Genomic DNA, 68,632 nt, shown 5'->3' on the forward strand with positions numbered 1-68,632 from the left:
TGCTTTTTCAAATTATAACGTTATTTACCTTAGAAACATAATAATTTTTTATTAAATATTATGGAAATAAATTTTTTCTTAATATATTTTAAACAAATATCACATTTTAAACATAGTGCTATTGAAATTCTTACAAAAGTTATAATTAAAAACACAATTTTGTTGAAAAGATGAAAAAAAAATTATTTTTATAATTCAACAAAAATGATGTTTGTAAGAAAAAGAACATGGTTTTTGTTAAAAATATGAAAAAAATTATTTTTTCATAAATTAAAAAAGATGATATTTTTCAGATAAAAAACACAATTTTTGTTGAAAAGACAATATTTGTAAGCTAGAAATGTAGTTTTTATTGAAAATTTTAAAAACATATTTTTTAGAATTTAACAAAGACGATGTTTTTAAGATAAAAAATGCAATCTTTTTTGAAAAGAGCATGTTTCAAAAATAAAAACGTCGTCTTTATTGCAAATATAAAAAAAATATTTTTTAAAATTTAACAAAAACGACATTTTAAAGATAAAAACGTAGTTTTTGTTGAAAAGATAGCGTTTCTAATATTAAAATACAATCTTTGTTGAAAGTATGAAAATATATTTTTCAGAATTTAATAAATATGATGTTTCTAAGATAAAAATACAATTTTTGTTGAAAATTTGAAAATAAATATTTTTAAAATTCAATAAAAATTATGTTTTTAAGATAAAGAACAGTTTTTGTTAAAAAGATGATGCTTGCAATATAAAAACGTAATTTTTGTTGAAAATATGAAAAAATAAAATAAAATGCAAAATATCTTTACTTAATATTATTATATATAAAATCAAAGGTCGATTCGCGTTTATTTTCTATGTAAGGACAATCACCGTTAAGATAATAATTAAAATTATAAGATTATATTTGTTGAAAATATAAAAAATTATTTTTCAGAATTATTTTGTTTTAACAAAGATATATTATTAACGTATTTTGTGTTATTCACATATTAATATTGTGAATGTGGCGTGTTATTCATGTGTTATTAAGGATAATATCGTAAAAGATTTTATTAGGTAATCTTATATTTTTGTGAACCAAACATAAAATCTTACATTCTCTAAGTAAATAAAACTCAGAAATCACACGTTCCCTTCCAATATCACTTTCCCTTAACTAACTTTCCTTCTTAGAATCTGAGAAACCATGAACCAAAAGCCCCCTAAGGATAATGTATACAATTTTATTTTTAGTTGTTTTTTAGTCTGCTGCTTGAAGGTCTGAAGAAATAGTAATTTGTGAAAGTAAAAATGTGGGATAGAATGTCAAAACTGATAGGTTGTCCTCATTCTTTGTTTTTGTTTGAGCAAGTGAGCAAGTTGTTACAGTTTGTTACTCTTTTAAAGTTGTGTTGATCTATTATGCATGGAGGTGTTCACATTGTTTTTATTTTCTTTTCATGTTTTAGAGGATTAGGCATTCAACTATATTTTGTGGCACTACTAGATAATAAATTTAGGTGTTCTTTTATAAGTAATCAAGTAAATGACTTGAATAATTAGCTTGACTTCATTGTAATAGTCTCCTAACTCTTGTGTGATAGTAAGTTTTTCTGCACTGCCTGCAATGTGTTTAAATTGAAATTTCTTGTTAGAGGAGGTTAAATCATACAAATTACTTTATACATGTCTCAGAACTGTATTTAATTATGTTAGAATCTGGAATTGAAATATAATAATTTTCAGATTGTAGTAACCTTGTTATCTGTTTGGTACCATTATGTTTCAAATATACCATAGCTTTTGTTGCATGTACATTTAGGTTCAAGCCTCTGTGCAAAAAATTCTGAAGAGGCATGAGCTGACCAGACCTCTTACAACCAAAGAGCTTGAGTGGTTTGTGGTTGGTATAAATTGGTTGCTTGCAGCCTTGCCTATTAATTATTGTTCACTGAAATCAAATAATTTAATAGCTTGTTACATGGAAAAAACATTATAACCTTACTGTTTTAATATTGCAGGCATCTGCTTTGTTGGCCCTACCTATTATTATATTATTTATAATATTTTCAGCCTTTTTCTGGTCAGTTTCTTAATTCTCTATTTTGTTTCTTGGAGCATTTTCAATTGTTCTTATAAGAATGTCTTAGTTTGCTGTAGATTATCATGTTTTCATCATGTGAAAAATTTTAATAACTCTAATTACTGCAGCAAAAAGGCAAGGAAACCTGCTTGACACGCTAAATCATCCATGGTCATCGTAAGGCCAAAAGGGGGCACCCAAACAAGTAGACTGCAAGAGTTTATTTTTCAGTCTCTTTATTTTTGGAAATATTAGGGGTATGCTTTGCTGATTGCATAAGTCAACTTGATAATAATACTTGTTTTAAAATGAGGAGGGATTGAAATTGTAAATTTTGTTGTTCAGAAAAGTCTTGCAGCATAATAATAAGAAAAATGGGTTAATAGTATCGTAGCTTCTACAGCTAATGCGATATTTTCATCGAGGCATGTTGTGGATACCTTAAGCTTTCAGACTTGTTATTCTATGGCTGCAATTTAGCGTTAACTATTTTGGTATGTATTTTTTGTGGGCTAAATGTCATGAGCTAACCTTGTATAGGGCTATGATCGGGGCTTAGGTTGTCATGAGTCACCCAGGTATAGAGTTATGATCCGGTAGATCTCTTGTGCTAGTAAAAGTGTTCCCATTTCAAACGTTGTAATGGTTAGTGGTAATATAGTTCTAAAATCTCTATGGCTCTTTAGGGGAGGTGAGATGGCAGCATATTGTTGGGCTCTCATCGGTCGCGATATGGGCTTAGGCTATCCGTCAAGGGCTGCCCCTCTGCCTTGGCGATGGTGGGAAGTTTCGATGTACTATCCTCAATTTTAATAAAATTTACCTCCGATTCGAATGTCTCGATTATTGCTTTGATGTGTTTTTTTTTTTGTCAATGTGAATGTGCCTTCTTGTGTGTGCTTGAGATTGATCTCGATATGAATGTATCTTATTGCGTATGCTTGGGATTAACTGTGGTTTATAGTTATTTGTTCAGATGTCGAACTATTGAAGGCTGACTTGGGTGGGAACGTCCATTCAAGTGTCGCACGGGTTATTGTTTGTTGAGAGAAAGTCTAGTCTGTGACACGTAGTATCAGAGCACGGTTGAAAAGTGTAAAAAATGGATGAGATGGCCATAAGTGGTGGATTCAATTATCAACAGACTTGAAGAACTTAAGAATGCCATGGTCGCAGTGAAAACTCCATTCAAGTGTCGCACGGGTTATTGTTTGTTGAGAGAAAGTCTAGTCCGTGATACGTAATATCAGAGCACGGTTGAAAAGTGTAAAAAATGGATAAGATGGCCATAAGTGGTGGATTCAATTATCAACAGACTTGAAGAACTTAAGACTGTCATGGCCGCAGTGAAAACTCACTTGGTGACTAAAGATCGATTGAGGGAGATCGAGACAATCCAACGGGAGTTGTCCGATACTTTTCACAACGTGAGCGAGGAGGCTAAAGACGCTTTGAATGTTCTCCAAAAGGAGTTTGAGGAGCTCAGAGCACAAGTGAGCATCATACAAAAGGTTGTGACCAGATCGAGTTCGAGCTCGACGGAAAGAAAAAAAAAGGTCAAGATGTCGGAGTCTCGATGCTATGAGGGGGCAAGAGATGCCAAGAAGCTTGAAAATTTTTTGTTTGACATGAAGTAGTACTTTCGAGCTGTACACGGATTCAGAGGAAGACAAGGTAGCAATGGTATCGATGTACTTCACAGGGGATGCCTAGCTATGGTGGCTATCCAAGTTTATCAATGACGAGTGTCTGATTAAGATCTGGACGGACCTGAAACAAGAACTAAAAAATCAATTCTTCCTTGAGAATGTTGAGTATTTGGCCTGAAGGAAATTTCGAGAATTGGTACAAACAGAAATAATGCGAGAGTTTGTGAGGAGTTTTTTTACCTTGATGTTGGATATTCGAGACATGTCTGAAAAAGACAAGAGGTTTTATTTCTTTGAGGGCTTCAAGCCTTGGGTCAGGACAAAACTACAAAGAGAAAAAATGCAAGATGTGGCCATGGTCATGGCTGCAGTTGAATGTCTTCACTATTATAATGATGGCTCTTCAAAACAAAAAAATCTTTCATCAGTTGGCAGTAACTTTAACTTTGGAAGTAGGGGAAAGACGACTAAGTTGGATCGACCCTTCAGTGGAAGATCAGACAGGAGATTTTTTGATCGAGATAGCATTCAACCTAAGACGAACAATGCAGTGATTTTCAGGCTTAGGTAACCACTAGCTTGCTTCTTATGCAAGGGGTTACATCAGGTGATCGAATGCCCACATAGAAGAGCCGTTAATGCCTTAAGAGCCTTATCTTAAGAGTTCGTTAAAGTGCCAGAGATTGTTGAAAAAGTTGAAGAGGAGCCAGTCATGATGGGTTCAATAAGGTTTCTCAATGCCTTTCACACCCAACTGAACATAATAAAGAAAGAGTAGGGTAGAGGCTTGCTGTATGTGAACTTAATGATCAATGAGAAGGCCACCAGGGCCATGGTAGACACGGGTGCAACCGATACTTTCATCACACCAAAAGAAGCAAAAAGGTGTGATCTTCAGGTTAGCAAGGATTGTGGGCGAATGAAGGTGGTCAATTCGTCAACCTTTGCGATCAATGAAAGCTTCAAAAGTGTAATGACCAAATTGGGGCCATGGGAAAGGAAAGTAGATTTTACAGTTTTTTTTATGGATGACTTTGATGTCGTCCTCGGATTGGACTTCATGATGTTGGCTCAGGTGATCCCTATCCTTGTCGCTAGTTGCCTATTGTTCTTAGAGGAACACTCATGTGTGGTGCCAGCCATTATCTTGTCAAAAAATGAGAAGAAAATGATCTTAGTTTTACAGTTCAAGAAAGGGGTAAAGAGAAGAGAATCTTCTTTTGTGGTCATGTCGATTTACAAAGAAGGGTTGGGAGAGGAATCGATACCCAATGGCATGAAAAAAGTGTTGAAAGATTTCGAAGAGGTGATGTCAGGGATGTTGCCTAAGGTTCTACTCATCGATGAGCCGTGGACCATGAAATTGAGCTCTTTTCAAGAGTTAAATTCCTTGCTAGAGCCCTTTATCGTAGCCTCGTCAGAGTGGGTTGAACTAAGAAAAAAGTTAGATGAGCTTCTACAGGTGGGGTTCATTAGACCATCAAAGGCTCTTTTCAGAGTGTAAGTGTTATTTCAAAAGAAGGTTGATGAAAGTTTGTGATTATGTGTTGATTACAAGATCCTGAACAGTCACTGTGAGAAACAAATATCTCATCCCTCTTATAGCAGATTTGTTTGATCAACTAAGTCGGGCTAAGTATTTTTTCAAATTGAACTTGAGATTTGGCTACTATTAGGTCAGAATCGTTGAGGGAGATGAGCCAAAGACCACTTGTGTAACACGGTATGGTGTATTTGAATTTCTTGTTATGCCTTTTGGATTGACCAATGCTTCTGTCACAATTTGTACATTGATGAATCAGGTATTCCATGACTATTTAGACAAATTTGTAGTCATTTATTTAGACGACATAGTGGTATATAGCTTCACTTTGGAAGAACATTAAGAACATTTACGTCAGGTGCTTCGAATATTACAAGACCACCAGTTATATGTGAAAAGAGAGAAATGTGCATTTGTTCAGACCCAAATCCACTTTCTCGGTCACATTGTCGAACGTGGTCACATTCGAATGGACATGAAAAAGGTTAGGGTCATCAAGGAGTGGACAACACCGAAGAATGTTAGTGAACTTTGCTCATTTTTGGGACTAGCCAACTGTTATAAAAGGTTTGTAGAAGGGTGCTCTCGTAAGACCATGGGGTTCACAGAGCTATTGAAAAATAGGCATAAATGGTGTTGGACAAGTGAGTGCCAAGAAGCTTTTGAGGGATTGAAGGATGTTATTATGAAGGATCTTATCTTAGCTTTTTTTAATATTGAAAAGCCTTTCGAAGTTCAGACGGATGCATCTGATTTCGCTATTGGGGGAGTGTTTTACAACGTCACCCAATAGCATTTGAAAGTAGAAAGCTAAGCGAAGCTGAGAGAAAATATACGGCCTAAGAAAAAGAGCTCTTGGTGGTAGTTCATTGTTTGAGGGCTTGGCGACATTATTTGTGGGGTTCACACTTTGTCGTGAAGACAGACAATGCGACCGTTAACCATTTTCTCACCCAACCAAGGCTTACAGCGAAACAAGTTAGATGGTAAGAATTTTTAGTGGAGTTCGATTTTTGTTTTGAGCACATCGTTGGAAAGACCAATCAAGTGACCGATGCATTGAGCAGAGGAACAAAGTTAGCAGCCCTTAAAAGAATTATCCCAATGACGGTTAGCAGAGTCACGACAGACATTCGTAAGTTAATTGAAGATCATTTAAGGAAAGATTTGCAGGCTAGCTTCATTTTGAAGTTAGTTGAAGAAAGAAAGTCAAAGTATTTCTGGCAAAAAAATGGGGTCTTGTGAACTAAAGGATCCCGATTGTTTGTGCCAAGAGCAGGAGGTTTGAGATAGATGTTGACGAGGGAATGTCATGACACATCATGGGTCGAACATTCGGGCTGGCAACGCATTTTGGCTTTATTGAAACAGGGATACTATTGGCCTCACATGTGACAAGACGTGATGGACTATACAAAGACTTGCCTCATTTGCTAACAAGACAAAGTTGAAAAGAAGAAATCTATAGGCATTCTTGAACCACTACCTGTGCCTGCTAGACCGTGGGAAAGCATTTCTCTCAATTTCATTTTGAGCTTACCTAAGGTTGGTGATCTTGGAGCTATTTTGGTGATTGATCGTTTCTCTAAGTACGTCACATTCATTCCCACTCACAAGTATTGTACTACGAAAGACACAGCTTGACTATTGTTTAAACATGTAGTCAAATACTGGGGCCTCTTTCAAAACATTGTAAGCGATAGAGATCCGAGATTCACGGGTCTTTCTGGAGAGAACTTTTCAAGATATTAGGGTCTCAACTTAACATCTCCTCAAGCTACCACCCTCAAACCGACGGTCAAACGGAACAGTTCAATGGATTACTAGAGGAATACTTAAGGCATTCTGTTCAAGCCAATCAGAAGAACTGGACTTCGTTATTGGACGTGGTTCAGCTTTGTTTTAATTTCAACAAAAGCTCTTCCACTAACAAGAGCCGTTTGAGGTGGTCACCAGACAGTTACCAAGGCTACCCCATACTTCCTTAGAGCAATATAGAAGGAAGAATTCGAGAGACTTCAACCTTGGTAAAGAGTGGAAACAAAACACTAAGATTGCACAAGCCTACCTGGAGAAAGCATCAAAGCGAATGAAGAAATGGGTAGACAAAGGTCGCAAGGCACAACAATTCCAAGTTGGTGATTTGGTTCTTGTTCGATTAGTCCCTGAACAAACTAGGTTCTTGAAAAAGAGAGATCGTAGACTGATGCGCAAATATGAGGGTCCAATGAAAATCTTTTCCAAGGTGGGGAATGCTTCTTACAAAATTGATTCACTAAAGTGGATGAGGGTGCATCCAGTATTTCATGTGAATAACCTGAAACTTTTTCATGTAGATTCTACAAATGTTAGCCGAAGGGAGCCAACCAGAGCCATCATCGCCATGAAGCCACCCTCAGAGCGTCGAGTCGAAGAGATCTTAGTCGATAGGGAAACCAAGGTATCTCAAAGACTAGTTCGTGAATACTTAGTGAAGTGGGAGGGATTAGAACTAGAACAAACTAGCTGGGAAAGAGAACATGACCTCCGAAGATTCAAGAGAAAGGTTGAAGAATTTCAAGTCAGCAAGTCGATGAGGACGTCGATAGAATAGGCGAGGGAGGATGTCATGAGCCAACCTTGTATAGGACCATGATCGAGGCTTGAGTTGTCATGAGCCACCCATAATAAGGTCATGATCGGGTAGATCTGATATGTTAGAAAAAGTGTCTCCATTTCAAATATTGTAATTGTTAGTGGTAGCATAGTTTTAAAATCTCTAAGGTTTTTTAGGGGGTGAATGGACAGCGTACTGTTTGGTTGTCTCACCGGTCGCGATACGAGTCTAGGCAATCCGTCAAGAGCTATCTCTTTTTTTTTTTTTTTTTCAAGGGAAAACGGAAAAAAGTTGACAACCTTTTTCAAACTTTACTGCTAAAATTTTTAGATATCTCATATCTAGGAATTCGTGTATCAGGGCCACTGTCAGTGTTATTTTGTTTTTGGTTCATCGAGATTCACAATTGAAAGAAATCTTTTCTGTTCCAGAAATCATACATCTTAAGCTGCAATACCTTTGGGATGTGTTAATCTTGTGCCCGTACATTTAGTCAAAGGTTAATGTTTATTAGTAATTTCTTATCACATATACTTTGTAAAAGTTAATTTTAGTGATTCCTTATTTAACTGCATCATGATTCATTGATTTCGATTGGCTTTATAAGGATTAGCAATTTGAACTTTCCACTTTACATTACCCATCAGCCATTGGACTGCCAACTGCCTTAGCTTGGTTCTGGATTCGATAGCCGTTTGTCACTTCCCTAATAATTAATATATTTACTGAAACGAAATTTTAACGAGCCATGAGGCAACGAAGGCTAAAAAGGTTAGGTTTGTACTCCTATTGGAGTTGTGTTGGGCCACGATCTTTCTAACCTTAGGGTGAATGATTTAAAATAAAGGCGGTATTTGGTTGCTGGAAAATGAGGAAGAGAGTTATTATGATGTTTTTATCAGACAAGTGCTGCCGGTGTATATGTTTGCCATTAACATTTACTAGCAAATGGAACGATGAATTTCCATTTGATAATAACAAGTAATTTTAACGGGTAAAAAAAAAGAAAAAAAAAACTCTAGGTGACATAGGGGATCAAATAACTTCAATCATTTGACCCTCAATTTTTTCCTAAAATCGTTCACAGTTGAGACATCGTTCTGTCGATGTTCCTCGTTTCAGGGGTAGTTATTTAATTTAATTTCCTAATCAGAAGCATCAGCTGAAGTAATAGATGGGTGTTTGTTTTGTTTGACCCATTAAATTCCCCAATGTTACGCAGGGGAATTACAAAGTAATACTATATATATATATATATATATATATATATATATATGCACACACGAACGAAAAGGGAGGGCAGATAGCATTAAAACAATAAACGATACACCAAGGTTCCTACTGCATCAGCGTGTAGTAGGTCAAGTACAAAATTAGGAGGTTCCACAAGAGAAACAAAAGTGGCATCAATGCCAGTGCAGCTACTACATAGTTTACTGCTACCATACACAGCGAGTGTCAGCACATTTATTGCCCTCCTTAAAAACATGCAGCATCTTCTGGTTGTTAAGTTCCCTCAGGAGTTGCCTGCAATAAAAAATGAGAGCTTGAAGCCAAGGGTTAGAAACATTCTGGCTTTTAATCAAATAAATGATAGCAGAAGCATTAAGCTCAATTTCAAGATTCTTAATGTTGAGGTTCTTAGCCAGGAATAAACTATACCAAAGGCCCCATAATTAGGCTAGAATATTTGAACCCGTGTCAATGAACCGAGAGGAACCCCCAACCCAATGTCCATTATGATCACAAATGACAGCCCCAGCACCCGCTCTACCGGGATTCCCGGGGATGGTCCATCCGTATTTAGTTTCCACCAACCCCTCCTAGGGGGGTTCCATCGAATAGGGACAAAGTTATTTGAAGCAATCTTAATCTCCTTTCGGTTCATAGCAAAATATTCGCTTGCTCCCTCAGCGGCTCTTCTGCTGATATTGATATTACTTCTAGTGGCTTTGAAATTAATGTTTTTGTGTTCCCTCCAAATTTCCCATGGAATATGAACAAACTTCAATCCCCAAGGGTTTCCATTGTGGTAGATTCCCCGTTTGTTGATGGCATTCCTCTTAATCCATTCTCCCACCTCAAGGTCCAAGCTTACAATGATACTTCTCATCTAGGAATCAAATAGTGGCTTTATAACGGAATAACCGCTGCAAAATTATGATAGTATTACCATCCGCCACTGCTATTGAAAGAAATGTAGTTGAAAAATTCATTCATACCCGAAACGGTGCATAGCGGCTGCAAGAAAATGGCGTAACAAGGAATAATGGCAATAACGAACTGTTATTAACACTATCTTTGTTTTCCTTCTCACGGATCATCAGTTCAAGTTATAAGAAAAAAAAAAATTTCAATACTGCCAAGAATTAGAATAAAGCAACAAGTCTGCAAAAGTAAAAGCAAAAGCAAAAAAAACTCATAACCTCAATTTCAAAATCAATCTAAAAAAAAGTTAGAAATCAATATCAAATTTTTTATCAATCATTCAATCAACAGCAACCCTAACTCAATCCATAAATTACTCAAATTCAAATCAACTTCAAGTTCTCAATCAACAATCAAAATCAAAGAAGGTAAGAAAAAAAAGTTAAATTACCATTTTTTTTTTTGCAAAAATGTTTATAAAATAATATCTATCTTTGTCAGAATTTGAAAGAGATAAGTGAGGTACTCTGTAGGCATTAGGTAGGTGATAGTGATGAGGGGGTGCGAGAGAGATGACAAAAACGGGGAGAAGAACAAGATTCCCGAGTAGCCAGAGGCATGAAAAAGAAGAACAAAAAGTGAAAAACAGAAGAGAGAGTTGGTTGGGATTAGGTAGCCAAAATTGAGGGATATTTGGGGACACGTGAATATAGTGGGATGGGTAGGGTGGGGTGGGGGTGGTAAATGAGTTTTTTATTTAATTTTATAATTAATTTTATTAAAATATAAGTTTAAAAATTTTTAATTTTTAAAAATTTTTTAGATAAAATTTAATTAGAGGTAGTGAGAATTTATAATTAAAAAAAATTAAGGAATTAATAATTTAATATAATATATATAGAGATTTTAGATTAAAAATTTTGATAAATTTTTCAAAATTTTTTGCATAAGTTAGATGAAAAATAATTAAAATTAAATATTATATTTTGATTTGTTATATATTAATTTATGATTTTGTATTTAGAATTTAATTTTTTTGTTGTTTTGGTATTTATATTGTTGTCAAATTTTTTTAAATTAGATTAATTTTTATTATTTTTGTGTAATTATTGAATATTCTATTTATTATATAATTATTGAAAGTAATTTGTGATAAAAATTTTTTATATCAATTAGTGTATAAAAAAGGTTAAGTTATTTAATAAATTTAGCGTTTTATGATTTATTACTGTTAAGATTAAAAACTAAAAATAAAAAAATATAAGTTGAAAATTTTATTAAAATATAAGTTTGAAAATTTTTAATTTTTGAATTTTTTTTAGATAAAATCTAATTAGAGGATTGAAGATTTATTATTGAAAAAAATTAAGAGATTAATAATTTAATATGATATATACATAGAGCTTTAGATGAAAAAGTTTGATAAATTTTTTTGTATAAGCTAGATGAAAAATAATTAAAATTAAATATTATATTTTGATTGTGTTATATATTAATTTATAATTTTGTATTTGAAATTTAATAATTTTTTTTGTTATTTTGGTATTTATATTATTGTCAATTCTTTTGATATTGGATTAATTCTTATTATTTTAGTGTTATTATTAAAAATTTTATTTATTATATAATTATTGAAAGTAATTTGTGATAAAAAAATTTATATCAATTAGTATATCAAAAAGATTAAGTTACTTAGAAGAGTTTCAAAGTAAAAGAGTAGATGGCGTACCAAATGATGATATAAGTTGCCATTTTGGAATACTTGTGCCAAATACAAAAGGAAATGTTTTATGTAAACTTTATAGTAAAATTATACAAGGAGAAATAACACGTTTCAAAGAACCCATTTGCTCATAAAACTGGTAATGTTGCACCATCTCTGAACGTTATCGGTATGCTATATTTTTATAATTCCTTTGAAAATATTATTGTTAATTTCTCAATAAAAATTATAAAATTGCATAAGCGTGTGCAACTAATTTTCTCTCTTTTTCTTAACTATATTATTAATCGATATGGTAAGAGAAAGTATAATGAAACTCCTCTAAGAAAGCAAATAAAAAAAAGCTGACAACAAAAGGAGAAAAAATAAATTTTTATCACAGTTAAGAGGGGAAGATGATTATGAAAGATTTATTGATGAAGACACCGCTACTAGACAAGCATGTAAGATAGTATCTAATCACAACATGAGTGGCACAAAAGACAAGAATTTAGACAAAGAACTAGTGGTTGCAGTAACATATAGGAAGAGGGATGAAAATTTCATGGCTTAGTTGTTGAATATTTTGAAGAAAAAAACAAAGAAATCAACTCCAAATAAGTATGAATTTTCATTAAGGGAAGCTATACCTAAATTGGTTAGAAGTAAAAGTTCAAGACAACAAAAAATAAGTGATTCATTTTTAAAGACATTAAGAAGAAATATGGGTAAATCAGTATCAAAATTTTTGATATATGATTGACTTCTTTTTCGGTTAACAAATTCTCAATGGTTGCATAATTTGATTTATGTGGCAACAGAAATTGGCCAACATGTAAAACTTTTAGCACCTTATGAGGTCTCAGATGCGTATTTAGAGTCTGAGTATCAACAAGTTCATAAATGGGTTAATGAATTAAAAGCTCATTGGAATGAATTAGGTGTCACTTTGATGTGTGATGGTTGGACCAACAATTTGAATCAAATGCATATTATTAATTTTCTTGTTTACTACAGTAAAAGGATAATTTTTTTTTTAAAAATCTATAGATGTATCAAGTGTTCATAGTAAAGATGTAAATTTTTACTACAGATTATTGGTTGAAGCTATGGAAGAAATTGAGAAAAAATACATTATTCAAATAGTCACTAATAATGAGACAACATTTAAGGCCGTAGGAAAAAGAGTAATGGATAATAGAAAATATTTGTATTAGATAGCATATTTAGCTCATTGTTTAGACTTTTGCCTTGAAGGTATTGGCAAGAAAAAAAAGGTGGCAAAGGTTTTGGATGATGCAAAAAAATTACTTATTTTATAAACAATCAAATTTAGACTGTTAATTTGGTGAAAAAATATACATAAGGGAAGCCAATACGTCATCCTATTTTTACTTGATTTGTCACTCATTTATATAATTAAAAAAAATAATGAGGCAAAAGTAAGATTTGAGAGAGATGTTTAATTTAAAGGCTAGTACTTAGTAATTAGTACAATTGTTTAAATCTAGCATCTTTTTATGATATCATTGTTTAAAATATTAATTTAAAATATATTATTCTAAAAATTTATTGATGAATATGTAGGAATTTAAAGAATCAAAATGGAGATAACAAAAATCAGGGCCTGCTTATGAAGCCAAAATAATTATTTTGGGAAAAGATTTTTGAAAAAAAGCAAATGATATAATAAAAGTTTATGAGCCTTTGGTAAAAGTATTGCGCCTTATGGATAGTGATAAAAAACCAACAATGGGCTTTGTTTATGAGGTTGTGGGCAGAGCTAAACAAGCAATTCAACAAAATTATTATTATTTTACTGAATATGAAAAGATTATTGATAATAGATAGAGTGTTATGCACTCTAACTTGCATTCAGTATATGAAAAGATTATTATCGTTACAACTTCACATGTTTTTTAGGACTTATCCTATAAGCTGTCTTATTAGGTAAAACAACTCTTGGGACAAGGTCTATGCAGTGTTGAATGTCTTTGATTGGTGGTAGACTGATTGGTAACTCTTCTTAAATAACATCTTAAAATTCTACCAATAATGGTTGTATCACTGTAAGGGGCTTTTCACTATCTTCATTCTCCTTAATCAACACTAGGCATGCATAGTACCACTAATCTTACTTTTCTTTTTGTAATTGGCCTTGGTAAACAAGCCACTTCTTTCCTTTTTGGTTAGCTTTGACATCATTATGGGCTTGGTAGGGCCTAGGATGATTTTGCATCCATCATTCACAAATGTGTAAGTGTTACGATAACCATCATAAATAACCCTCCTATCATAATGCCAAGGTCTTCCGAGCAATAAAAGACAAGCATCCATCATACTACATCACACAACACTTCGTTCTTGTATTGTTTTCCTATGAAAAAAGGAATCAAATACCTCTTGCCAACCTTGATTTTATTCTCTTTTTGTAGCTAAGATAGCTTATATGATTGGGATAATCTACTATTTTGAGGCCTAATTTTTGCACCATAAAAGTAGAAACAATGTTTTCAAAACTTTCACTATCAATTATAACATCACATATCTTTTTATGGGTAGTACACCGAGTGTGAAATACGTTTTTACGTAACCAATCTTCTTCCCTAATAGGTGTGGTACTCAAGTTGCATTGTATGACTAAAAATGCTTCACAATCACCATAGGTTACCTTTTCTTCCTCTTTAAGGTTTTAATTTTCTTCAACCAGCTCCTCTTCATTTTTCTCTAAGTCTTTCTCTGTTAGAGTCACAATCTTTCTGTTTGAATATTCTAAGGCAATGTGTTCAAGCCCTTGACACTTAAAATACCTTCTAGTTTATGCACTAGACTGAAGCTTCCTTGTTGAGATTTCATCTTTCTTTTGGGGCTGCTTTGGAATGGGCTTAGAAGGAACAATAGTTTTAGATGAGCCACATTTATTGATATAGCCTTCTTGAGGCCCAAATCTCAAGTTGCTATCATGAGCCTCCTTTTGTTATCTTTCCACCTTAAGGGCAAGCTTGCATACATCATTGAAAGTTCATTAGCTATCTCGATCTTCAACCCTCAAGATACTGTGCAATAATCTACTTATCTTGTTCCACTAATTCACATTTCAACATGAGGTGGTCAAACTCAACTGTATACTTTTTTACTGAGAGACGGTTTTTACTTTTAGTTACGAAACTTAAAGAAAACATCTTGAAAAAAGCGATCCAAGAGATACTTCCTCTTTAACTTTCTTTTCATCTTTTTACTTCCTCTTCAACTCTCTTTTCATATTCTTTTAAGTTACAATTTTTTTCTATCTTCTCTTTCCTTTTGCTTCTTCAAATTTTTTAACCAAAAAAATACATGCTTTTGTATTTTAATGACCACTAGCTTTACTTTGTAATGTTCAGAAGCATCATGATATTCAAAGATGTGTTTCATTGTGTGTAGCCAATCTAAGAACTCTTTAAGTTATATCTTTCTTTCGAATTCAAAAATCTCTATCTTCAGATTAAATATGCTATGTTCAAGTTGGTTTCTACATAAGTAGTTTGTAACTTATCATGAGTAAGGTGGGGTGCTATTGTCAGAATCACTATTGTTTTCATGGTATGGATTAGCCTTTCCTTCATCTTCTTCATTCCTTCTTTCTTGTCGCCTTATCTCTTTTTTCATTTCTTGCATATGCAACTATTGTTACAATTGAAAGATTTGTTGTCATATTTCCTTTATGAGGGAATCCCTTAAGTCAACGTTTGTAGTTACTGTAACATTGGTGTTGGCTTCAACATCTTCTACCGGTGCTTGATGATGATGATTTGTCATAGCTCTGATACCAATTTGATATAAGAAATTGATGATTGATATGTTGAAAAGTATCTGCAAATAGAAAAAGCTCACAAAGAAGATAACAATTTGAATAATGATATAATATGATTATTGGATTAAAAAAGATAAAAGTTCACCACCAAAACTAGACACTAAGAGATATAGAAACACCACCCTAAGAATTCTAATCAAGAATACAAAACAATAAAAGTTCACAACTTTAAGAAATTTACCTAAGAAATACAAAACTTGAAGAACAATCTAAGAGATTGTTTAAGGATAAAAAAAACTCTATTTTACCTTCTACGAAAGAATAACAGAGAATAACTAGGCTAAAAACATCCCTCCAAGTATGAGAACTTCACAGATTGAATTGCTAGAATCATACCTAAAATCATGAGATTTGCATGTGAACACAATAATCTATAATGCGAATGCAATTATCTACCCATTTACTTATGCAAATTACATGATAATGAATCTGATTATAATGTCATTCATCTTCATGCTTTCCTTTTTCAACTAGAGTGAACATAACCTTTATATTTCAGCCTACCTTATTTTTGTATTTGTTTAGTCGATTTGGATAAGGATAGGCTCATCTTATTTATGGGTAAGTCTTCTTTAGTCTTAGCCCAAGTTGTAAGATGTATTGACACTCTAGGGTCAAATACTAAGAAGGACTTATCTAAAAATAAGATGGGCCTCTCATTGGTATAAATTCACTAAACAAATGCAAAAATAAGGTAGGTTGGAATATAAAGGTTATGTTCATACTAGTTGAAAAAGGAGAGCATGAAAATGGATAGGATTATAGTTAAATTCACGGATGAACCTAGACACCAAATATTAAGCACATTATCAATGTGCTAGGCTATAATTTGTAATAGTAAATAGGCAAATAATTGTGTTCACACAATAGATTATTGTGATCATATGCAAATCTTATGATTTTAGGCATCATTTTAGCAAGATAAGATTGAAGGCAATCCCATCAATTTAGCAATCCAAAATAAAAAGACAATCTTCTAAAGCTTTTATGCTTTGAGGGATATTCCTAGCCTATGTATTTTTCATTATTCTTTTTAAAAGGCAGAATAAAGTTTATTTTATCCTTAAGCAATCTTTAGATTATTTTCAAGTTTTGTATTTCTTAGGTAGATTTTTTAGAATTGTGAACTTCTATAATTTTGTATCTTTGATTAGAATTCCTAATGTGATATTTCTATATCTGTTAGTGTCTAATCTTAGTGATAAACTTTTATTCCTTTAATCTAATAACCATATTTTACCATTATTTAAATTCTTGTAAGTTGTCTTCTTGGTGAGTTTTTATGTTTGTAATTACTCTTCAACATCTCAACCATCAATTCCTAGATCATTCAGCTTATTATCGATGAAAAATTTTATAGGTAAATTCGTTGGTAATTATCGACCCAATTTATTGCTGGATTTTCAGATTTCAACCATTACCAACAGAATAGCATTACCAACTTAGCTACCATTGATGAAACTTTTTCGTTGCTAAATCTATAAATACTGCTATTACCGATGGATTTTAGCTATTACCAATAAAAAATTCCATCGATAAAACCAAAATTTTTGGTAGTGTGAGCTTATGTATATATATTTTAATGTTGATACTTATATGATAAAGTCTTCGGAATATAAATAAAGCTTTGCAAAAGAATTACAATGAGATTGTAATTATGAGATCATTATTGCATAAAAATTATATGTTCTAAAAGTGTTCCTACTAGACAATACTTTATCAATAAAAAGACATTGATAAAAGTTCTTGAGACTAGCATATGGTTATACTCTTACTTATAAAGTAAACAACCAATCTCATAAGTTGAAGTTTGGATAAACTTGAGCTAACATGTCGGTGCTTATTACAAGAACAAGTTCATTGAACATAACTTGATATGGGGATGTTATATGATAGTTCACATAGTATCTATAACTACATTCTCATGTGATGGTTGTATAAATGATCTTTTAACGTGATACTACTTATGATCTTATATGATGAATGTTATATTTTGACTTTACTTTACTTATGGTTCTAACCAAGAATGCTCCAATCGAGTATTGTTGGATATAACATGAGGCATATGAATATGTATAAAATAATCAAGATAGGATTCATCACCTTATGTGATCAAAAGAGTATCTCAATTAGGTTTGATTGAATTGACTTTAAAAATCTTTGGTCAAAGTGAAATAAGAGTTTAGAATTGTTCTAAAGCTTATTTGTGAGTTAACGTCAATGACAAAATTTAACATGATTGAATAAGATTGATAAACACTAAACCATACTCAATGTTCAAACTGAGATACTATGTGATAAAAGGATACTAATTATATACTAAAATCATTCACAGTTAGGTTGTCAAGCCATATTAACTTTTCTTTAGCAATTGGTGGTCATGCCAATAAAGCTAGCATTGATCATGATCTATAAACATAAGATTGGCTAATTGAAAATTTGGTGATGAAGACAAAAAGTTTGTTTCAACCATAGCCGAATACCAAAGCTTACAATGCTTATGTTATTGCCAACATGCTAAACAACCTAATGAGTTACACACAATAGAACAATTGTGAAAGATTAAAAATGAGATAAATTAAGTTGGACTTAATTTGATTTTGGTATATGACCAAAAGCAAAGGAAATAAAATAAGAGAAACAGTTTTCCTTGTTTGGTACATTCAGCTAACATAGAGTTAATTATGAAAATTTGCATTTCAAGCATTAAACCTAATGTAGCCGAATGCTTCTCTTATAAAAGGAACATCAAGTTGCTCCCTTTTATAAGCAAGAAAGTATCTAAAGAAAAAACAAGAAAAAACTAAGAGAAAAAATGTGTATGGCCTTGGATTAGTAAATAGATCTAGGGACTTCCTTCACTAAACTCAGTCCACTATTTTAGCAAAATCATTTAACTCTGTTTATATTCCATCATTTGTGCCTCCTCGAACTCGTCAACCTCATATAGAAGAACAAATTGATGGTTGAGGACTGAACTGAGAGCTATGCTTAGGTCATTCATATATCAAATGATGTAGTTGATGGGGTATAGACAAACTCCACCATCACAATATTCTAGACTTGATGACGGCAACGAATATTCTGGATCAGAAGGTGGTGCAACAACATAGTGACATTTTTTGTTGGATTTGTATGAGGTATTTGATGGATGGATGCTATGAATGTTTTATGGATGTTTTTATAGATGGATATTTTTTGACGTTGTATGGATATTATGGATGTTTTATGGATGTTTGATGGATGCTTTATGATGTATTTGATGAATATTATTTAGATTTGATATTTTAATTAATAATAATAGAATATTTAAATAATTACACATGTTTAAATTGTAATTTACAGGTTTCAAAAAATAATTACATGTAATTTACATGTTTAAATGTGAACGTAATTATCTGCTCATTTACTCCTACAAATTATATTATAATGAATTTGACCACAATCCCATCTATCTTCATGCTCTTCTTTTCCAACTAGTGTGAACACAATCTCTTTATTCTATACCACATTATTTTTACATTTATTTAGTAGATTTGGACCAAGAATAGGTCCATTTTATTTTTGGATAAGTCTTCTTAAGTCTCAACTCAAATTGTAAGATATATACTCCAGTGTCAACAACTACGAAACTAAACCATCCAAAATTACTTCTAAGACGTGCAATAACTAAAATTATGTTTAATGCAGAAAAATTAACCCTAAAACACCGAATTAAAAACTGAACTTTTGAAGAACTAAGATGCTATAATCGAAATTGTATAAACCTTAAATTGCAATCCTAAAACAATCTTAATTTAAGCCAAAATTCAAAAGAAACTTAAATTGCATGAACAGAGGTCGAAGAATTGAAACAAATTTGAAACTAAATTACAAGAAAGTAAAAGTGCAACAATCAAAATTGTTTAAAAAAAATTTAAAGAATTTGAGAACATAAAGAAACAAAAGAATGAAAAAACCTAGAGAAAATGGTCTGTCACCCCAAACATATTTTCCCTCAATCTAACCTTGGTGATTTATAGATAAATAATCCTCAACTGAATTGAAGTTGAGACGAGGCAGTCTTGGAAAAAACAAATCCAACTTCTTAATTCTTGTTAAATTTGAACTCCTCGCGATGTAGAAACTTGATGCGGTTTCCGCTGGAGAATGGCAGCTTCTTGGAATTCTTATTGAATTAAATCTCCTCCTCAAGTTCGGCTGGAGCTTATTCTTGGAGGAAACAAAAAATCTGTTTTAATTCCACTTCATGCCGATGTTAGAACTCCACTTGCAATTCAATCTTGAAATTTCCTTCATGCCATGCTACCACGTGATGTCCCATGTCTTCTTTCTTCGTCTCTTATCATCCCACCTTGGAGACCAATTGCAACATGATTTTCTTTCATATCGCCACACTAAACAGCCCATGCAGCAATGCAAACAGCAACCAGTTTTTGTCTTCAGTTCCTCAAATTCCAAGCTGATTTCCAATTTAAATCCAATTTGGCTCCAAAACATCTTCATAAAATTTTCAATACTAAATATAATGATCATTGCATTTTAACTCCAAAATCTAGTCAAAAGGTTTCAAAATTTATCTTTTTCCACTTTTCTTAAATTTTTCTACACATGAATAATTTAAATAAATTAGAGAAGAAAATTAAATTACGTTACCTGCTATCTAGTTTATTAATGGTAAGGACTATAAAACTAAACCAAGCTTGAAGACTAGAAAGTTGTTATGAATGCTAAATCCACTAAAAAGTATTCCATCTCCTTGATCCAAAATCCAGATAAATATATTCACGCCGATGCCTTCGCAAAATGACTCCCGCTTTTTGAGATCACAACAGTTTTATATGACAAATGAAATCGAAGTACAGTTCTCTGGAATCAAAAGAATCACTGTTAACTCATTATGTGCTAGTCCCAGCAGACTCAAAAAAGTGGTTCACTTGTTGGCAGTGTAGTCGGAACACTTGTCTCCTCGTTATCTGATGTCACAGATGGTACATCGACCTTAGCCAAAGTTGCATCTGGAGCCGGTGTGTCACTGGTAGACGTTGCTGGATTACTTTCTGCTGAAGCAATCGTATCTGGAATGCTCCCTAATGATGAATTAGGAGCTTTATCATCTGTAGCAGGTTCAGTTGCTTCAGATGTAGGTGGTGGTGATGCACCTATTGCTGCTGCAGATGGTGCACCAAGAGGTGGTGCTCCTATTGGTGTGCCTGGTGTTGCCGCTGGTGCATCAGGGGGTGATGCCTTTATTGGTGTGCCTGGTGTTGCGACTGATGAACTGGGTGGTGCTACACCTATTGGTGCTTCAGCTGGTCCACTAGGAGATGGTGCTTCTAATGCCAATGGTTTACTTGGTTGTTGCAGCGAAGTCTGTGTTGCAGGAGCAGGTTTTTTCTTAATGGTAATTGAAGCAGAGAGTGCTGACATCCCAGCAGGAAGGATTTCAATCGGTGGTTTCTTCCCTGCCTCTGACAAACTCGAAAGTTTGGGCTCCTCGAGAGAAGCCAGAAATGCAGCTGTAGCATCTATCTTTGCTGATGGTGTGTGCTCCACCTCCTTCTGTAACTCTCTGTTCCAAGTCTCAACCAAGTTCTTCAATGTTGGTCGCCCATGAGCCTGAAACAAATTTTAGACTGGTCAGAAGGCAAAAAATATGCTTTGGATCAACAACTGTCCACATGAACCAAGTCATACATGTGCGTGTAATACAGCTTCTGAAAGCATCCCAGTATCCTGCCATGCCTTCTCCATAAGAGCATTGTCTCCCACCACTGCAGCTGAAAATGCTGCTTCACGTCCCAATCCAAGGGAGATCAAGTTATTTACTAAACCCTGTAATCAAACACAATTTCTTTTACCAAACAATAACCAAATAAAGAACATCAAGTACAAAACTGTTAATTTTATCACGCCAGAATAATCCAGTAAACTGAATATTCTCAATGACAATGACTCTAGCAAGGCAATAATTCCTTTTCGGTAATATATGATTCAAAAAATCAAACAGAAAAATTAGTAAACTCATTTGAACTATTACCATATTTTCATTCATTAAGCAACTCAAAGAACTGCTGAAAAGCTTTCGCATGGGAGAAAATTAATGGCAGTAAATGTTTCCATTTTTCCCTGTAGCATTATAGACACAAATCACAGAAAAAAAAAAAAAAAGGAAAGTTGTCTGAAGATATTATTTTTCATACTTAAAGCAGTTATCAAATAAAAATCTAGGACTAATCTAATACAACTAACTTAGGTTACATTTGGTATATAAGATTAATTAAAGGATAGGATACTAATCATTATATTATATGTTTGTTATGTCCTTAAATAAAAAGATTAGATTATCGAAAGGATTAGATATCTTATGTTAATAGAATAACTTTATCCTTTGGAAAAGTAGGAGATTGTTTTCAATCTATAGGATCAGATAATTTATCAGAATTTTTAAATAATGAATTTTCTATTTTACCTATAAATTTAAAAACCTAAAATTTAAATTATCAAATATTAGAAAATAATCTCCACTCTTCAAATTTTCTTCAAAATAAGCAAGTAATTTGTAATTCAAACTTTGATATTTTTTTAACTATAAACTATAAGCTTTTTAATAATTTTTAAATATAAAAAATATATAATTTTATTTAAATTTAAATTTATTTATTATTTGTTTGATGTATCTATTTGTTTATTATGAATTTTTTCAAGCCAAAAGTATTGAAGGAATTTATCAATTGAAAAGTATTTGGGCAACTTTTAATTAATTAATAGATGATCACTAAAAAAAATAATTGAAAAATTATATCATTTATGACTACATAAAAATCAAATTAATATATAAAAGATAATTTTAACCAATAAAAAATATTATCCTACCTTAATCTTAATCTTGCACATGACAAACATGATAAATGGTAAAATAATATTCTATCTTGTTCTTAATTTTTACACACACCAAACATAACATAAGATAATATAATTTAATATAATCCTATTTATAATATTATATTATTCTATCTTTACAATCTTGTATACCAAATATAGCCTTAATTTCAATTGATAGCTTTAATTTACTTCAACTAGAAAATTACTTTACAATAAGGATACTGAGATAGATATTTTGGTATATAAGAAACTATTAGAAATAGCACCAACTAAATACAAAAATAAGGGTTGGTTAAAAAAAAGGAAAACATAATTAAGATGGTCTGGACACGTGAGATGAAGGCCTGAATAGAAAGTTTTAACTAATAAAAAAGGGTAACTGATGTTATGTACTTATGTAGCATAAAATTCTTAAAACCTTTTAGCAAGCATCAAACAGCTCCTATAACCAGTTTGAAAGAGAGGATATGAACATTGCAACTTACACTCAGGCATGTCAACTCTCCATGATTAGCAAGGCGAAGAGCAAGTCCTCTTAACTCATGACCCTGTAATGCTCCTTTCACTGAACCTGCAGTAGCTAACCTTTTAAGAGCCTCACGAGCAATGTCAGCCTGGGCAGTAGCATCAGCTGCATCAATAAGGTCCAAAAACTCCTTTGCAAATTTTACTATTCCTTGTACAGCCTCAACCAGATTTTCCTTTTTACTTGTCATATTAAGGATATCATTCAAATCAAGCCCGGGATTATCCCGTCCTATGTCCCTGCTGTTGCTCATTGTAAGAAGACATTGTAGAGCTCTTTTCAAATCATTACTCTTCATGGCTAAATCAAACTCCAACCTGTAAAACATAGAATAGCAATGTAATTGAAGAAACCATGGATCAGAATGCAATGCAAGAATAACATAAGACTCTTGCTGCAATCTAATTGGCACAAACATGAAAAACTGCATAATATACTTATAGAGTGTGCTTCAATGCAAACTCCAACAGACATATAGCACTTCCACCATCAACTTTCTTCCCCTACTTTCTTGAGCAAAAAGTTGGATTCAACAATGGAGAAGAACTTATAAAAATGCAATGTTTCAAATTCATTTTTCATGATGCTACTTCTATTGACTAGAATAGACTTCAGAAACTAGAGCTGCTAAATTAAAGGAAAAGCACAATGGTAGGTTGATACCCCATGACCATTTTTCCTTGATTGTGAATTGATTTTGCATATGATTGTATTCCACCAGAAATTCAACATTAGAGTCGGTTTGAATATCTACTAATGCAAAAATAGATGACAAAAAAAGAGAGCCATGGGCTCTTGTTAATGTGGATAAAAATGACGATGGTGGATAACTGCTGTTAGTTTGCAGCTGCTGTAGAGAAAACGTAAAAGCAGTGGGTTTTGAGAAAATTTTAATAAAAGCTATGGCAGATTAAGATGAAAGTTCTAAGTATGAAGGTTAGTTAAGGCCACAAATCAAGTACTTGATCAAAATTTGGTTGCAAGTAGCATGTGTATTATTGAAAATAGAAAAAGAAAGAAGGGAAAAAAAGGGAGAGGCGAAAGGAAGAAAAGAAAAAGAAAGAGGAAAAAACGAAATTTATATCTGCTTATATTTCAAACTCAATTGACATGTCATATTTTTTTATTAAGAATTTATGTTGCCAAAAAAAATGTGTTCCTTTTCTAAGAAATATTTAGTGCTAGCTCATTACTTCAAATTGAGATAACAGTCACACAATTCAAATGACAGTACATACATCTTTTACCTTTTCAGAGCCAAATTTAAAGTAGATGCTACAGGTACATAAAGAAAGCGATGCAGCATTAAACAAATATTATATATATAAACATATACGTTTTTGGATAAATAAATATTATATAATATTTTATAACATTTGTTATATATTATTAGTTATAATTCCATTAATTTTAAATAAAAATGGAGACAATATGCAATAAAAAGCTTCTCAAATTTGATAAATATCTTAAGAAAATATTTTATTTTCACAGTTTCTTCATGTAAATTTATTATTATGCACATACAATTATTGGGTTTGCATACGTCTGAACTCAATTTGGCCTAATAGCTTTTAGGGTTAAAAATTGTAACTTAATAATTAACCTTTTAATAGTTTCCTACCAAAAGCCCATTTGATCCCGCCCAATATTGTAATTTAGTGGCCTACTATAAACATCATTTTCTTCCTTCAACTGCCAAGATCCCACCATCTCCAACTAACTTTTCACCTCTAACTTATGTGTCAACTACATAGATCGATATGACAACTTATTTTTTGAATTATTTGCCGTATCCATGTGTATCCGACATGTATTAGGCAATGTCAAACAAGTATCAGTGTTCAACATGAATCTGACAAAAATACATGAGTGTTAGACCCATGTCCATGCTTTATAGATGCTAAAATTGAACCGATTTCAAGGTGGATGGTAAACTTAGACCACCAAGATAAGTAGAATGGTAATTTGATCCTCCACATCAATAATTGGTCCTATATCATCACATCATTTGCCTCAAAAGAATGTACTTCTCTAATCCCTTTACTGACACACTAATGAATTTTTTTACCAGGGATTAATTAAACTCTTAATTCCCTAATACAAGTATTTTTTAATCTGTTTTACTTAAATGGGGTATTTTAAGTCACATCAACACCTTGTCATATTTTAAAGTGATGAAAATGTTTTTATTTTGACAGAAACCAGATACAATCTCTGTTTAACAGTTAATTTAGAGCATCAAAGTTCATATTAAGAAATTCTTCCTTTTTTGCATATCTCCATAAATCATCTAAATTGAAAAATTGCAAATGAAGTGCACTCAAGGATATTATCGGTCTCAACATAAAAAGGTAAAAAGAATGCAAATTGAAGGTTGCTGAAAATTTAATTCACTGAATTTATGATATAAAAATTGTTTAGTATGCTATTGTAAATTAAATGTTTAGTAATTTTCTTATTAATCTTTTATAAATGAGAAATACGATTTTATAATTATTTTCAATAAGTAAAAGTTAGAAAGAAAAGAATAAATAGTTAAAAGGAAATAATATAAGATTAATGTAATTAAATAATATTTTTTCCTTGAATGAATTGATACATTAAGTAGATAAAAGCTATTTGGCATTTTCAATACTTTTATTGAAAATCTTCCATTAAGTGACTTTTACAAATGATTTATCAAACACATTGAAAAAAATAAAACCATAGAAAATTTTAATTTCAATGGTTTGAAAATTTTCGATGCCTTATCAAACACACATTAATGGTTGTTTAGGTTGGCAGAATCTCACAAGGAAAATATTGGTTGACAAAGAAGGTGGAAGAAGTCTTGACTTTAGCAATAAAAGAAAAAAAGATTTGGCAAATGGATTTCTAACAGATGGAGTTATCAACGGGGATAGATTAGTTCTTGAAGAAACTAAGAGTCTGCTCAAGCCTTTTGATTTGATTGCTAATTGTACTGGAATCAAATTTTGAAGAAATTAAAAAAAGTTTTCTATATGGGCTAAACCCAATTGGAGATATGCAGTGTTTGTCGATAATGATAGTAATGTGGTTTGTTTTAATTCTATATCCAGGAGTCAAGGGGTGGTTGTTAGTAAGTTGGGTGCAAGGTAGTTGCAACTCTGCAAAAGAAATGAGGCTGTTAAGAGTAGGGGAATGCAACAGAATTAAAATTTGTACAGAAAGAAAAGGTTTCATTAAGTCGATTTTTGAGAATAAAGACTGAAGCCAAGACCAGGTGATTCAACAGCATTTGCTAAGGAGTTGCTTTTGGTGCTAAGGAAAGAAGATGAGTTCCACCATAGACAGCCAAGGTGGTAAGCAGGGTGCCCCTGTGAGTAGGTGCTTATAAACTTGATACAAATAGAGTTAAGAAACTGGGACTATAGACGCATAAGCTCAAGGTTTACTATGGAGCCATGTATCAATTATTAATATTTTTATTTTTTAAAAGAAAGTCGGATGTGGCATTGACATGGTGTTCATGTGCCTTGAAATACCTTATTTAGGGAAATGAGATTAAACATACTCCTATAACCAAATAAGATTTTAATTTCTCTAGTTGAAGAAAAAACTCAACACTACTTTTTGAGAAAAAAACTCCACAGTACTTCAGTCCTTGAGGCAGTGGCTTGTCTACTTTTTTAAACCAGTCTGATTCCTTGTCCAAAAATTACCACACCCTCAGTGCTTGAATAAAATCAACTCAAAAGAGCAGAAACCATACATCTCCAGCTCATTGTCCTGCTATTACATTTGAGTCATTCAACAAATGCCTATTCTTGCACTTGATGCCTCTAGGTTTTTCCTGCTATCTCATGTAACATTAACCCATCCAACCTGGTCCCCTCTGACCAAGAAAAATACCCTTATCAATGTGTGCGTGTGTGTGTGTCAATACAATGCAGAAATACAAGCATATATGATGCATGGACTTGTAAAACTCAACTGTACAGATAACAATGCACAAAGAATAGCAAATAGAAAGCAAGCAAGAATACAAAGGAATGTGTGTGTGTCTGTAAGAGAGAGAAATCTAACATAGAAAAGTTTTATGACAAACAGAAGCTTATTTCAAAATTGAAATTGTAAAAAAACCACCCGTAGGAACCATAACCATAAAAGAAATCAAACACAAAATAGGTAGGGCAAACCTCTTAGATATGCCAGTTAAATGAAGTGCTTCAGTGGCATAGCCCATTCCAAGCATAAATTGTGCTAAATCATCATGATGTTCTCTGCCAAGCCGGCTTGCCCTGCAGAGGAAAACAATATGAGATTGCACAAAATTGTAATCTCGTTTGAAGTAGAGAAGAAAAATTTTATACCATTTCACTGCACTAACAGCATCTCCATAAGCAGCAAGACACCGACAACGAATGCCAGGATGGCTCAGGGACAAGGCATGCACAGTCATGTACCTACAAACAGTAATATAAGCGTAATGGAAACCCATATTTGATAATATAAATTGCAATTCTGGATGACTATAACTGAGTTTTACATGAATATAGGGCATCACACGAAAACAATTGGGCATTTCTAATCAAGAAACCACCTCAAGGAACATGTTCTAATATAATTTATATAATCATGGAACCACAGATCACAGGCCTTCAAGGTATATACATCACAAATAAATAATGGAAAGAGGTGAATGCTGGAAAAGTACTACCTTAATAAAAGTACAAAAGATCAAGATATATATCAACGAATAATTGTTTTAAAGCAAAATAAGCGAACTAGTGGCAAAATTATATATATAAAGTTACACTAGTGTCATCTAAACATGCCTAATAATTGAGAAGTCTCCAGTAATAATCAGAGCTACACCATTAAAATGCAACATTTAGAAATTCCAAAAGCAAGTAATCAACCAAAAGAAGAACAGGAATTCCAAATTGGCGCCATGCCAAATTTGTCCCCACTTATGCAATCAATGAAAAGGTCAACCACAAAAGAGGCAAAGAGAAAATTGGGGGAAAATTATTAAGAGAAAGTGCAATGATAAAATTCTTTATTAAGCCATTGAATTTCTCAGAGTGCAGGACAAACTACCTATCAATGAGCCAGAGAACTCCATCTCTCACGCCAACCACAATTAGTGGTCCCACTGGTCGTTTTTGCTCAGTTGGAAAACGAGTAACTGCTACTGTGACCCCTCCACCACCAACAGCTATCTCATTAACCTTTCTTTCTTCCATCTCTTTTAGCATTGTTGCATCATCCCCATCAACTTTAGATTGCTTCGGCAATGATAAGAAAGGGGGCACAGAAGGAGCATGCTGGAAAGAAGCTAATCGAACAACCTGACAAGAAAACACATTGATACAAAACAGAGACCCCTAATCAAATTGTAGACAGTAGCAGCAAATATTAAGGCATAACATACAGAATTATCAACCTAAATATATCTTGCACCCAAAAAAGATAACTAATTACAGCAACAAGAAGTAGTGATAGCTGTGGGAAAACACTTATTTACAGCTGGTTGTAATCTTGTAATCTGTATATTTATATTTGTATCTCTAGAATTAAGTATTTGTATCCCTAAAATTAAGGAAGATTTAGTTTCCTAGTTTAATCCCTAGTTAGTTGTATATAAACCTAAGATTCTTGTATAATTCAAGATAAGCAGATTTTCAATATACATTCAGTTTCCACATAGTATCAGAGCTTTAGGCTCTTCTTGGGAAGAAAAATTTTCAGCCTTCATTGCTGACTTTTTTAGGCCTTCATTGCCGAATCCTGTTTAGGTTTTCATTGCCGAACCCTTTCAAAGAAAGATATCACTATCACCCAATTTGAGAAAATGTTAACTGGGAAAATTACTGGAGTACTACAGATATCACAGAAACAAGGAGAGTTCAACAGGGAAGAGATTGAAAAGCTGAGAAACTTATTGAAAATCCTTGAAAAGCCTACTATGGTAAGTTCTTTGGGTAAAGTTTCTAATTCAGGTAAAGTTTCCGGTTCTCACGGATTAAATGTCTCGGCTAAGCCTATTACGAGTTCTTGGGTCATTGACTCAGGAGCCACAAACCACATGACACATTCCCCACAAAAGTTTAGTACATATAACCTGTGTCCTAGTAATAAGAAAATTGTTGTTGCTGATGGTTCACTTACCACAGTGGCAGGATTAGGAGATGTTCAAGTTAATCCCTCATTTGTTCTCAAAAATGTTCTTCATGTTCCTGGATTGTCTACTAATCTAATATCTATACAAAAACTTACCAGAGATATGAATTGCAAAGTAACTTTTTATCCCTCTTATTGTGAATTTTAGGACCAGAGTTCGGGGAAGATGATTGGATTTGCTAAGGAGAATGATGGACTATACTATCTTGAGACATCAAATAACACAAGTAGTATAAAAAATAGTTTACCTTTGTCATTTCTTTCTGAAAAATCTTCCAATAAAGACAAAATTTGGCTTTATCATTTTCATCTTGGACATCCTTCTTTTGAAACCTTGAGAAACATGTTTCCTTCTTTGTTCAAAGAATTAAATGTTGAAGATTTTCATTGTGATATTTGCGAATTTGCAAAACATAGACGTGTGTCTTTTTCAATCAGTAACAAAAGTAGTTCTACTCCTTTTTACTTGATTCATAGTGACATTTGGGGTCCCTCTACAATTCCTAATATTTCTGATGCGAGATGGTTTGTTTCATTTATAGATGATTGTACTAGGGTCTCTTGGATTTTTTTACTTAAATCCAAATCAGATGTGAATAGTATGTTTTTAAGCTTCCAAAACATGATCCAAAATCAATTTGGAGTAAGAATCAAGAGAATTAGGTCTGATAATGCAAGAGACTACTTCAACCAGAGTCTATCCACCTATTTCCAAAAAGAGAGGATTATCCATGAGTCATCTTGTGTTAATACTCCACAGCAGAATGGAGTGGCAGAGAGGAAAAACAACCATTTACTAGCCACAACCCGAGCCTTTCTTTTTCAAGCAAATGTACTTAAATCTTATTGGGGGGAAGTTGTTCTCACTACCACACACATTATAAATAGGTTACCTTCAAGAGTTTTGGGATTTAAAACTCCTATGGAACTACTCTCACAATTTTATCCCAACCTCAATACCACAAACAATCTCACACCTAGGATATTTGGTTGTACATCATTTGTTCTTGTTCACAGTCATAACAGGGGAAAGTTGGATCCAAGAGCGATTAAGTGTATTTTAGTGAGGTATTCTTCAACTCAAAAAGGATATAAATGTTATCATCCTCCTACCAAAAAATTTTTTGTGTCTGCAGATGTCACTTTTGAAGAAAATAAACCATTTTTAACTCAACATTATCTTCAGGGGGAGACTTCATTCATGGAAGATAAGGATAAAGACTTCTTTTTGCTTGATTTGGCCCCTTCTTCAACATTTACACCCATTAATTCTTCTGAGTCGAAACCTGTTTCTGCTGAGCCCAAGTCAAACACTGAATTTGAGTCTGAACCCATTCCAAATACGAAAGATGCGACAAAGGATAATATTGTTCTTGATTCTATGAAGGAATTACAGGTGTACTCAAGAAGGAAAGTTCCAGATCCTGAACCAATGCCAGTCCAAGAACCTGATCCTAACTCTAGAATAGAGGTAACTACAGTTTGACTCTGTTTCTCAAAATGAGCATGAATCTCCTAAAACTATAACTAGTGATTATGATTTGCCTATTGCCATTAGGAAAGGAACCAGAGAATGTACCAAGCATCCACTATACCCAATATCTAATTTTGTGTCATTTAAAAAATTCTCACCATCCCACAAAAATTTTCTTGTGAGCCTAAACACTATTTCTGTTCCAACTACATTATCCGAGGCATTATCCAGTGAGAAATGGAGGCAAGCCATAAAAATAGAAATGGAGGCCTTAGAGAAAAATCAGACATGGGAACCGGTAGAGTTGCCTAAAGGAAAAAATCCAGTGGGGTGTAAATGGGTTTCAACTGTAAAATACAAAGCAAATGATACTGATGAAAGGTATAAAGCCAGGTTAGTGGCTAAGGGCTACACTCAAACCTATGGAGTGGATTACCAGGAAACCTTTGCTCCAGTTGCCAAGATGAATACAGTTAGGATTTTGTTATCATTGGCTGCAAATTACAATTGGCAGCTTCAACAATTTGATGTAAAGAATGCTTTTTTACATGGTGATTTGGAAGAAGAAATATATATGAAGGTTCCACCGGGATTTGGAGGTCATCTAGAAGCAAGCAAAGTATGCAGGCTAAAAAAGGCTTTATATGGCCTTAAACAGTCTCATAGAGCTTGGTTCGGGAGATTTGCCAAAGTGATGCTAGCAATGGGATATAAACAGAGTCAAGGAGATCACACATTGTTTATCAAGAACTCTGATTCAGGGAGTCACAGTTCTATTAGTGTATGTTGATGATATAATTGTAACTGGAGATGATGAAAAAGAGAGAATCTCTAAAACAGTGTTTGGCTAAAGAATTTGAGATAAAAGAGCTAGGGAGATTGAAGCACTTCCTAGGAATTGAAGTAGCTCACTTACGGCATGGTATTTTTATATCAGAACAGAAATATGTGATGAATCTTCTGAAGGAAACTGGGAAGCTTGCATGTAAACCTGCAAATACCCCTATAGATCCTAATCATAAAATTGGAGAAGCTAATGAAGATGCTGCTGTAAATAGAGAGATGTACCAAAGATTAGTTGGAAGACTCATTTATCTCTCACATACTAGACCTGATATAGCATATGCTGTGAGTGTGGTAAGTCAATTTATGCATAGTCCTAAAGAAGTGCACCTACAGGTTGTCTACCGTATATTGCACTATTTGAAGGCCAATCTTGGGAGAGGTATCTTATTCAAAAGAAATTCGGGGTTAGTTCTAGAAGCATATACAGATGCTGATTATGCAAGTTCAGTAACTGATAGAAGATCCACCTCAAGCTACTGCACTTTCTTAGGTGGTAATCTTGTGACTTGGAGGAGTAAAAAACAGAATGTGGTGGCAAGATCAAGTGCTGAAACAGAGTTCAGAGCAATGGCTCAAGGAATTTGTGAACTACTATGGTTAAAGATTATCCTAGAAGACTTGACGATCAAGTGGGATGGACCAATGAGGCTCTACTGTGATAACAAGTCTGCAATAAGCATTACACACAATCCTGTGCAACATGACAGAACAAAACACATTGAAGTAGATCGGCATTTCATAAAGGAAAAACTAGACGGTGGGTTGATTTGTACACCTTATGTATCAACGAAGGGTCAACTTGCAAATGTGTTGACTAAAGGTCTCAGCAGTGCAACATTTCAAGAAATTATTTCCAAGCTGGGAATGGAAAACACCTATTCACCAGCTTGAGGGGGAGTGTGGGAAAACACTTATTTACAGCTGGTTGTAATCTTGTAATCTGTATATTTATATTTGTATCTCTAGAATTAAGTATTTGTATCCCTAGAATTAAGGAAGATTTAGTTTCCTAGTTTAATCCCTAGTTAGTTGTATATAAACCTAAGATTCTTGTATAATTCAAGATAAGCAGATTTTCAATATACATTCAATTTCCACAATAGCTATTAGAGTTCATTTCCTTTATTTTATTCTTTTTACTAGTTTTGAAATATCTCGAAGACATAGGAGCTCCAACATAATAACAATAAGAAAAATAATGTGCATATGCCAGCATCCAATTAAAGGTAACTAAATAATGAATAACACATATTCCAATCTTCAAGTAATTCCAACGTTGGCTTTCTCTTTCAAATTGAGCTCAGTTAAAATTGCAAGCTTGTGCTTCTTTTTATTCTATTATTCCCTATGAACGAAACATGCTACTGCAAACATTTAGAGCACCTCACATCCAATATTTGGATTTCTTAAAGTCACCTATAATGTTCTGTTTTTGTTTTTTTTTTTTTTTTTTTTTTGGGGGGGGGGGTGGGGAAGAGGGCGGATATTAGACAGTATTCAACAGCATTATTATAAATTTTATTTTCTGCAAGCAGAGATTTCAAAGGAAACAAGTGCCTACCAGTTTTTGGAAGTCAATTTCGAGTAACACAATCCCTCAGCTAAGGAATCGTAAACTTATAGAAAGAGAATTATATTGAAATATAAAAGTATACAAACCTTCAAAACCAAGCCAATATGAAACTTCAAAAAGAAGGTGCAAACGTTAAATGAAAAGCTATAGCTTGAATAATCACATATGAAGTGTCTTGATTCACTTACATCCTTGTCTCATAAGATCCAGCCACAATTTTAGAAAATATTCAACATTTCTCTTACCTAACGTTATTTCGTTTCTTAAAATAGGCTTTCTTATCAGGCAAACAGGTAGTTTTGGAAAATAAGTTCAAAGTATGATATGCTCATGTAATCACTGAAAAGATTATGAAAAAATGAAATCAAGACAATATAACACAAAGGGAGCATTGTTGTTGTAAACACCCTATTTCATCCCAAGTTATTCTCGAATCTCGAGTTATTTTAAAACAGGCTTTGGACCTAATCCATTTGATTTGGATTTATCATTTGAGTATTGGGCTCAAATTATATTTTGAACTCAATGTAAACCTATTTGTTTTTATTATTTTATTTATTTATTTTTGTTTTTATTAATATTTTGCAGGAAAATAAATAAAAAGATAAAAAAAAGGGGACAAATTAAGTGATAAGATTCTGTGTTTGAAATTTGGAGTTTGGATTAAGTTTTTGAAATTTCAATGCCTTTTTAAACTCAAAATTCAGATTAAGGGATAGGATGCTCGATTTTTGAATTGGCATCCTATCTTCATCATCTTTATATAAACCATTCTTCAAAACATAAAGGGTGGAAAATCAGAGTGAAAAATACAGAGCAAAACCCAAAAGAATTAGGGTGAAAAATACAGAAAAAAACCCAACAATTACTGGCAGCTCCATCAACATTTTCGTTCTTTTCTCCACCATGCCACCACCATCACTAGTACCAAACGAGTCCTTAATCTACCACAGCACCGCCAAACAGTCCATCCTTTAGCCACAGCCACCAAGCCTGACACTGGAGTGCCAACACATCTTACAACTTGGGCTAAGACTACGAAGGACTTATCCAAAAATAAAATGGGCCTATCCTTGGTCCAAATCCACTAAACAAATGCAAAAATAAGGTGGGTTAGAATATAGAGGTTGTGCTCACACTAGCTAGAAAAAGAGAGCATGAAGATGGATGGGATTATGGTCAGATTCATGGATGAACCTAGACACCAAATATTATGCACATTATCAATGTGCAAGTATGTAATTTGTAGGAGTAAATGGGCAAAAATTGTGTTCACACTACAAAATATTGTGTTCACATGCAAATCTCATGATTTTAGGCACCATTTCAGCAAGACAAGATTGAAGGCAGTCACATCAATTTAACAATCCAAAAAAAGGCAATCTTTGAAGCTTCCATGCTTGGAGGGATATTCCTAGCCTATTTATTTTTTGTTATTCTTTGTAGAAGGCAAAATAGAGTTTGTTTTATCTTTAAGCAATCTTTTAGATTGTTCTCAAGTTCTGTATCTCTTAGGTGAATTTCCTAGAGTGGTGAACTTCTATAGTTCCATATCCTTGATTAGAATTCTTAAGATAGTGTTTCTGTATCCTTTAGTGTCTAGCCTTGGTGGTGAACTTCTATCATTTTAATCCAATAACAATATTCCATCATTATTCAAATTTTTGTGAGTTGTCTTCTTTGTGAGTTTTTCTATTTAGAATTAATCTTCAACATCTCAACCATCAATTCCCAGTATCAAATTGGTATCAGAGCTATGGCAAGTCATCGTTGTCAAACACCAACAAAAGATGTTGAAGCCAACACCAACATTGCAGCAGCTACAAATGCTGAACCAAGGGATGCCCTCACAAAGGAAATGCGGCAACAAATCCTTACAACAACAATTGCATATGCAAGAAGAGAAAGAGGAGATAAGAAGGCAAGAAAGGAGGAATCAAGAAGATAAAGGGGAGGCCAATCCATACCATGAAAACCACAGCGATTCTGACGATAGCACCCCACCTCACCCACGGCAAGTAAGAGACTACCTACATAGAAACCAACTTCAACATAGCATGTTCAACCGGAAGATAGAGATTTTTGAGTTTGAGGTGAAAATGCAACTTAGGGAGTTCTTAGATTGGCTACACATAGTGGAGCGCATCTTCGAATACCATGATGCCCCTGAGCATCGCAAGGTGAAGCTAGTGGCCATCAAAATTAGAAAGCATGCATCCTTTCGATGAGAAGATAGGAGTAAAATTGCAACTTAGGAGAAAATGAAAAGAGAACTGAAGAGGAAGTATCTCCCAGACAACTTCCAGCAAGATGTCTTCCTCTACAACTTGAAGTAAAGAGATCTTTCAGTGGAAGAGTATATGGCTGAGTTTGACCACTTAAGTTGAAATGCAAATTAATGGAACAAGAGGAGCAGACTATTGCCCAGTATCTTGGAAGATTGAAGATTGAGATAGCTATTGTGGTACAGCTACAACTTTATTGGACTTTCAACAATGTATGCAAGCTCATTCCAAAACAGCCCCAAAAGAAAGATGGAACCTTAACTAGCAAGCCTCAGTCTAGTGCACAAATCAAAAGGTGTTTTAAGTGTCAAGGGCTTGGACACATTGCCTTAGAATGCCCAAACAGGAAGCTGGTTGAAAAGAATCAAAACCTCAAGGAGAAAGAGGTAACCTATGACGATTGTGGAGCATCCTTAGACATACAATCCAGCTTGAGTACCGCACCTGCTAAGGAAGAAGATTGGGCATTGTGAGGATACTATAACCTTCCTCATACGTAACGATACTCCTGGACCTAGTTCTAGTTTCGTAGACATTGAATCTACCTTTTAAGAAAACTTGAGTCAAGATTGGGACTTCTCTTTAAAACGAGACAAATTCAGTTAGGGGGCCAATCACACCTAAACAAAAAAGATTGGTGGCAACTTCTTAAATTAATGTCTAATGATAGGTCCATAAATCTATACGTTATGACAGTTGTCAAAGGTGCAAGGTGCACTCTACATGCTAGGAGAAAGTTCAAAAAAATGCTCACCCAAGTGAAGTAAGGTGCTAATTTCTAGAAGATAATAATATAAAGGACAAACAAAATTGCATGTACAATGTCTATGATTTTGTTAATAAACATTAAAAAGTGTACTCCATTACATGGCCTAATGTGTTCCAAAGATCAAGAAGTATCATAACTAAAGTCATCAAACAAAGTACTAAGTTTTCTTCACTTCCATCTTCAACAAAATGTTGTGCATCAATAATATTATTTAATTTTTTGTTAATGTAAATACAGCTGATTTTTTTTTTACTATTCAAAGAATATCTAACAAAAGAAACTAAAAACTAAAGAAACAAAGGACACTTTAAAGTCGCATGTGTTTTTTCTGCGCCTTTCACATTGAAAAAAAAAAAAAAGTGCCTAGACACAAAAGGCATGGGTCTGATTAAAGGCACTCCTCTGAAAGGGAACAAGGCTCTTTGCTTCTTTTACACTATGCCTCGGAGCCTAGGAGCCTTGACAACACTGAAAGGAAGCATGCACAACAGTATAACACCACCTCCACTAATGACAACCAGCAGAAAAAATTATAAACAAGCGTAAGAATTCTGACCTGCAGCATAGGTGGTCTCAATGTTATTCTTTCTTGTGTAGCAGTTTGGGGACCTTCTACGGTGATTAGAGCCAACTCTCCATGCTCAGCAACTGCTCTTGCCTGTGCTTCTTTTAGTTTCATCTCTTCTTTCATCTTTCTTGTTTCTATGTCAATGGGTGCAACTCCAGCATCCACAAAAACACATCTGATGAGGGGGTAAATTAATAGAAGTGGCAATATAGCTTTTTATGCCTTCAATTGTGACCTTAGAATAGGCATCAATCAAGGAATTCAATTCTATTTAGAAATACCACTCATAAAAGGGAAAAGATTAGTGAGAAAAACCAATTATCGCATGCAGTGGGTAGTGCAATCTCTAATTGAAATCAATACATGAAATAATTCAAAATGGATTAAGTAGTATCATGCAGTGAGAACTGTTGCAAATACATTCTCAAACACTTCTACCATTTATTCAGAGTAACTAATAGTACAATCTTATCAAAATTAAATTAGACGATGAAAACATTACTTCAAAGCAATAGATGTAGTAGCTTGACATAAAACATTGATCTAGGACATATCAAGGGGATAATTTTTTTTTCCTACTTATGGTTTATAAAGGTTCTGGAATTTTGGGGTTTACAGCTAATAGTAATTAGGATTGGGGCTTAGAAGTAAATAAAGGTTTGATTCTATTGAGGCTTAACCTCGGAAGAGAGTCAAACTGGAAAGGAAAGGTGGCCAGGATTGGTGAGCACCAGAAAAACCAGGGCAAATTTGTTGCTATTATTCTTGTGCCACAAACAATAAACTCCATGAATAACCTAAATCCAACAAAACTACTCTTGGGTGGAGGAGTTTACAGAAATTATAATACTGCACCTTTGTATTGAAGTACCTACAAACCATAATATCAAATTCTACAAAGCAAATGTTGGAACTGCTTAATGAAGAGTGAAGAATAAAGTCTTTCATTGCCTTCATTAGACATGAGAAGTCAAATTGTAAAATTTTATATTCCATTATTCCGCAAAGCAATGTAAATCTCAACTTAATTAGTAACATAAGTACCTTTCCATAAACTTATTTGTCCATTTAATCACTTCCATGTCAAAGAGGGCTATAACTAGAGTAAAGCATATTTTCATAGAAAAAAAAATTACAAAAATATGCAGAAAATAAAGAGTGAAGAAAACCAGGATTTTCAATTTAATGTAAACAAACTTCTGAACAAGTAACTATATCATACTCAATTGTAGTTGGTGTAGCCACAAACAATTGCCTCCGTTGCCAAACAGCTCCAGTGGCGTAGGCAATTGCAACATCTCCAAGGTATCTATACTGGGGACGCAAGGAACAGATGACAATATAACGCTGATAAGCAAGAGCACAATACTCAACAGTTTGGTCCCAGGCAGTCCACTCTGGTTGAGGGAGAAGACCACCTACTGGTTGAAAAGTCTCCCAACTGCACATTATATCTTCAATCAATTATTATGTTGCTGAAAAGGAAATAGCATATTATCTTTGTCATCAGATGGTGAAATTAAAATACACGTAAAAGTGCAGTAGATTTTGGGCAACACAAATTTCTCAAAGCACTCGTTCAGGACTAGGCCAACAAAAACTTTGGAACTGCTCCTATACAATTTATATGCACACACATACAATACGTACACAAAGACTGGTTCAGGAGTTCAATTTGAACAAGAGTTCATGGTAGCTGGTTCAGGACTCTAAAAAACTTGTATCACAAATTCCCAAAAATATCTAAATATATCCCGGCCATAAATGTCATTTGGGTTCGTATCACACATATTCTCTTACACAAAGATAGAAGGTGAAGTAAGATCAACTAAGTCCAGCATTACATATACATATTTTGTATACAAACATTATAAAATTCCACATATTATTCTCAAAGGCTTGATGATGCAGACAACCAAGATGTAAGAAGAATTCAAACATAAATGTCACAAAAAAATTTAGAGTTAAAGAGTCAAGCCTATTCTGTAAATTGATGGACAGAATACAGAAAAACTGTCAACTTTCAACCTTAGGCAAACCTTCAACTTAAAGGAGTTTTTTTAAGTCAGTTTTGGTAATTTCTTATCTCGGATCTCAAGTCCTCATAGGTATAGGATTAACAGCTCTGAACAAAAGCATGTCAATCATTTCAATTGATGTAGGACAAGCTCACGGTTTCAGCAATTATGCTTTCTTTACAGATTTTTGTGAAACAAACCTAATCCCAGGTATGAACCTCCAGTACGTAAGTTTGAATCCTAAAAAAAGGTATGCTACCCAGTATTTAACTAGGTTCAGAGAAGAGGAATGTAGACTAGTTTTCAAAGTCAACTATTTCTGCACCAAGTGTAAGCTCTCAAAACTTAAGCCATACATGATGCTTGGAAGCCCAACCAAAAGCTGTACTATTATACCAGACAAAATTATGTTAATGGCATACAGGCTACATAATAATTATTTTCACCTGAAAAGCTGAAAGTTTTGAGGCACTGCCTCAGTAGGAGATCTCTGAGAAGAAAATCCATCATCAAAAGTAGCAAAAGATCCGCTACTTCCAAATCCTGACAATGGCATAGACTGAATTGTTGATATAGCTGTTGCAGCACCAGGGCTAACCCTACGAGATGTTCGATAGGCAACACCAAGTAGTGCCCCTCCATGCAGGCCAATGACCTAGCAGAGAAACTTTTAAGTTAGGAGAGGAGTCTAACCATGCACAATGCAGCATAAATGGAGAGTACTGAGAAACACATCAAAATCTAACAATATGAAATCTTATCAGTGCTATTTAATGCTGGAACTATAAATTTTTTCAGCAAGTCATTGAAAATCCCACCAATAGTTGGCAGCAGCCTAAAATATCATCTATCCAATTATTTTTTCACAGATAATAAACAGGCCTAACATGATCTAGAATTTCTCCCCTAGTGAAAAGAAAACAAAACCATTTGTTAAAAGACAACATAATTTGTGGAAAAGATTGTTACAAATAACTTGGCACTAAGAAACCATCTCTCCTCATATTTGAAGAACCAATGCATCAAGAATGAGTCTAATTCTACTTAAATGAAGTAACAGTAAATACTAATCAAGGAGATTAAAATACCGGTTCACTTTGGCTACCTATGGACCTCATTAATATGTTTGAAGTTCCATCATCCAGCAAAATGCGAACTTGGACATTAGCAGAAGCAGCAGTAGCAGCTGCTGCTGCAGCCTGAGCTGCAGCTGCAGCTGCTTCTTTAGCTTTTCTTGATGAACTTCCCTTAGGGAGAACAGGCATTCTAGGAGGTAATGCAAACTCTAATATAGCAAATCTGTCACAACATGTATCCCAAGCCAGAAGCCTTGCACTTCCTGAATCAACAATGGACCAATCACTAACCTTGTAGATTGAGAAATAAGGAATATCAGGCCAGACAATTGCAAGATACCTGCACATAAGTTCTTCAGTAAGAATGATGCCCGTTATAAAAGTAGAATGGTAAAATTGCTCAGTATGAGAGTTAATGGACAGAACATATTCCAGCTGAAATTTCTCTCTCCAAGCATAACATATGTGCATGCACATGGGAAAGTAGGATGTACTTATAGCTGACTGGTACAAGAGCATAGATGTTCTTTGTCTCTCTTCTAGGCCAGGAGGGGAGAAGAAGAGGAACTAACAGTCCAAACTAGACGTGAAATAGCATGTAAACAAACCCCAAACAAATTTAATGTATGTCTACATCCAAAATCATCTACTACACTTATTGTTGAAACTGGCACTCAGTAAAGCAACAACAAATCAACAATTGTGTTGAAGCAAAAAAAGAGTACTTACTTTCCAGAACTGCTTACTGAAAGAACTGAATATGAATCATGAGGAACAGGTGTACTAATGTGCTTTTTAATCTGCTTCACATGCAAGGATTCAAGTGAATCTCCCTTCAACTTTCCTGCTTCAAATAAAGAGCCATTATTTCCAAGTGATGGATTTGCTGTGTTGGACAGCTGAAAGTTTAACAGTTTCAATTCCCTTTCAACAATGTAGACAGCAGAATGTTCTCGACTTCCGGCTGGCGTTGGGAGAGGAACTACAGGAGGAAGAGATTTAGCATCAAATTCACTGACAATAATACCAACATTGGTCCCAGTAGCAACAAGATGAGGCTGTAAAGGATGTGCAACCATACAATAAACCTGCAGTAGGAAACTTATAAAAGTCAAAACAGACATCTTTAGGAAGAGATCGGGTGGTGGGGAGGAAGAAGAAAGGAAAAGAAACATCAAGCTATGTGGAAAAGAATGACAATCATATAATGGCCAATTTCATGGGCAAAGAATAAATATAACATTTAAATTTCTTTATAGAGTAAGCAGTAAATGGATGATATTTTTATGTTTCTAGTGCTTTAGTTTCTAAATTTTCAGAGATATTCACCAGGAATTTAAACCCATCTACACAAACCAAAGTCTAGCTGCCAGAGGTTAGGCCAATGAGGTCCCAACATGTTCTTCTATATCCTTAGTTGAGCTTCTTGTACAAGCAATTAGAATTTACTCAAAGAGCTTGACCATTTTCTTCCCTACGTAAATCTCTTTGTTCTACAGTTTATTAGATTACTGATTTAAGTTTCCTGCAATATTGACACTGAACATAACATTAAGGGCGTATAACATTAAACTAAAACTACTAATTAAGTTTTATAAAAAAATAAAATAAAAATAAAATCCCCACCAATGGAGGTCCTAGGATCACAACTACAAAAACAGCCACATACCCTAAGTTTCTTGTTTGGTGCAACTACTTGAGGAGGAACAAGTGAAGACAGATCACACAATGGTCTTGTAAGTGCTGAATAAGTTGGGTGCTCAATAGCCCTGCAAAAAGGTTAAAATAGTAAGTATGATATCCTTGCAATAATTAAACAAACGATACTGCCTCAAATTGTCATTATTTACCGCATATAGCCTTCCACCAATATATTGTAACAAAAGCCAACATATAAAAAAAAAAAAGATTTATAAATGTATTTAGTGGGAGACATTGAGAAAATAAAAAAAAATTAGCGTACCAAATATAGGAATCTTTGACACAAGTCAAAATATCAAGGTTAGGAGCTCGAGGATGACACCAAGATGCTACACTATGACATGCAAGCTTTGGAACGGGTTTAATTCGCCGTAACTCCTGTAGCAGAGAAGTTAACAAGAATGAAAAGAGAAAACAAGCCAACTCTTTACTGCAAAATTTCAGTTACAGGAAGTGCTATTCACAACTGTTAATACTTCTCATGGGACAGTACAAAACCTTAAAAGAGATTGTGTCCCATATGGCCAATGTCTTGTCTGCACCGATTGTAATAAGCTGAGGAGCGCCTCCAATCACTCTAGAAAGCTCAACAGCAATAACTCCACCATCATGTGCCTATTTGATGTCATAAAAATGAAAACTTTCTCATAGAAAGTGCATCTAGAAAATATGCACAAAAATAGGTCCAAAAAGTTTAAGTGAATACATTGAAAAGAGGTATAGAGCAAGAAATTTTTAAGAAAAGAAATAACCCTATAAACAACACTCATAATACATTTCAATATTTCACAAGGGGAACATAAATGTATACAATCCCAAAAAAAAATAAAATAAAATAAAATAAACATTATCTTCTTGTATTGGAGGGCAATTAAGGTTGCCTCTTAATACACCAACACCCTAGCCTATCTTTGATAGAATATGATTTTTCGCTCAGATTATTATATCAATCAATGAATAACATACCATGTTGATTATTAGCCTTTAAGTAGGTGAGACGTTCTCAATAATTAAAGAGATAAGCACCTTCAAACTTAGCTTGGGTACAAGTTCTTGTGAATCCTGACCATGGTCTGCACTCCAAAGTACAAGTAAACCATCACTAGCACCTGAAACAAGAAGTGCCTGCAATTGAAAAAGAAAACAAACAATAAACAAGTATTACATGTTAAGGAGAAATCATATCCAGCCAAAATTCAAAGATACAAGAATGTATTCACAATAATAGCATTATTGCAAAATCAATGGAACCCAGTGGTGAGCTAGAAATTAAGTTGGAGGGCCTAAACAAATGACAATATGTTTTTCTTAAATACATTTAAGTTACACAAAACCAGAGGCAAAACAATAGTGAAAAAAAATCTATCTAAACATCCCTAAAAGAAGCTTGAAAAATCTTAAATCAATAATCTCACTTCAATGAGAATATTTAGGGGAGGGATCCCCTCACACCAATGTAAAATTAAAAAGTTTTACACCTTTTTTGAACCTTGGGTCAAAATTAAACCCATGACTAAGATTAAATCATTTCTTTTACTCATCTTGCCTTCTTTCTCTTTTCTGTCTCTGTTTCATCCATTTAAAGCAACACCAATCACTTTCTCCAACAAGAATTTCCATCCTTTCGTTGTTTTGGATTCACCTACAAGAAGTCAATTGACCACCACTATTTGGATTTTCTTACTGTAAAACATTCTTAATCAATCATCCCTTTATGTCTCTATCTCTGTCTGGGACTTTTTCCCTCTTCCATCCATGACAGTCAAGTTGGACTTAGATTTTACTTACTATTTCCTCATTCAATGAAATGGAATTATACCCAGAATTACTACTCATTTTCTGGGTTCCAATGAAATGGGTAAATATGTAACAATATCTTGTGCCTCACTCATCACCATCTTGCTGTGAATGAGTGAACAGGTTTCATTTTCTTTACATGCCTATGTTACTTACTTGGGTGATTGTGGCAAGCTTAATTTGGGTTTGACTTCTTGGATTGCAACTGTGTCACAGGTTGAGGTGAAGACAATGATGTTTTAAACTCCTAGAATCGAAATTAATTTTGGGTCTAGATTCCCTACTTAAAAAATTTCTTGTAAAATTTAAAAAAAAAAATGAAAGAATAAATCATAGGAAGGCAAGAAGCAAGAGTTAAGGAGAATTTAATTAGAATTTCAGATTTGTAGAGAGAGGGAAGAGAGTCGAGTGAGGAAAATGATATATGTAAAAGGAAAAAACGAGAAATGGAAAGCGAAGTAACCTTTTTACTGAAAATAATGTTTTTATTGGAGCTTAAGATTTAACTTTGATCCAGCGATAAAAGAAGACGTAAAACTTTTTAGTTTTACACTAGTGTAAGTGGATCCCTCTCCATATATTATATATGAAGTAAAAGTTATTGGCAACATTGCCATTGCCAGCACCTACTGTTTGAAGAAGCAATTTACCCCTTTCTTTCATAATTAAGTAGGGAAAGAAGGATTTGGAACACAGGACTTCATTCAAGAAGGTGACGTGAGGCTATCATCAAGCTCTCATCTAAAGTGTAACTACTAATTAGATTGTTTCAGTCACCAATTGCATGATTGTATGTGCTTTCAATTGCCAGTATGTGTCATTACAGACACCATTCTCTTATTAAATTTGCATGTTCAAAAAGGAAAAACCTCAATATTGCTATGAAAGATGAAGTATAACACAAAAGAAAAATTAGTATGCAAATAAATCTTAAAGTTAGTTGTTTCTCAATTGTGATAATTCCCAATAAAATGTACCATAATTCAATGATTCTTATGATTAATATACAACATAAAGCAATTTGATAGGCTATAATTGCAGATTTCAAATAAAAATTATTCATCACCTAATGCTCCATCTCAAATTGAATGTCCACTTTCCCAATGGTACAAAGTTTTACGAATGAAATATTTTGTCCCCTAGTTACAACTTTCACCCTTCAAGAGTAATCAAAGGTATAGAGGTCCAATTAAAGTTAGTAATGAAGGGTAGCATTGGAAAAACGGTTTCCATTTTTTAGGAAACTGGACTTTATTTTGAGACAACCCAAAGAGAAAAGGCAGACATTAAATTTGAGATGGAGTACAAAAAAAATTTAAAATTTTTTAGGGCTTACCATCTATGATTCTAAATTAGATCCCTCTTTGATAGAACTAGGGAAGTAAACAACTCAAGCTACTCAAGAGCTACTCGGATTCAACTAGATGAATACTCGAATTTAACTCATTCACAAGAAAGCAGAGCTGAAGTTCAAGCTAATAAAGTAACGAGTCAAACTGAGTACGAAGTTTGTAATACTCAACTCAAGTGGCTCATAAGCCTAATCAAAATTTTGAATTTGTTATATTTTTAATATTACATACACATATAAGAATATAACATAATATAATATTTATTTACATATTTTAAAGTTATATTTGAGCTTTTATTTCAAACTCAAGCTCGAGTAGAGTCAAGTTTCAAGCTCCTCATATAAATTAGTGATAACTGAGCCTAATCAAGTCGAGCTTGAGTAGCTGGATGTTTTTTGAGCCTAGCTCAAGCACAAAGAAATAAAGTTCAAGCTCAAACCTCAAGTTTTTTTAATCTAGCTTAGCTTAAACCTAGCACCATATCAACTCAGCTAAGGTTGATTATACCCCTAGATAGAACCTAAAACTACATCTAGATAATGAATGTTTGTAAGGATGTTACAAATGTATCATGTATTTATTTATGGTAAGAAAGTTGTAATGTTTTGCCCAAGAAAAAGAAAAGAGAGAGTGACGGTGAGGGAAAGGATACAAATAAATTTTGACATAACATAGGAAATTATTCCCCTAGATGAAGCTAAAACTACATCTAGATAACATATGTCTGTGAGGATGTTACAAATGTATCATATATTTATTTATGGTAAGAAAGTTGCAATGTTTTTCCCAAGACAGAAGAGAGAGTGAAGATAGGTAAGGATGAAAATAAATTTTGAAATAGCATGGGAAGAAGATTTTTCTATCGTACCCTAGGAAAAAGGTGCTAACATTGTGAAATGGACAAATGGAAGAGAAGTAAAGAGAAGAACAGGAAAGGATTTTTCATTATGTTCATTTGTGCCATACATATTTACAGAAGTAATGAAAGAAAAAGTGATTTAAATGGTGTGCCCTATAATTAAAATCGTATACACATGAAATACCATTGCCATTATTCACTTACCTCCATCCCCGTCTCTCATTCTCTTTCAAGTTGCAACCTTATCCAAGAAAAAGATGGGAAAGGATAAAGTAATTTTTGGCATAACATTGAAAAAAGCCTTCGTAAAGATACCCTATGAAAAAGGTAAGACTATTGAGAAATCAATGAATAGCAAAGATGGAAATAGAACAAAAGAAATGATAGTCCTTAAGTCCAAGTACTTGACTCAAAGAAATAGAAGCAGTGCAAGAAAAAATAACTTTAAATATATGTGCCATATAATTATGTGGAAATCTAATCTTCATTATTACTTGATTAGTTGACTTTATCTTTTAGTTAAGTCTCTTATTTTTAGAATAAGAAGTGATTTGGGTAATTACACCAAATCCATTAGATATTTTCCTATTATGTGTAGAAAGTAAATTACTCCTTTGATGCATTAAAATTTTGGATTTTAAGGCTGAGAATATTCAGCATTTAGCTTATATATTTTCATGCAATTCTAGCATTGTAATAAGAAAAATATAGAAAAATAAAATAGTTTTATTCTAGAGATTTCTTCATGGTATCAGAGCACGATCTAAACCTTAGAAAATTTTCACTCAGAGTCCAATATGGCCAACAAAAATGAGAGCTCAGCGTCAGAGGTTACCTTTAACCTTGGAGCTAGCATTTCTCAATCACTACAGCACATTGCCACTCCTACTCGAATAGGTTCTTTAGCACAAAAAGGTAATTTTCTAAGTGCCTTGAGAGTAAAACTAGAGAAATCAAATTCATGGATTGTGGATTCAAGAGCTTCAGACCATATGACTCGGGATGCATCTGTATTTGGTAAATACAACCCATGTCATGAAAACTTCACAGTTCAAATTGCTAATGGGTCACTTTCAAAAGTAACCGATACAGGTTCTGTTATTATTTCCAAAGAGATAACACTTGATTCTATTTTGTTTGTCCCAAATCTAAGTTGCAATCTACTACTATCTATAAGCAAACTTACAAGAGAGCTTAAGTGTGTTACTAAATTTCCTCCAAATATGTGAATTTCAAGATTTGGATTCAGGGAAGTTGATTGGCAATTCTAAGATGCGTGCAGGACTCAGGACTCTTATATCCTAAGAGCTAATGATTCTGAAAGACAATATCAAAAGACCTCTTGTGTTGTTTCATCATCCAATAATAATAAAGATATTACTATCATGTTGTGGCACTATCGGTTAGGTCATCCAAATTTTTTGTACCTCAAGGTTGTTTCCCTCATCATTCAATCAAAATCCTAACAATTTTCAATGTGAAGTCTGTCAAACATCCAAACATACTCGTACCACATATCCTAATCAACCTTACAAACCATCCCATCCTTTTTCAATGACACACAGTGACATTTGGGGTCCCTCCAGAGTAAATAACATTAGTGGCTCTAGATGGTTTGTCACATTTATTGATGATCACGCCATGGTTACTTGGGTATTCCTTATGAAGGAAAAATCAAAAGTGGGCCAGCTATTCCAAAACTTTAACAATATGATCCAAACTCAATTCAAAACCAAAATCTAAATGTTGAGAACCATCAATGGGAGAGAATACTACAATTCAATTCTTGAATCATATCTGATGAAACATGGTATAATTCATCAAAGCTCATGTGTCGACACTTTTCAACAAAATGGCATTGCTGAAAGAAAGAATCGACATTTGTTGGAAGTTGCAAGATCCCTCAAGATGGCTGCCATGTACCTAAGCATTTTTGGGGTGAGGCTATTTTTACTGCTACATATCTTATAAACAGAATGCCTTCTCGAATCATGAAATTTCAAAGCCCTTGCCAATCCCTTCTCAATTCCTATCCTCACCTTCGAATCATCTTGTCTATTCCCATTAAAGTGTTTGGATGCACTGCATTTGTTCTTATCAGCCAACAAAACCAAAGCAAACTAGATCCTAAATCCATCAAATGCATATTTCTTGGATACTCCCTGAATCAAAAAGAATACAAGTGTTACTCACCAGTAACAAAGAAATTCTACCATTCCATGAATGTTACCCTTTTTGAAAATCAACCTTACTTCCCTAAAACTGCCATTCAGGGGGAGAATCCAATCACACGGGAATATTAGCTTGGGAAGATCCTATTACCGAACCACCAAACACTACTCATACTCCCTTTCATGTCCAAAACATCAAGCCAGATCCTCCAACTCCCTTTCAAGTCCAAAACATCCAACCAGATCCTCCAAGCCCGAAGTCCACACAAGGGAAAATAAACAAAGAATTGATTGTCTATTCAAGTAGACAAAAAACTCAAAAGGATATAGGAAAATGTACACCTTCAAAGCAAAACCAAGAATTTGAACCAGTTCCAGATATATTTGGAACCAACACAAGTAACACTCTTACTGAATCTGATTCTATTGAATTTTTTAATGATTTTGATCAACCAATTGCTCTAAGGAAAGGTGTGAGATTATGTACTCAACATCCAATCTGTAATGTGGTTTCTTATGAAGGTTTATCACCCAATTATCGAGCTTTTGTTACCACACTAAACAATATGCAGATTCCCAATAATATTCATGAAGCACTCATACAACCAAAATAGAAGATGGCTGTTTTAGAAGAAATCAAGGCCTTAGAAAAGAACAAAACATGGGAGATTTCAAAACTACCCAAAGGGAAAAATCCAATTGGGTGCAAATGGATTTTTATTGTCAAGCATAATGCAAATGGAAGTATTAATAGATTCAAAGCTCGCCTTGTTGCAAAAAGATTTACTCAATCTTATGGTGTTGACTATGAGGAGATATTTGCTCCGTTTGCTAAACTTAATTCAATCTGGGTGTTATTATCATTGGCAGCAAATCTAGATTGGCCACTCCACCAACTAGATGTCAAAAATGCATTTTTTAATTGCAACCTAGAAGAAGAAGTTTACATGGAAATCCCCCCAAGATTCAAAAACCAGGACAATTCTAGCAAGGTATGCAAGCTTCAAAAGTCTTTATATGGTCTTAACCGATCCCCACGTGCATGGTTTGATAGACTAACAAAAGTGGTAAAGAGGTATGGTTTTCACAATGCCAGACCGATTAAACCATGTTTGTCAAACATTCACCTAAAGGAAAAATAGCCATTCTTATTGTCTATATGGATGACATTATTCTTACTAGAGACAATGTGGAAGAAATTAGCAACCTAAAGAACCTCCTAGCCTAAGAATTTGAAATCAAAGATTTGGGACACCTTAAATATTTTCTTAGCATGGAGGTAGCTCACTTAAGGAATGGCATCTTTGTTTCACAACGTATTTATGTCCTAGACTTATTAAAGGAAACTGGAATGCTTGGATGCAAACCTGCTGACACCCCTATGGACACAATGAATAAGGTAGGAATGGAAGAAGGAAGTCCACCAACAGACAAAGACAGATATCAAAGACTTATTGGGAAACTCATCTACCTTTCATACAAGACCAAATATCGATTTTTCAGTTAGCATGGTAAGCAAATTCATGAACAACCCAACCGAGGAACACTTGAGAGCTGTGTATCGAATCTTACAGTACTTAAAAAGGAGTGCTGACAAAGAATTATTTTTTAAGAAGACATCACGCCGAAATGTTTAAATTTACACTGATGTTAATTGGGCTAGATTCGTTATTGACCAAATATCAACTACTAGTTATTGTACCTATCTGTAGGAAAATTTGCTTACTTAGCAAAGCAAGAAGCAATCTGTGGTGGCTAAAAGTAGCGCAAAAACTGAGTTTAGAACTATATCTCATGGCATATGTGAGGGAATTTGGCTAAAAAGGTTGCTAGAGGAGTTAAAGGTCTTAGCAGAAGAATCCATGAAGATATTTTGCGACAACAAAGTTGCCATATGCCAAAGATTCCTGTTCATCATGATAGGACTAAACATGTGGAGATCGATCGTCACTTCATCAAAGAGAAGATAAAGGAATTGTTAGATTAGTTTATACTCCCACATGCCTCTAAACTGCAGGCATACTAAGGCTCTCTCTCAAAACAACTTTGAGAATCTGAAGTCCAAGCTGCGTATGATTGACATCTACCACCCAGCTTAAAAGGGAGTGTGAAAATCTAATCTTTCTTATTACTTAATTAGTTTACCTTTTCTATTTTAGTTAAGTCTCTTATTTTTAAAATAAGAAGTGATTTGAGTAATTACTTCAAATCCATTAGATATTTTCCTATTATGTGTAAAGAGTAAATTACTCCTTTGATTAGCTGTTATAATGCATGAAAATGTTGGATTTTAAGGTTGAGAATATTCAATCTTTAGCCTATATATTTTCATGCAATACTAGCATTGTAACAAAAAAAAATATAGAAGAAAAAATAGTTTTATTCTAGAGATTTCTTTAATGGGCCTACACAAATGGAAACGCACTTGCCCCTAATTCACTTACCCCCATCCCATCTTTCTTCCTTTCTCCCTCTCTCTCTCTCCTTATACATATGAAAATACCCATTCTTCTAGTACAATCCCATATCTCTCTCTCCCTCTACCTCTACCTTTCCCTTGATCTCTCAAGTCATCTATGTGACCATACAGCTTAACTTTGTCCCTTTACCCTCTCCACCCCTTTAAGTCCTAAACCCTTGAATAGAAACTTACAGTTGACAATTCTTCATTCAAAATGTCTTCCATCAAATTCATGAGTAAAAGTGTATTCTCTAATCTACCCTCATAAGAATCTAAGTTACATGGACTCAAGCGAGGGTATTAGACACAAATGTCTAGCTCACCTTTTGCCCAAAGTTTTGGACTCTTGGAGTCAACTAAAAAGAGTACAAAATATCATACAACATAAATGGATGTCATGAAAAAATTATAAATATAATGCCTAATATAAATAATCCTTTTCAGTTTTTACCTAATCAAAAAACAATTTCTTTTCGTATCTTTTTATCTACCAAATTCACTTTTAACAATTATTAATAAATTTTAATAGGTTTATTCCACCAAAATAAATAATTAAATACATTTGCTATTATAACATCAAACCCATATAATCATCAACTAGGAAAAAGCCCGAGGTAAAAAAAGGTGCAAGGCAAAACCATTTTGCTTTTAGGTCCAGAGTAAGACATTACGCTTCCTTAAACTCAATGTCAATAAACAAAAACTTGAGGCTCCAAGATAAGCTCCTTTTTCAAGCCCAAACTGGAACTAAAAGAAAAGTTGTGATTCGCTTGGCATATAAAAATGCCCTAAAGTCATAACTGCAGCCACAAACAAGAATTCTCCCCCTTCTTCCCCCCTAACATATGTCTTTGGAATTTTTAAAGCCAAGCTACGAGTTGATAAAAACTAAAAAATCCATAAATTTCCTCTTTTTCTTCTATTCATAACTGTAGCCAGACAAATGAATTCTCCCCCTCCTTCCCTCCTAACCTATATCTTTGGAATTTTACAAGCCAATCTACTAGTTGATAAAAGCTAAAAGGCCTAGCCCTCATCAACAACAATGGCATAGCAACAGAAATTGACTCAACGGTCTCCATCAATCTCCACATATGATCTCAGCTCTGGTTTTTTAATAACCTTACATAGTGACATCAAGTATGAATTTCTAGTGAAACCTCAGACATGAATTTCATACTTATACCAATGTCATGTCATGTTGACACTGGTATCGCACCTGAATTTATCAAATCCATGTAAAAAACAGAACAAATTATTTCATCAGCTATGTATTTATTCATTCATAAATCATCATTCTTTTTATTTTCTTTTTGGGCTGTCTTGCATTGAAATTTATTGAAAAATGAATATGCAAATCAAGGATGGGAATTACATTAACCTTATGATCAAAAATGTTAACATCATGATAAACTTATAATTAACTCACACATAGTTCATGGTTGGACAAATTTGTTATTCTTTAACAATAAGAATTAGCAAAAGACATATTTAGTTGTATGATTTTGCTTTGAAAACTATGACCTACCTCACCAGAAGAAGCCATGAAAGTCATCAAACAAGAAATTGATCCTTTATGACCCCCGGTGTATCTTCTCACAAGCTGCCAAAATAGAATGAATTTAAAAGAAAAAATGATGTTGTAATAAAATCTACTTGAAAATAAACTAAAAGGGATAAGCAGCAGATTACATAGAGAATGTGAACAAAAAGCAAACACCAAACCTTCCATGTCATCATTGAAAGAACCCTAATAACACCATCAGATCCACCAAAAGCAACAAGAGGACTGTCACCAGCAGACGACCTAGAAAGGAACTCCATACTGGCAAAAAAAAAAAAAAAAAAACAGATATCAGTGAATCAATGTATGTTGTGGTAATAAGCAAAACAATGGTAAAATAAAATTAACATCACCTTAGGTATAGTTGACAACCCATGCCCAATGATGAAAATAAAGATGGAAAAGAATTACAGACACTATAAAGCTACTTAAAAAAGGCTTAATAATTTGATGTAATAAACATGTCAACAAACAGAGACAATAAGGGACACTAAGCATAGTCAAAGGCAACAAGCACCTTAAATGCACAACAACATTTGTATCATTCAAGGCACTCAGCACACACATCCAAGTAAAAGCACTAATATTTTAGAACACGAATAATAGTGGATATATGATAAACAGAAAAAAGAAATATGTATAATAATGTCTAATAAACTTATAAATATATAGTTTAGAAAGCATTTGATAAGAACAAAAAGTGCATAAATATATAATTAAAACTTTTAAGGGTTTCAAATAGGACTGGCGTTGCAGTGTAGTGGCCGCTATTTAGCAGTAGCAGCACCCTCCGCCAACGCTATTCACCTACAATGGGGTTGTGAACGGCAATCACACTCATAGTGGAGCTTTGCAGCTGCAAATAGCAGCATGATGACCACTAGCAATTATATCGGGATGTTAAAGCTGCTCTTCATATTTTCCAAATCAAAACACACAATAAACAAAATCAAACTAGAGAAGAAAACCCACCCTAACTTCAAACAATTAAGTCAAAATCCAACAAATTTAAGCCCCAATCAAACTAAAAAAAATGAAATTAATTCATGGTAAAACAAAAAACAAATACCCATTTTTTAAAATTTGAGTTGCGGATGGTTTAAAGAAAGAGCTCTCATATAACCTCCGTACCATCGACCTTAGGCTGTGCTGTGCGTTATCTTCTCCAATTTTGACTCTTGAGAGGAATAGATAAACGCGACATGGTAGTTTAAAATCTTTTAAAGGAGAGGCAGTGAGGATCTGAGCAAGACATGAACCTGGTTGGTTGTGTTTGGTGACTTTGTTGCCAAATGGGGAAGAAAAGTAGAGACAAAGGAAGAACGAGAAATAGAGGAAAATGGTATGGGGATTTGGAAAGCTGAAGACCATGTTGGCATACTCTACTACTAGTGAGAAGAGAAGAAAATGGGTTTGGAAGAATTTGGTTTACAAAATGAAGGCTGATACATGTCACGTGGTTTCAAAGATTAAAATGGAAAATATTTTAGGTGAAATGATTCGAGGGAAAAGTTAATATGGATGGGAAATGGATATTCGGGAAATTTTTAGTGATTTAAATGAAATTTTAAGAGGAATGTTAGCTCTTAATTAGTTAATTTAATTTTTTATAATTAATACATGCACAATCATTCAATTTAAAAGAATTAATTTTATTATTTAATTTTGATATTATTAACATTATTGTTAATTGAATTTTTTTTGTAATTTTGCTTATGGTTATGTTGCTACTTATTACATTATTTTTGTTAATTAATTATTTAAAATGTTGCACTTGCAAATTTGATTTAAATGTAAAATACAAGTATTTATGTTCAAAGAATTATATTTTAATCCCTTACACCAATAATCATATTTTATAAAAAAAAATTAATTTTCATCATCATTCTTTTTAATAAGATTAAATATGTATTTATAACATTCATGTCTACAAAATTTATAAATATATTAACAAACATGTTAGATAAACTTATTAATTTGAGTTGTAACTAAAAATTTTATTTTATCATATAAATGAAAGAATTAAGATGTCACAAATTACTTTAAATATCATAAATAAATGTTATTATGATTATAATAATTATTTAGTTAATTTTATGATAAGTTGTGTGAAATAGAAAAAAAATTCACAACCGCAAAAAGTGCAACTACTATTATTTTATCCATTATATCTGCAACCGCAATAAATGTTACACAACCAAAAACGTGATCACAATCGCAATTTAAATCTCTGCCTTTAACACAAGATTGGGAATGCCATATACATTACCATGGCACACTTATGTCCAGAATGCTTTTTGGTAATACTCCAAGGCTAGAGTTTGATGAAAACTTAACACTAGGGATACCCACTGGCATATCAAGATAAACTCCAAGCCAAGAAATGCAAAATCAGAACATGAGGCAACTGTACAATATAAATAAGCAAGTCCCATGGGATTTCATTAGCTATTAGATCAAGGGACAAAAAGGCCCAAAGTAGCATAAATAATTCAATCATGATTGAAATTTGTATCAACTATGCATACTAGATGTTAGACTGTTTAATATTTCTAGCATTCTTCTTATCTCAGATTCTTCTTATACATGGCTAAATGGTGGAACTAGTATCACAGCTTGCCTCAGAAATAACAATAGCTAGAAATTAGTGCTTCTTGGGGTGAAAGTAACTGAACCATGTGTTTCAGCAGGTGAGTTAATTCAAATAAAAGGAAATTGCTATGCTTTAGTAAACACATGCAGATGCATGCAAAAAGGAGGAACAAACTAGAACAAACAAACGAAAAGATATAGCTTATATAGGCACGGTTAACAGCTTACAAATTGATATGATCAACAAAATGTTGAAACAGACAACGGTCAAAGTAATGGGTGAAACACAAAAAAATCTCCCTCTTGTTTCAGTGAAAGTACACTAACCCCCCCTCTTGTTTCAAAATGACATTACCCTCTTGACTTTCAAGACTGTTAGACAAGCATTTGTTGTTTGGATTCCATTGGCACATTAAACTCTGACAAATCATCAAAATAAAAAAAAAAATCCTAGTATATTCTAAAAGCTTCTCCAACTCTCTTGAGACTTGAACACAATAAAAAAATTATCTAAATACTACAAATTTTTGTCAAACTTAACTCACTTTTTCGAGACCCATACAAAAAATTTCATGGAGTTTCCTTACTTTTACTCCATTTCATATCTTTTGCAATTAAAGATTTTCAAAAAAAAAAAATCCAACTAAAACCCCTCACAAAGCCAATCAACAAAGATGACATACCAATACTTGAAGCTTGATAAAACGATCCAAATGCATTATTAGCATCAAAATTGAAACCAAAAGTATTTCAAACAATAAAGCAGCATCTAACAAGAACTATAAAGAAAATTCACTCACAACAAAAATAAAGGGCTATAAAGTTGAAATTTTATTGATTAAAAAATAACAAGAAGAATAAAGGGCTTTGGTTAATTCAAAAAGTAGTAATGACAGCTACAGATTTGCTTTTTATGAATCTTCAACAAGTAGCAGGTCGTTACTTTAGACGTGCAGAGACAAGGTGAACAAGATTGGAGAAGCCGAGGTGAAGAATGAGCATTTAGTGGCATTGGTGGCTCAGAGGGAGGGAGGTGAGGAAGTGGATGAGGATGAAAGACTCAACAATCCAAAAACCAGAAAAGGGAAAAAAAAAAAAAAAAAAAAAGCAATGCTTACTGTTAGGGAAGAAGGAAAAAAAAAACATTAAGAAAGGGGCAATTTTTTCCATAAAGGTTTGCCTAGCCAAAACGGAAGTGGGGTTTGGTTGGTTTAACAGATTAACTAACAGCTTTAAAAGTAAAGGGGGTTAAAAGGTCATTTTAGAATATAAGGGCAGTAAGTGTACTTTTATTAATTTGGAGTGGGGATTTTTGTATTTCCCCCTCAAAGTGATGAATGGTTTAATTAGAAAGATTTTGAAAAGGAAAAATTGGTGTTTTGTGATGATACTTGAATATGGTATAGCAACAAGCATTGTTGGGACTTGGCGTCAGAGAAGGAATAATAGATAAAATTAAAATCATGATTAGAGGCTTCATTTGTTTTTTATGGCACAAATGATTTTGAGCTAAAATTGGGAGGTGGCCCTTCCCATCCCAAAATTCAAACCCAAAATGTTCAAGTTAGAGTTTCTAGTTCTAACCACTGGGGTGTCCCAATATGACTTCAGAAAGATACTAAAGGCGACAATGTAGAAAATTATCGAATTTGTGAAGACAGAAAGGAAGATTATCAATCAGATGGAAATGGCAGTGAAGGAGACCTAGAAATACAATATGATGATGACTTAACTTTCATGGTTTAGTAACTGAAGTTTTGTGTTTTAAGTTGGTTATATATGATAAGTATATCATTCAAAGAAGACCAAATATGCGACCAACGCAAGCTTTTGTTTTTGTTAATTTCCAATTGTTATAACTTGATATTTTTTCTACAACTCATAATTGATTAAACCAACCACTGGATTCAATATTTTATCATGCAAATAATGCATGTCAAGTTTCAAACTGGTTAAGGATCTCTAACTATTTTATAAAATCACAACAGTTTCAACCCTTAAATACACACACGGTTAAAAGCAATATTTACAATGGAACTATAACAAACACCAGTTTGTCTTAAAAATTGGCACATGTAATGAGCATGATTAGACTATTAAATCCAATAGCCAATTCCCTAAAAGTAAAATTATTGAGTGGTGTATAATTAATTAAGTTTACAAATATCTAACTTGAATCCTACTCTCCCAAAGAGAAAAATAGTACTTGCCTGAGTCTGTAACACTAATTTGTAAAAAGTGCCCAAAATATATAAAAAAACAAAAAGAAAAATCAATGTACCATATGTAATAATCTTAAAATCCGTGAGTTTGTTAATAAATATTAAAAATTTGCTCATTAAATTGATTAGTTCTGAAGATCCAAAATTATCATGAATAATTAAAAGTTGTCATCACATAGTAGCTTGATGTTTCCTTGACTTCCATTTTCAACAAAAGATTGTGAGTGGACTACATTCCTCCAGGATTGACACTGACCTTTTCTAGCCACTATAAACATAGCTAATAAAAGAGATTAAAAACCATAAGGACCAAAAGGGTGCAGCAGGCCTTTTATGTGCCCCTTGCCTTTCTACACACAAAAGGTATGCACATAATAAAAGGCACCTTGCCTGGGGCATGAGGTGCATTAATTGAAGGCAAATCAACAAGGTCACCTCATGCCTGCTACAAGATTATTGTTTTCAATAATAAGAAATTGTAATCAGAAGTTAGATAAAGGTATCGGCAGCAGCAAAACTCAGAACTGGGGAGGCACACAAATGAAATTAAAATGCTATGCAGGTCATCCAAGGATATGAAAAGATGAAAGCATCGGCAGTTAAAGCCAGCAGACAACATGGAATAGAAAGCTTCAATTGTGGAATTTGGGCTAAGCAAATGATATGACATAAAGGAGTGCATTTTCTTTTCCACAATAATAAATATACAACTGCATAAAATATGGTGATGAAACTGATATTTCAAAAATGAGCAAAGTGAAAGATCACTGACCAAAGCAGCGACTTGTTGTCAAGCTCTTGTTTGGGTACATCACGGCCACGCATGGTGACCAAGTCCAAAAAGATGGCTTTATTTTCGCAGCAGATGACAAGAAAATGCCGTCCTTTTGTCGATGGAGCCGGAGAGGCAAAAGCAGAAGTAAGTTGATTGACAGCAGAAGGAGCCTCCGCAGCCGCAGAACGGTTACGCCAAAGTTGCCAAAACCGCACGTCATCATCGAAAAAGCTCACCTGCTTAACACTTTTAACAGTTCATCAAAAGAAAAAGGTCGACATTTCAGATTCACTTTTAAATTTTCGATTTGAAGAAAGGAAAAAGAGGGCTAAAAATGCACTACTCCTTATTAATTACCTCCCTCCGCGGATGGCCTCCGTAGGTTTCCCTTTGGGCACTGTGAAGTCAAATTTTTGTCAAATCAAATCAAACCCAAAAAAGAAAGATGAAAATTCCAAATAGAAATAGATTGCGAACCAGATTCGCCCTCAGCGAGCTTCTCCAATTTGGCACCAACAAGACGTCTCTGGTCGACCCCACCGGCCTTCAGCTCGTAAATGACCTGGCGATGCTCCCAGTTCCATACGGAGACGTGATCAGAGGCATCGGCGGTTACCAACCAGGGATGCGTCGGATGCACCGCTATCTTCACAATCTTCTCATTGGTCGCTCGAAATGCCCTCAGCCGCAGCATTTCTCCCCGATCTGATCTAATTGTAAAACAGTAAAACAACTCCTATTATTCACTTGCAACTGCGACCAACAAATCTAGGATCTCAATTCAAATTTTCAGTCTCCCCCAGAATTCCAGATCCAGCCACTCTCAGCTGAATCCTGTCCCTGCAGGTTTCCAATTTGCCCGCCCTACGATCACGATTTTTCCCTTCTCTTTATTTTACGTTTTTGCTTTTAACTAGAAATGCAACTAGCAACTATTTAAAAATAAAATAAAATACTAAAAAACCCGCATATGTTCCAATGTATCTTAATAATTCTTTATTTTTTTTATTATATCCAAATAAATTTTATTTTAAATAAAATATTAATTTAATTTGAGAGTTGATTTGAATATAAATTAAAGATTAAAAATTTTTTAATAAATTAAAATTTAAAAATTTAGTATAAATAAAAAATTAAAAATTTATTTAAATATAATAAAAATTAAAATTTTATCTGAATAAAATAATAAAAAAATTTTAATAAAAATTAACATGCTATGACTTATGTTTATAAGAATTTATTAATTTTTTTAGAAATAAACTCCATAAATATATTATATGAGTGAGGTTAAAATGAAAGTGTTATTTATCTTTCTTAATTTCCTTAGCTTTTATTCTTAACATTGTTAATTGTATTTTGTCTTAACTTGTAATGTGTATTTTTTTTCTTTACTCTTTTTTTTTGCCTTTTAGAATAAAAAAAAATCTTCTTTTTTTTATTTCTAAAATTAAAAAAATCATCATTTTTTTCTTACACTTAAATTAAAAATCAAAATAACCCAACCAACAATACAGTAATTAACTATCATAATTATGGAAATGAAATATAAAAAAAAATCACAAATCAAGAGAAAATAAGTAAAGATAGGAATAGTTGAAAAAGAAAAATCTCATTCATCCTCTACTCACCATAGATTATGGAATCTAAGATTTAAAAACATTGAGTAATAACACTCAAATAATAAAATTGAATTTGTAAGTATTGAAACTCTAGCTCAAGATGCTTTCTCAAACAGAACAAGAAAACTCAAAAGCTAAAACAAGTTTTTAATAATAAATGGGGCTTTCTTATGGGTTTTCAATTTTGGATTTTTAATTTGATGATGGTTTTTATATAAATAGGCTTCAAAGATTATACCTTTAATATATAAGTTTGATTTGTATAAAGAGATTTTGATAAGAGTAAAGATTATTAGGTTTTTTTATTTGCATTTTGTAAAGCAACAACGATTTGAAAGAGAATTAATCAATCTTGCTTATTGGGTATTTGATAGCAGTAAAATATATAATGTTTTAAAAGTTTTTTTTAGTCCAAAAATTTTAAAATTGGATAGAATTTAACGTTTTTAATGTATTTAGTTTCTTGATATTTAGGTTTTAAGTTATGGAACATTAACTTTATGTGAATTCCATGCAAAAGTTGGACAAGCTTATGTTCGGCCAAGTAAGAAGAAGATTAAGTCAAATCTCATTTGCATTATAACTTTATCTATTCAACTATCTTATATTCAAGAGGATTCCTACATGCAATTAGTAAACAAAGAAGTATACTTGGATAAAGCTCCTCAATATTTTTGGCAAAAAAGAGAGATTTTACAAGAGAATTTTTTTATCTTAAAAGAGTTTTGCTCCAAAAAAAAATACCTTAAAGAAGGATAAGATAAAGCTATGATACAATAAGGATTTTTAATCCAAAAGAGTTTGAATTCAAGATAAATAACTAAAAAAAATTAATCTTGAAATTTTGCTTTAGCAAAAACTCCATTTGAATTCAAGATAATGAGGACATGGTAAGATACATCAACATGAAAGACCAATCATTAACTCCCATTCAGCCAAGACACTTCATAATGCAAGAAGACTCCCATGTTCGATCAACTCATTTAAAAATCAAGATAGACTTATCTCTTAAAATTTAGATTGAAAAAGGACTCAGTAATCTCAATTACCTTCTTAACCGAATATATGCCTATAAATAGGCTAGGTTTCTTCACTTGTAAACCATCAATCACTTCTCCTTTCGTTTTCCTTTCTTTTTTCTTATTTTTTTTTTTAGTTTTTTTTTTAAATTAGTTATTGACTTAGATGACTAATTTGCCAATAACCAAAGTTTTTTTCTATAATTCTTTTATTTTAAATCCAAGAAGTATTTTTCAAGATCTATTTTTCTTTTTCTTTTTTGTTTTTAAGCTTTATTCTTTACTTTTTCATCTTAGGCAATCATCTTCACTTTTCCAGTTTACTTTGTTTCATGCAATCTTTACTCTCCAAGTTTTCTTTTATGCAAGATTAGTTTCTTCCATAATTCTTTTTCTTACTAGTCTTTAAGTTTCATGCTCTTGATCCCATTAATCTTTCATAATTGGCAATTCCAAGTTTCTTTATTTTAAAGATTTCTATTCTTATTCTTTTAGATCTAGTGTATTGGCTCTTGTTTTTTACTTTCAAGTGACAATTGGTGATATCAAGATCTAAGCCTACAATATTCTTTTGTTTTCTTATTTGCACTCAACTCTAAATTTAATTATTTAGATATAAGATTTTAGGATTTCAATTTTGGTAATTGAGAGCAACCTAACATTACAATCTATAATCCCATGGGAAATGATATTGGAATACTTCTATTTTTATTATTTGATCTGTGCACTTACAAGCTATACAAAAAGTAATAATCAAGTTTTTGACGCTGTTACCGGAGATTATAATGGTATTCTCAATATCAATAAAGATTTCAGAGAAAGCATGCCTTTCTTAGGTTGTAACTTGTCAAACTTTCCTAAAGAAAATCTCTCTTTTCGCAAGTTAATCCACAACAAATCATGTTTTTTGAACTTCACATGTCTTTGTTGCATGTTTATTGCCCTTTTATATTTCTTATTTTTTTACAAAATTTTATTTTGACCCTGTTCATGAAATATTTTGATACTCTTTGCTATTTCTTCTACATCTTCATTAAATTACTGGTTAGTAGAAAGTTGAATCAAATTTAAAAGACAGATTGGGTTCTTACTAAGAACAATTTTAAAATGACTGCAACCAATGGTTTGACTTGGTGAATGGTTGTAACAAACTCCACTTTTAGTAAAATAAGCTCCCATTGTTTCACTTTTTTTCCCATAAAACTCCTCAAGAAAATTTTCAAGCTATGATTGATAGCTTTAGTTTTCTTATCAAGTTGAGAAAGATGACAAGGGCTATAATTAAGATAAGTAATAAGCTTACTCCAAAGAGTGTACCAAAAATGACTTAAAAACTTAGAATCTTGATTGAACACCATGGACTTTGGAATATCATGTAACTTCATGCTCTATCTGAAATACTAATAAAAAACATGAAAAATATTTATGGTTTTGTTACAAGAGATAGAATTTACCATAATGTAAAAAGAATCCACAACCACTACGATGGAATCTTTGTTCTGTTGAATACTTAGCAATCCCACTACAAAGTCCAAGCTGATATTATCTTTTCCAAAATGTTCTCCCAATACACCATCATGAACTTTGGTAAAAATGGCTTGTCTTTAAAAATTGTACAGGCAATTAGCTTTGAAGAGAGAGCCCTTATGTAATAGAAATTGATTATGTAACCAAAGCTTGCATTTTTTCCAAATTTTATTCAATAAAGAACCTCTTCATAAAGTTCTTTGAGCATATCAAAGTCAATAACCTAATTAACCAAAGTTTTTAATATGGAGTGCTTTAGGGCCAAAGCTTCTACCACCATCTTAGGAATTCTAGATTTATGTTTGATGATGAAGTGATATGATTGAAGAAACTCTATCCAAGTTACATGCCTTTGATTGAGCTTGTGTTAGTTGTTAATGATCTATAGTACCTTATGATTAAAATATAAAACAAATGACTTAGCAATGGGATATTGACTCCAAACAAACAAAGATCTATAAGTTGCATAGAACTGCTTGTCATAGATTGAATATTTTTATTGAGAATCATTAAGCTTCTCATTAAAAAAAGTAATTAAATTATCCTCTTTACTGAAAACATCACCAATTTCAAAATTAAAGGCATTACATTTTACCTCAATCTCTTTTTTCTATTTGAATTGAGTCAATAAATTGCTTCCTTCTCCTTTAGAAGGTTTGGGAGTAGCCACTGGTTTAGTTTGACCCAACACGACCTTACAACTATCCATGAGAAAAGTATAGGCATTTTTGAAACCATCATAAATAACCCTCTTATTATAATGCCAAAGTCTTTCGATTAGTAAGTGACAAGCATCTATCAGAGTACATCATATCACACTTCATCCTTATATTGCTTTTCTATGAATAAAGAAATCAAACACCTCTTACTAACATTAATTTCATTCTTTTTTCATAACCAAGACAACCTGTATGATTTAGGGTGATCCATTATTTTGAGGCCTAATTTTTACATCATAAAAATAAAAACAACGTTTTCAAAATTTTTACTATAAATTATAACAGCACATAGCTTCTCATAGGCAGTACACTGAGTGTAGAACATGTTTTATGCAACCAATATTTTCTTTTAGTAGGTGCGGTATTCAAGCTGCACTATATGACTAAGGATGTTCTATAATCACCATAGGTTACCTCTTCCTCCTCTTCAAGTTTTTTATTCTTTTCAACCAGCTCCTCTTTATTTTTCCTCTAAGTCTTTCTCTACTAGAGTCACAATCTTCTTGTTTGGGCATTCTAAGATAATGTGTTTAAGCTCTTGACACTTAAAATATCTTCTAGTTTGTGCACTAGACTAAGGCTTGCTTGTTGAGATTTCATCTTTTTTTAGGGCTATTTTGGAATGGACTTAGAAGGAACAATAGTTTTAAATGAGCCGCCTTTATTGACATAGCATTCTTGGGACCTAAATCTCAAGTTGCTATCATGGGCCTCTTTTTATTGTCTCTCCACTTTAAGTGCAAGCTTACATAAATCATTAAAAGTCCAATAGGGTTGTAACTATACCATATTAGCGATCTCGATCTTTAACCTTTCAAGATACCATGTAATAGTTTACTCCTCTTGTTCTACTAATTCGTATTTCAACATGAAGTGTCAAACTCAGCTGTATATTTCTCAACTGAAAAATCTTTTTGCTTTAATTTATAGAGCCTAAAGAAGACATCTTGATAGAAATTATCTGAGAGATACTTCTTTTTTAACTTTTTTCATTTTTTCTCATGTTGTAATTTTTCTTCTGCCTTCTTTTTCTCTTTGCTTCTTTAAATTTGTTCACCAAAAATATGCATGCTTTCTAAGTTTGATAGCAACTAGCTTCACCTTGCGATGTTCAAAAAGCATCATGGTATTCGAAGATGCGCTCCACTATGTGTAGAAAATTTAAGAACTCTTCAGGTTGCATCTTTTCTTAAAACTAAAAAATCTTTATCTTCATATTGAATATGCTATGTTGAAGTTGATTTTTGCATAGGTAGTTTTTGACTTGTCATGGGTGAGGTAGGTGTTATTGGTAGAATAGCTGTTATTTTTGTGGTATGGATTGGCCTCTCATTCACCTTCTTCGTTCCTCTTTTTTTGTCACCTTATCTCTTTTCTTTCTTTTTGTATATGCAACTATTATTATAGTTAAAAGATCTATTGTTACATCTTTATGAGGGTATCCCTTAGGTTAATATTTATAGTTGCTACAACATCGGTGTTGGCTTCAACATCTTCTGCTGATACTGGATGACAATAACCTACTATAGCTCAAATACCAATTTGATGTTGAAAATTAATGGTTGAGATATTGAAGAGTAACTGCAAATAGAAAAAACTCACAAAGAAGTAACTCATAAAATTTTAAATTATGGTAGAATATGATTATTAGATTAAAAGAGATAAAAGTTCACCACCAAGATTAGATATTAAGAGATACAAAAATACCACCCTAAGAATCTTAATCAAGTATATAGAATAATAGAAGTTTATCACTCTATGAAATCTACTTAAGAGATATAAAACTTGAAGAATAATCTAAAAGAATGCTTAAAGATAAAAAAAAAAAAACTCTATTCTCCTTTTACCAAAGAATAATAGAAAATAAATAGGCTAGAAACATCCCCCAAGAATGAGGACTTTACAGATTGAATTGTTAGAATCGTGCCTAAAATCATGAAATTTGCATGCGAACACAATAATCTATAATGTGAATGTAATTATCTATCCATTTACTCCTATAAATTATATGATAATGAATTTGACTACAATTTTATCCATCTTCATGCTTTTTTTTTAGCTAGTGTAAACATAATCTCCCTATTCTAACACACCTTATTTCTGCATTTGTTTAGTAAATTTAGACCAATGATAGGCCTATCTTATTTTTGGATAAGTTTTCTTTAATTTTAGCCTAAGTTGTAAAATGTTTGACATTCCGAGGTCACAAAGTTAGTCATTTAACTCCTTCAAACTTTTTCTATCATAAAAGAATAAGTTCTTTACACAAAGTACCAACCATATTAGTTTGTAATCATTAAGATACATGATATTATTTCTTTTGTTTGTAAAAAAAAAAAAAAACATTTCTCTCATTTATTTTGTTCAGTTTCAAAGTTGGTTCTTTAACTCAAAGCAAATTTTCACCCTTGGATCAAGATTCCTAATGTGATCCAATGGTCCAAATTGTTTACTTCCAAAGTTGTGATTTTTAAAGCTCTTGAATCAAGTAAAAAAATCATTTTACCTATAACACAAAGTTTTCGATCTTTAAGCAATTTTCCTGGAAATTTATACTTTCGTGTTCATTTTATAATTTTAAAGCACCAAAAATGATGAAATACTATAAAACTAAAATATGAAAAGTTTTATGAAAATCCGATCTCGAAATGTCAAATTACGAAATTACCTCTAATGAGTATTTTGGTAATTTCATATCTCCTAAGGTGTTACCAAAGTTTTGAATGCACAAAAAATCATCAAATATTTTAAAAGCATAATTTGAAAAGTTTCATGAAAAATCAACTTCGAGAAAGATAAGTTACAAAAATACCTTTAAGGAGTATTTTGTTAATTTCACATCTTTCAAGGTGCAATTAAGGTTTTAAAAATTTTAAAAATCATCGAATAATATCAAATAATAATCTAGAACGTTTCATGAAATTTTGACCTTAAAAAAGTTAAATGATAGGAATACCCCTAAGGTTATTTTTATAATTTTACACATCTTAAGGTATGATATGGGTTTTTAATGCATCAAAAATCTTTAAAAAAAAATTTTGGTTATGAGAGACAAATTTTCACGAAAAAAATTCGACTTCAAGAAGGCTAAATTATGAAAATATCCCTAAATGGGATTTTTGTAATTTTATCATCTCAAAGTGCAATCACAGTTTTTAGAGCTTTAAAATTACAAAATTCAATCTTAATCCATATTGTTCCAATTTGATTATCACAAATTCATCCAAGGGTCCAAAATTCACCTTTATTTTTGTTTCAAGGAGCAAACTTTCACCTTACATCAAGATTCCCAATGTGATCAATGGTCCAAATTGTTTATTGCTAAATATGTAATTTTAAAAGCTCTTAGATCAAATAAGAAGATCATTTTACCCCTAATACAAAATTTTTCTTCTTTTGGCCATTTTTCTAAAAATTGATGCTCTTTTGTTAATTTTGGTGATTTTAAAACACAAAAAAATAATAATATGAAACTAAAATCTGCAAAGTTTTGTGAAAATTCGATAATGAGAAAGTCAAATTACAAAACTACCCTTAAGGGGTATTTTGAAAATTTCATACCTTTCGAGGTGCTACTGTGGTTTTGAATGCATAAAAAATCATCAAATATTTTAAAAATATGATTTGAAAAGTTTCATGAACAATCAACCCTAGAAATGTTAAATTACAAAATTACACTTAAAAGATATTTTGATAATTTCACACTTTTAAATGTGAGATCAAGGCTTTCAATAACATAAAAATCATCAAATAATATCAAAACATGATCTAAAACATTTCACAAAAGTCCAATCTTGGGAAGGACAAATTATGAAAATATCCCTAAGGGTATTTATGTAATTTCACACCTTTCAAGGTGTGATTTGAGTTTTCAATACATAAAAAATCTTTAAAAAATAATTAATTATGATTTGAAAATTTTCACTAAAATTTGACATCGAGAAAGCTAAAATACAAAAATACTCATAAAACAATATTTTGATAATTTCACACATTTCGAGGGGTTATCATAGTTTTGAATGCATAAAAAATTATTTAATATTTTAAAATATGATTTAAAAAATTTCACAAAAAACAGACTTGAGAAGGTCAAATTACAAAATTATTCTTAAGGAGTAATTTCACATTACCCAATGTGTGATTTCGGCTTTTAATGCATTAAAAATCCTAAAAAAAAAATATCAATTATAATCTGAAATTTTTAACAAAAATTTAACTTTAAGAAGGCCAAATTATGAAAATTCCCTAAGAGAGTATTTTGAAAATTTTACCCTTTTTGAAATGCAATTAATGTTTTAAGTTCTTTAAAATGATAAATTTCATTCTTAATCCATATAGGTTCCAATTTTATTGTCATAAATTCATTCAAGGGTAAAAAATTCACCTTTATTTTTGTTTCAAGTGGAAAACTTACACCTTTAGATGAAGATTCCCAATATCATCCAATGGCCCATATTGTTTACTACCAAAGATGTGATTTTGAAAGCTCTTGAATTAAGTGAAAAGATCATTTTATCCTTAATACAAAGTTTTCAATGTTTAGGTCATTTTCTTGGAAGTTAATACTTTGGTTTGCATTTGTGTGATTTTAAAGTACCAAAAATCATGAAATAATATGAAATTAAAAATTAAAAAGTTTCATGAAAATTCAACATCGAGAAAGTCAAATTACGAAATTACCTCTAATAGGTATTTTGAAAATTTTACACTTCTCAAGGTACTGCCATTGTTTTGAATGCATAAAAAATTATCAAATATTTTAAAAATATGATTTGAAAAGTTTTGCAAAAAATTGACTTCGAAAATGTCAATTTACAAATTACCTTTAAAGGGTATTTTGCTAATTTCACATCTTTTAAAGTACGATTAATGTTTTCAAAATTCTAAAAGTCATCAAATAATATCAAACCATGATTTGGAGCATTTTGCAAAATTCCAACCCTGAAAAGGTAAAATGACGAAAATACCCTTAAAGGTATTTTTGTAATTTCACACCTCCCAATATGTGATCTGGGTTTTTAATGAATCAAAAATCTTTAAAAAATATTCAATTATGATTTGTAAATTTTCATGAAAATTTAACTTCAAAAAAGTCAAATTACAAAAATACCTATAAAAGATATTTTGATAATTTTATCATTCTCGAAGTGCAATCAATATTTTTAGAGCTTTAAAATTATAAAATTCAATCTTAATCCATATTGGTTCTAATTTGATTGTCACACATTCATCCAAGGGTCTAAAATTCACCCTTGTTTTTGTTTTACGAAGCAAACTTTCACTCTTAGATCAAAATTTCCAATGTGATCAATGGTCTAGATTGTTATTGCCTGAGATGTAATTTTGAAAGCTCTTGGATCAAATCAAAAGACCATTTTATCCCTAAAACAAAGTTTTAATTCTTTAGGCCATTTTTTTGGAAATTAATGCTTTCATGTTCTTTTTTTGTGATTTTAAACCACAAAAAATATCAAATAATATGAAAATAAAATCTCGAAAGCTTCATGAAAATTAGACATCGAGAAGGTCAAATTATGAAATTACCTTATTTTGGTAATTTCACACCTCTCAAGGTGTTGTCATGGTTTTGAATACTCCAAAAATCATCAAATATTTTAAAAGCATGATTTGAAAAGTTTTACAAAATACTAACCTCGAGAAGGTCAAATTATGAAATTACTCTTAAAAGGTATTTTGATAATTCAATACCTTCCAATGTGCAATCAAGGTTTTTAAAATTTTAAAAATTGTCAAATAATATCAAACCTTGATTTGAAGCATTTCACAAAATTTTGACTTTAAGAATATTAAATTATGAAAATACCCATAAGGGTATTTTTGTAATGTTACACATCTCAAAGTGTGATTTGGATTTTTAATGTATCAAAAATCTTAAAAAATATGCAATTATGATTTGAAAATTTTCATAAAAAGTCAACTTTGAGAATATCAAATTACAAAAATTTTCTAAAGGGTAGTTTGATAATTTTACACTTTTCAAAGTGCAATCAAGTTTTTTAGTACTTTAAAAATCACAAACTTCAATCTTAATCCACATTAGTTCCAATTTGATTCTCACAAATTCATCTAAGGGTCCAAAATTCTCCTTTATTTTTGTTCAAGGAGTAAACTTTCACCTTTTGATTAAGATTCTCATTTTGATCCAACGGTCCAAATTGTTCACTACTAAAGCTCTTAGATTAAATGAAAAGATTATTTTGCCCTTAATGCAAAATTTTTTTATCTTTAGGTCATTTTTTTTTTAAATTGATGCTCTTGTATTCATTTTTATGATTTTAAAGCACCAAAAATCATGAAATAATATAAAACTAAAATTTAAAAAGTTTCATGAAAATTCAACCTTAAAAATGTCAAATTATGAAATTATCCCCGAGAGATATTTTGGTAATTTACTACACCTTTTAAGGTGTAGCCATTGTTTTGAATGCTCCAAATATCATCAAATATTTTAAAAGCATGATCTGAAAAGTTTTGTGAAAATTCATCTAAAAAAAATCAAATTACAAAAATACTTTTA

At 32.7% G+C, this 68,632-nt stretch overlaps 2 protein-coding genes and 1 pseudogene across 5 annotated transcripts in view; 2 read left to right on the forward strand and 1 right to left on the reverse strand.

Moving 5' to 3' along the window:
• Nucleotides 1–2,446, forward strand: part of LOC111304014 (uncharacterized) — a 6,962-nt pseudogene extending 4,516 nt beyond the window's left edge. The window contains exons 12-14 of the transcript XR_016326495.1: nucleotides 1,798–1,878; nucleotides 1,997–2,058; nucleotides 2,187–2,446. The product of XR_016326495.1 is annotated as an uncharacterized LOC111304014 (transcript). The remainder of the gene's footprint in view (nucleotides 1–1,797; nucleotides 1,879–1,996; nucleotides 2,059–2,186) is intronic.
• A 4,893-nt stretch (nucleotides 2,447–7,339) lies between these two features.
• Nucleotides 7,340–7,843, forward strand: LOC149515361 (uncharacterized). Its single transcript, XM_089742418.1, has one exon. It carries the CDS (start codon nucleotides 7,340–7,342, stop codon nucleotides 7,841–7,843), a length of 504 nt encoding a protein of 167 aa, XP_089598544.1.
• A 12,262-nt stretch (nucleotides 7,844–20,105) lies between these two features.
• On the reverse strand, nucleotides 20,106–58,094 carry LOC111302856 (Transducin/WD40 repeat-like superfamily protein). 3 transcript variants are annotated; one of them, XR_016326497.1, is made up of 21 exons: nucleotides 57,688–58,094; nucleotides 57,568–57,607; nucleotides 57,208–57,456; nucleotides 51,783–51,882; nucleotides 51,586–51,660; nucleotides 42,444–42,542; nucleotides 41,916–42,032; nucleotides 41,680–41,795; nucleotides 41,386–41,485; nucleotides 40,446–40,804; nucleotides 39,729–40,056; nucleotides 39,087–39,295; nucleotides 37,845–38,063; nucleotides 36,611–36,797; nucleotides 28,025–28,275; nucleotides 27,295–27,387; nucleotides 27,121–27,222; nucleotides 22,920–23,277; nucleotides 21,590–21,678; nucleotides 21,247–21,384; nucleotides 20,268–21,168 (listed from the first exon to the last, which is right to left on the reverse strand). XR_016326497.1 is itself a non-coding variant. In XM_022898720.2 (20 exons), exons 1-20 carry the CDS (start codon nucleotides 57,902–57,904, stop codon nucleotides 20,470–20,472), a joined length of 4,056 nt encoding a protein of 1,351 aa, XP_022754455.1. In that variant the 5' UTR covers nucleotides 57,905–58,094; the 3' UTR covers nucleotides 20,106–20,469. The 3 variants fall into 3 exon arrangements, 2 of the variants coding, with proteins under 2 accessions (XP_022754455.1, XP_089598023.1); XM_022898720.2 differs by lacking the exon at nucleotides 21,590–21,678 and having other exon boundaries at nucleotides 20,106–21,168; XM_089741897.1 differs by lacking the exons at nucleotides 21,590–21,678; nucleotides 51,586–51,660; nucleotides 51,783–51,882; ... (1 more) ...; nucleotides 57,568–57,607; nucleotides 57,688–58,094 and adding an exon at nucleotides 45,630–45,707 and having other exon boundaries at nucleotides 20,106–21,168.
• Between the last annotated feature and the right edge of the window lie 10,538 nt (nucleotides 58,095–68,632).

Source organism: Durio zibethinus, chromosome 13 (genome assembly GCF_047325235.1).
Source record: "Durio zibethinus cultivar Kanyao isolate XHJ-2024 chromosome 13, ASM4732523v1, whole genome shotgun sequence".
Lineage (NCBI taxonomy): Eukaryota > Viridiplantae > Streptophyta > Magnoliopsida > Malvales > Malvaceae > Durio > Durio zibethinus.

What these genes read in the sequence shown, in the direction of transcription:
- LOC111302856 (XM_022898720.2), bottom strand. Translation starts at nt 57,904, where the DNA reads ATGCTGCGGCTGAGGGCATTTCGAGCGACCAATGAGAAGATTGTGAAG. An exon ending in TAGGTAGCCAAAGTGAACCG is followed by an intron (nt 39,296 to 39,728) that starts GTATTTTAATCT and finishes TTTCTCTGCTAG; the next exon opens with GTCATTGGCCTGCATGGAGG. An exon ending in CAAAACTTTCAGCTTTTCAG is followed by an intron (nt 38,064 to 39,086) that starts GTGAAAATAATT and finishes TATAATGTGCAG; the next exon opens with TTGGGAGACTTTTCAACCAG.
- LOC149515361 (XM_089742418.1), top strand. Translation starts at nt 7,340, where the DNA reads ATGAAGAAATGGGTAGACAAAGGTCGCAAGGCACAACAATTCCAAGTT.